The sequence below is a fragment of the Balaenoptera musculus genome, chromosome 11 (assembly GCF_009873245.2).
Source record: "Balaenoptera musculus isolate JJ_BM4_2016_0621 chromosome 11, mBalMus1.pri.v3, whole genome shotgun sequence".
Taxonomy (NCBI): domain Eukaryota; kingdom Metazoa; phylum Chordata; class Mammalia; order Artiodactyla; family Balaenopteridae; genus Balaenoptera; species Balaenoptera musculus.
Window position 1 is genome coordinate 24391682 of NC_045795.1, and position 72089 is coordinate 24463770.

The 72089-nt window shown below is 40.7% G+C and overlaps 2 protein-coding genes across 2 annotated transcripts; one reads left to right on the top strand and one right to left on the bottom strand.

The window, feature by feature from the left end:
* The first annotated feature begins 25215 nt into the window (after positions 1-25215).
* On the top strand, positions 25216-31290 carry LOC118903937 (HLA class II histocompatibility antigen, DQ alpha 2 chain). Its single transcript, XM_036869498.1, has 5 exons — positions 25216-25386; positions 29552-29800; positions 30255-30536; positions 30791-30965; positions 31133-31290. Exons 1-4 carry the CDS (start codon positions 25305-25307, stop codon positions 30943-30945), a joined length of 768 nt encoding a protein of 255 aa, XP_036725393.1. The 5' UTR covers positions 25216-25304; the 3' UTR covers positions 30946-30965; positions 31133-31290.
* A 14156-nt stretch (positions 31291-45446) lies between these two features.
* Positions 45447-52803, bottom strand: LOC118903936 (boLa class II histocompatibility antigen, DQB*0101 beta chain-like). Its single transcript, XM_036869497.1, has 5 exons — positions 52644-52803; positions 50949-51218; positions 47511-47792; positions 46893-47003; positions 45447-45867 (listed from the first exon to the last, which is right to left on the bottom strand). The coding sequence occupies exons 1-5, from the start codon at positions 52750-52752 to the stop codon at positions 45854-45856; spliced, it is 786 nt and encodes a 261-aa protein (XP_036725392.1). The 5' UTR covers positions 52753-52803; the 3' UTR covers positions 45447-45853.
* Between the last annotated feature and the right edge of the window lie 19286 nt (positions 52804-72089).

A 72089-nucleotide genomic window follows, 5' to 3' on the forward strand; every position in this document is an offset into this window, starting at 1 on the left:
ATGAACATTCGGGTGCACGTGTCTTTTTGAATTACGGTTTTCTCAGGGTATATGCCCAGTAGTGGGATTGCTGGGTCATATGGTAATTCTATTTTTAGTTTTTTAAGGAACCTCCATATTGTTCTCCATAGTGGCTGTATCAATTTACATTCCCACCAACAGTGCAAGAGGGTTCCCTTTTCTCCACACCCTCTCCAGCATTTGTTGTTTGTAGATTTTCTGATGATGCCCATTCTAACTGGTGTGAGGTGATACCTCATTGTAGTTTTGATTTGCATTTCTCTAATAATTAGTGATGTTGAGCAGCTTTTCATGTGCTTCGTGGCCGTCTGTATGTCTTCTTTGGAGAAATGTCTATTTAGGTCTTCTGCCCATTTTTGGATTGGGGTGTTTGTTTCTTTAATATTGAGCTGAATGAGCTGTTTATATATTTTGGAGATTAATCCTTTGTCCGTTGATTCGTTTGCAAATATTTTCTCCCATTCTGAGGGTTGTCTTTTCGTCTTGTTTATGGTTTCCTTTGCTGTGCAAAAGCTTTGAAGTTTCATTAGGTCCCATTGTTTATTTTTGTTTTTATTTCCATTACTCTAGGAGGTGGATCAAAAAAGATCTTGCTGTGATTGATGTCAAAGAGTGTTCTTCCTATGTTTTCCTCTAAGAGTTTTATAGTGTCCGGTCTTACATTTAGGTCTCTAATCCATTTTGAGTTTATTTTTGTGTATGGTGTTAGGGAGTATTCTAATTTCATTCTTTTACATGTAGCTGTCCAGTTTTCCCAGCACCACTTATTAAAGAGACTGTCTTTTCTCCATTGTATATCTTTGCCTCCTTTGTCATAGATTAGTTGACCATAAGTGCGTGGGTTTATCTCTGGGCTTTCTATCTTGTTCCATTGATCTATATTTCTGTTTTTGTGCCAGTACCATATTCTCTTGATTACTGTAGCTTTGTAGTATTGTCTGAAGTCAGGGAGTCTGATTCCTCCAGCTCCGTTTTTTTCCCTCAAGACTGCTTTGGCTATTCGGGGTCTTTTGTGTCTCCATACAAATTTTAAGATGATTTGTTCTAGCTCCGTAAAAAATGCCATTGGTAATTTGATAGGGATTGCATTGAATCTGTAGATTGCTTTGGGTAGTATAGTCATTTTCACAATGTTGATTCTTCCAATCCAAGAACATGGTATACCTCTCCATCTGTTGGTATCATCTTTAATTTCTTTCATCAGTGTCTTATAGTTTCCTGCATACAGGTCTTTTGTCTCCCTAGGTAGGTTTATTCCTAGGTATTTTATTCTTTTTGTTGCAATGGTAAATGGGAGTGTTTCCTTAATTTCTCTTTCAGATTTTTCATCATTAGTGTATAGGAATGCAAGAGATTTCTGTGCATTAATTTTGTATCCTGCAACTTTACCATATTCATTAATTAGCTCTAGCAGTTTTCTGGTGGCAGTTTTAGGATTCTCTATGTATAGTATCATGTCATCCGCAAACAGTGACAGTTTTACTTCTTCTTTTCCAATTTGTATTCCTTTTATTTCTTTTTCTTCTCTGATTGCCGTGGCTAGGACTTCCAAAACTATGTTGAATAATAGTGGTGAGAGTGGACATCCTTGTCTCGTTCCTGATCTTAGAGGAAATGCTTTCAGTTTTTCACCATTGAGAATGATGTTTGCTGTGGGTTTGTCATATATGGCCTTTATTATGTTGAGGTAGGTTCCCTCTATGCCGACTTTCTGGAGAGTTTTTATCATAAATGGGTGTTGAATTTTGTCAAAAGCTTTTTCTGCATCTATTGAGATGATCATACGGTTTTTATTCTTCAATTTGTTAATATGCTGCATCACATTGATTGATTTGCGTATATTGAAGAATCCTTGCATCCCTGGGATAAATCCCACTTGATCGTGGTGTATGATCCTTTTAATATGTTGTTGGATTCTGTTTGCTAGTATTTTGTTGAGGATTTTTGCATCTATATTCATCAGTGATATTGGTCTGTAATTTTTTTTTTTTTACACACGTTCCCATATCTCCTCCCTCCCGCATCTCCCTCCCTCCCACCCTCCCCATCCCACCCCCACCCCCAGCCGGTCACAAAGCACCAAACTGATCTCCCTGTGCTATGCGGCTGCTTCCCACTAGCTATCTATTTTACATTTGGTAGTGTATATATGTCCATGACACTCTCTCACCCTGTCACATCTCACCCCTCCCCCTCCCCATATCCTCAAGTCCATTCTTTAGTAGGTCTGTGTCTTTATTCCCATCTTGCCACTAGGTTCTTCATGGCCTTTTTTTTTTTCCCCTTAGATTCCATATATATGTGTTAGCATACGGTATTTGTTTTTCTCTTTCTGACTTACTTCACTCTGTATGACAGACTCTAACTCCATCCACCTCATTACAAATACCTCCATTTCATTCTTTTTATGGCTGAGTAATATTCCATTGTATATATGTGCCACATCTTCTTTATCCATTCATCCGATGATGGACACTTAGGTTGCTTCCATGTCCTGGCTATTGTATATAGAGCTGCAATGAACATTTTGGTACATGACTCTTTTTGAATTATGGTTTTCTCAGGGTATATGCCCAGTAGTGGGATTGCTGGGTCGTATGGTAGTTCTATTTTTAGTTTTTTAAGGAACATCCATACTGTTCTCCATAGCGGCTGTATCAATTTACATTCCCACCAACAGTGCAAGAGTGTTCCATTTTCTCCACACCCTCTCCAGCATTTATTGTTTCTAGATTTTTTGATGATGGCCATTCTGACCGGTGTGAGATGATACCTCATTGTAGTTTTGATTTGCATTTCTCTAATGATTAATGATGTTGAGCATTCTTTCATGTGTCTGTTGGCCATCTGTATATCTTCTTTGGAGAAATATCTATTTAGGTCTTCCGCCCATTTTTGGATTGGGTTGTTTGTTTTTTTGTTATTGAGCTGCATGAGCTGCTTGTAAATCTTGGAGATTAATCCTTTGTCAGTTGCTTCATTTGCAAATATTTTCTCCCATTCTGAGGGTTGTCTTTTGGTCTTGTTTATGGTTTCCTTTGCTGTGCAAAAGCTTTTAAGTTTCATTAGGTCCCATTTGTTTATTTGTGTTTTTATTTCCATTTCTCTAGGAGCTGGGTCAAAAAGGATCTTGCTGTGATTTATGTCATAGAGTGTTCTGCCTATGTTTTCCTCTAAGAGTTTGATAGTGTCTGGCCTTACACTTAGGTCTTTAATCCACTTTGAGTTTATTTTTGTGTATGGTGTCAGGGAGTGTTCTAATTCCATACTTTTACATGTACCTGTCCAATTTTCCCAGCACCACTTATTGAAGAGGCTGTCTTTTCTCCACTGTATATGCTTGCCTCCTTTATCAAAGATAAGGTGACCATATGTGCATGGGTTTATCTCTGGGCTTTCTATCCTGTTCCATTGATCTATATTTCTGTTTTTGTGCCAGTACCAAACTGTCTTGATTACTGTAGCTTTGTAATATAGTCAGAAGTCAGGGAGCCTGATTCCTCCAGCTCCATTTTTCGTTCTCAAGATTGCTTTGGCTATTCGGGGTCTTTTGTGTCTCCATACAAATTGTGAAATTTTTTGTTCTAGTTCTGTGAAAAATGCCAGTGGTAGTTTGATAGGGATTGCATTGGATCTGTAGATTGCTTTGGGTAGTAGAGTCATTTTCACAATGTTGATTCTTCCAATCCAAGAACATGGTATACCTCTCCATCTATTTGTATCATCTTTAATTTCTTTCATCAGTGTCCTATAATTTTCTGCATACAGGTCTTTTGTCTCCTTAGGTAGGTTTATTCCTAGATATTTTATTCTTTTTGTTGCAATGGTAAACGGGAGTGTTTTCTTAATTTCACTTTCAGATTTTTCATCATTAGTATATAGGAATGCAAGAGATTTCTGTGCATTAATTTTGTATCCTGCTACTTTACCAAATTCATTGATTAGCTCTAGTAGTTTTCTGGTGGCACTTTTAGGATTCTCTATGTATAGTATCATGTCATCTGCAAACAGTGACAGCTTTACTTCTTCTTTTCCGATTTGGATTCCTTTTATTTCTTTTTCTTCTCTGATTGCTGTGGCTAACACTTCCAAAACTATGTTGAATAATAGTGGTGAGAGTGGGCAACCTTGTCTTGTTCCTGATCTTAGATGAAATGGTTTCAGTTTTTCACCATTGAGGACAATGTTGGCTGTGAGTTTGTCATATATGGCCTTTATTATGTTGAGGAAACTTCCCTCTGTGCCTACTTTCTCCAGGGCTTTTATCATAAATGGGTGTTGAATTTTGTCGAAAGCTTTCTCTGCATCTATTGAGATGATCATATGGTTTTTCTCCTTCAATTTGTTAATATGATGTATCATGTTGATTGATTTGCGTATATTGAAGAATCCTTGCATTCCTGGAATAAACCTCACTTGATCATGGTGTATAATCCTTTTAATGTGCTGTTGGATTCTGTTTGCTAGTATTTTGTTGAGGATTTTTGCATCTATGTTCATCAGTGATATTGGCCTGTAGTTTTCTTTCTTTGTGACATCTTTGTCTGGTTTTGGTATCAGGGTTGTAATTTTCTTTTTTTGTAGTGTCTTTGTCCGGTTTTGGTATCAGGGTGATGGTGGCCTCATAGAATGAGTTTGGGAGTGTTCCTTCTTCTGCAATTTCTTGGAAGAGTTTGAGAAGGATGGGTGTTAGCTCTTCTCTAAATGTTTGATAGAATTCACCTGTGAAGCCATCTGGTCCTGGACTTTTGTTTGTTGGAAGATTTTTAATCACAGTTTCAATTTCATTACTTGTGATTGGTCTGTTCATATTTTCTGTTTCTTCCTGGTTCAGTCTTGGAAGGTTATACCTTTCTAAGAATTTGTCCATTTCTTCCAGGTTGTCCATTTTATTGGTATAAAGTTGCTTGTAGTAGTCTCTTAGGATGCTTTGTGTTTCTGCGGTGTCTGTTGTAACTTCTCCTTTTTCATTTCTGATTTTATTGATTTGAGTCCTCTCCCTCTTTTTCTTGATGAGTCTGGCTAATGGCTTATCAATTTTGTTTATCTTCTCAAAGAACCAGGTTTTAGTTTTATTGATCTTTGCTATTGTTTTCTTTGTTTCTATTTCATTTATTTCTGCTCTGATCTTTATGATTTCTTTCCTTCTGCTAACTTTGGGTTTTGTTTGTTCTTCTTTCTCTAGTTTCTTTAGGTGTAAGGTTAGATTGTTTACTTGAGATTTTTCTTGTTTCTTTAGGTAGGCTTGTATAGCTATAAACTTCCCTCTTAGAACCGCTTTTGCTGCATCCCATAGGTTTTGGGTCGTCGTGTTTTCATTGTCATTTGTCTCTAGGTATTTTTTGATTTCCTCTTTGATTTCTTCAGTTATCTCTTGGTTATTTAATAATGTATTGTTTAGCCTCCATGTGTTTCTCTTTTTTACATTTTTTTCCCTGTAATTCATTTCTAATCTCATAGCATTGTGGTCAGAAAAGATGCATGATATGATTTCAATTTTCTTAAATTTACTGAGGCTTGATTTGTGACCCAAGATGTGATCTATCCTGGAGAATGTTCCGTGCACACTTGAGAAGAACGTGTAATCTGCTGTTTTTGGATGGAATGTCCTATAAATATCCATTAAATCTATCTGGTCTATTGTGTCATTTAAAGCTTCTGTTTCCTTATATATTTTCATTTTGGATGATCTGTCCATTGGTGTAAGTGAGGTGTTAAAGTCCCCCACTATTATTGTGTTACTGTCAACTTCCTCTTTTATAGCTGTTAGCAGCTGCCTTATGTATTGAGGTGCTCCTATGTTGGGTGCATATATATTTATAATTGTTATATCTTCTTCTTGGATTGATCCCTTGATCATTATGTAGTGTCCTTCCTTGTCTCTTGTAACATGCTTTATTTTAAAGTCTATTTTATCTGATAGGAGTATTGCTACTCCAGCTTTCTTTTGATTTCCATTTGCATGGAATATCTTTTTCCATCCCCTCACTTTCAGTCTGAATGTGTCCCTAGGTCTGAAGTGGGTCTCTTGTAGACAGCATATATATGGGTCTTGTTTTTGTATCCATTCAGCAAGCCTGTGTCTTTTGGTTGGAGCATTTAATCCATTCACGTTTAAGGTAATTATCGATATGTATGTTCCTATGACCATTTTCTTAATTGTTTTGGGTTTGTTTTTGTAGGTCCTTTTCTTCTCTTGTGTTTCCCACTTAGAGAAGTTCCTTTAGCATTTGTTGTAGAGCTGGTTTGGTGGTGCTGAATTCTCTTAGCTTTTGCTTGTCTGTAAAGCTTTTGATTTCTCCATCAAATCTAAATGAGATCCTTGCCAGGTAGAGTAATCTTGGTTGTAGGTTCTTCCCTTTCATCACTTTAAGTATATCATGCCACTCCCTTCTGGCTTGCAGAGTTTCTGCTGAGAAATCAGCTGTTAACCTTATGGGAGTTCCCTTGTATGTTATTTGTCGTTTTTCCCTTGCTGCTTTCAATAGTTTTTCTTTGTCTTTAATTTTTGCCACTTTGATTACTATGTGTCTCGGTGTGTTTCTCCTTGGGTTTATCCTGTATGGGACTCTCTGCGCTTCCTGGACTTGGGTGGCTATTTCCTTTCCCATGTTAGGGAATTTTTCGACTATAATCTCCTCAAATATTTTCTCGGGTCCTCTCTCTCTCTCTTCTCCTTCTGGGACCCCTATAATGCGAATGTTGTTGCATTTAACGTTGTCCCAGAGGTCTCTTAGGCTGTCTTCATTTCTTTTCATTCTTTTTTCTTTAGTCTGTTCTGCAGCAGTGAATTCCACCATTCTGTCTTCCAGGTCACTTATCCGTTCTTCTGCCTCAGTTATTCTGCTATTGATTCCTTCTAGTGTAGTTTTCATTTCAGTTATTGTATTGTTCATCTCTGTTTGTTTGTTCTTTAATTCTTCTAGGTCTTTGTTAATCATTTCTTGCACCTTCTCAATCTTTGCCTCCATTCTTATTCCGAGGTCCTGGATCATCTTCACTATCATTATTCTGAATTCTTTTTCTGGAAGGTTGCCTATGTCCACTTCATTTAGTTGTTTTTCTGGGAGTTTTTCTTGTTCCTTCATCTGGTATATAGTCCTCTGCCTTTTCATCTTGTCTATCTTTCTGTAACTGTGGTTTTTGGTCCACAGGCTGCAGGATTGTAGTTTTTCTTGCTTCTGCTGTCTGCCCTCTGGTGGTTGAGGCTATCTAAGAGGCTTGATGGGAGGCTCTGGTGGGGGGTAGAGCTGACTGGTGCTGTGGCGGTCAGAGCTCCGTAAAACTTTAATCCACTTGACTGTTGATGGGTGGGGCTGGGTTCCCTCCCTGTTGGTTGTTTTGCCTGAGGCAACCCAACACTGGAGCCTACCTGGGCTCTTTGGTGGGGTTAATGGCAGACTCTGGGAGGGCTCACGCCAAGGAGCACTTCCCAGAACCTCCACTTCCAGTGTCCTTGTCCCCATGGTGAAACAGAGCCACCCCCCGCCTCTGCAGGAGACCCCCCAACACCAGCAGGTAGGTCTGGTTCAGTCTCCCCCAGGGTCACTGCTCCTTCCCCTGGGTCCTGATGTGCACACTTCTTTGTGTGTGCCCTCCAAGAGTGGGGTCTCTGTTTCCCCCAGTCCTGTCGAAGTCCTGCAATCAATTCCCACTAGGCTTCAAAGTCTGATTCTCTAGGAATTCCTCCTCCCGTTGCCAGACCCCCAGGTTGAGAAGCCTGACGTGGGGCTCAGAACCTTCACTCCAGTGGGTGGACTTCTGTGGTATAAGTGTTCGCCAGTCTGTGAGTCACCCACCCAGCAGTTATGGGATTTGATTTTACTCTGATTGCGCCCCTCCTACCGTCTCACTGTGGCTTCTCCTCTGTCCTTGGACGTGGGGTATCCTCCTTGGTGAAGTCCAGTGTCTTCCTGTCGATGATTGTCCAGCAGCCAGTTGTGATTCTGGTGCTCTTGCAAGAGGGAGTGAGAGCACGTCCTTCTACTCCGCCATCTTGGTTAATCCCCCCAACACTTTCTCTTATTAATTTCACCATTTGGTTTATAATTACTCTCTTCTCAACTACGCTGTTTAATTTTCAAAAATGTTTCCTGTTTAAGAATGCATTTCCTTTTCTTAAGGAGACAATAATTTCTGAAATATTTCTATAGTTTGAGGGGTGAAATATTTCCTAAAGTCAGTAGCTGGAAGGGACACACAAGTACAAATTAACTCTCCAGCCCCACACAATAAGACAAAGGCAAGCGGGATTTCACGGTGTCTGCATTTATCATGGAAGTGACCTGGACACTTGAGTAGTGAATTTCACCTTAGTTCTGATTGTAAATTTACAATCCCTTGTCACCTCACAGCTAGCCAGTAATGTCAGCAGTATATGCGAGGTATTTGAGAAATACAGAGCTGGAAAAAAGCCTTCCCAAAACTCTATGATTGCCTCACATGTTTGCAGCCTGGAGGTGAGACCTTGTTGACAAACATATCTACTCTCTCCATACCAGACGCTCAAGCTGTCACCTACAACACTTATATCATCAGTCTTTTAAACTCCATTGCCAAGGTATTTTAAAGAAGTAAGCTCTTCCAGGTTTATGACAGCTTGTATTCAGTTATCTGAAGGACCAAGAATCTCTCCTTTTCAGCCCCAAAGATCTAGATGGCTCTAAGGAAAACAGATGCTCATTTTATTCACTACATTAATCCATGGGATAGGGAGTGAGAAAACAAACTTGCATATTATAGAAGAGTAATTGCAACATCATCTTTTTTATGTGATTAAGGCGCTAAGAACACTGGATCATTGCTAATTGGGCTGTTCACTACCATGTCCTAAAAACTCATGACTTACAGGTCACATGATCTTCTAGACTCAGAAAGGAGAAAGCCCAGGAGTAGGGGAAGGAAAGCTGTGTACTTGATCGACATGGTTAGTTGAATCTGGGTTCTAGACTTGTATATGTCTCTTGTCCAGACTTCACCCACTTAACAAAAATAAGATCTATAGGTCCTAAAGCACAACCTCTATGTTTAAAGTATCTAGGTGATTCTACAAAAGTGATTATAGTTCACGGAGAACCTCTCACAAATATCAGAGGCAATAAATTCATGGGCTACTAATATTTTATTTCGAACTTCAACAGCTTGACTAACATCCTTCTCACCTACCCGCCCAACTCACCTACCACCCCCCCCACTCTGGCTGCCATCAGTCTCCTGATAAAGAATCAGAATTCACCTGAACTCCAGCCATACCCTATGTGTTGTGAAATGCAAGGCATCTCTTAATATAGTCCAACCGGACACACCTGTACATATTGGAGACAGATGCTTCAACTATTAGGATGACCCAGATCTGTGTACATTATTGACCAGAGACTGTATCTTGTACTTATTTCTCCCATTAATCAACACCAGAGAATCTACATTACTCATTACAAGGGGGGAGCTTGAAGTAGTAAACAGCTTTGAGGCAGAGAAGCTTTGGATACAAGAAGCTTAATATGCCTAGAATATCAAGTACCACTATGCAAACGAGAACTATCATCTCCTGCAAGCCATCATCAGTATATCCCTCCATGGATCTCCTCTTAAGGAAACTGAAAGGTAAGAGCACCCTGGAGTTCCCACTATCCAAAGGAGATTCAGTATATGATGCCCAGATGCACTCTAGATCAATTAATTCATGACCTATGAGAGAGAGAACCAAACATCAGTATCTTTAAGGGTCCCCAGGTGGTGCCAGGATACAACCAACTTGGGAGACTAGTACTATAGAGCAGTGATTCTCAAAGGCAATCCACACTTACCCTCTGCCAGGAGGATATTTGGCGATGCTGGAGACGTTTTTGGTTTTCACTGGCATCTAATGGATAGAGGCAAGGGAGGCTGCTAAACATCCTACTATGCACAAGACAGCCCCGCAAGAACAAAAAATTATCCTGCCCCCAATATGAATAGTTTTAGTGAAATAAAAGTTTAAAACTAAATTTTAATTAAATAAAATAGTGCAGAGGTTGAGAGATCCTCTTCTTGAGCGTTGCCCCTGAAAAAGTGATCTGTAGACTTTGGGAATTTGTTAGAAATGCCAAATCTCAGGACCCACCCAAGCCTAGTGAGTAAGAATCTGCATTTTAACAATATCCCCAGATGATTTGGATGTACAATAAAGTTCTAGAAACCCTGCTTCAGAGCAGTGGTCTCAAACAGAGCTGCACATAAAAATCATCTGATGCTCAGCCCTCTTTCCTAGGTAATTAAATGAGAATATCTGAGAGTAGAGCTCAAGCATATTTTTAAATCTCCCAGGTGATCTTTATGCCCAGCCAGGGCTGGGAACCACTCACTACACTAAAGCCATAAAAATGCGTATGGCGTGTACTTCACAATCAGTCACAATCAGAGGGGAGGAAAGACCCCTGAGCTACAGGCTTTGGGATCCTAGTGAACACAGCAGGAAACACAAAGGGTAAAATATCAAGTGTTAGTGCAGACGCAGAGTCAAAGGCAGAGCTACAGGAAAGGAAGGAAGGAGCAGAGCCCTGACCTCAGGCTAAGGTAGCTGACACAGACTGCCTGATCACAAGGTCTGCCTCCAAAAAGCTAAAAATAACACTTCAACAAATCCTCTCCCTAATTTGTCTGTTCCAGAAACTCAGAGCAACTAATTGGCTGTATGTAAGATAGAAACACATCATTTGTTACTCTGGGAAAGGGAGGAGGGACAATACCAATTACTTATCCCTGCTGACTAAAGGTGTTGAACATTTGTTGTGCATGTGTTGACAATTCATATAATGTCTTTTGTGAAATATTTTGCCTTTTATTTTTATTGGCTTCTTTGTCTATTTATTACTGAATAATTGGAATCCTTGATACAGTTTGGATACAGTTTTTTATCAGATGTATGATGCATGTGTTTTCCCCTAGTGTTAGCCTGCGTTTAGATTTTTTAAATAGTGTTTCTTAAGAAGTTTTCAATTTTCATAAAGTGCAATTAACCAGTCTTTTTAAAAATCAGTCTCTTATGGCTAGTGGTTTTACACTCTAAGTCATTGACTACCTCAAAGTCCAATGACATTCTCCTGAACACTCTATAGTTTTAGCTAATAAGTTCAAGTCAATTTTGAATTAATTTTTTGTGTACATTAGAAGTCAGAGTTCATTTTTTTCTGTACAGATAATAATTTATACAACACCAAATATTGAAAAGATTATCCTTTCCCTATTGAATTGTCATGGTACCTATGCAAAATATCGACAGTATATAAGTAGCTCTATTTCTAGACTATTCTGTTCCATTTATTGATTTGTCTATCTTATGCTAATACCAAGCTCTCTTTTTTATTGTAATTATATACTTTAACCCAATACATCCAAAATATTATCATTTCAACATACAAGCAGTACAAAAATAATGAGATTTTTTTGGTTCATACTAAGGCTTTGAACTTTGATATGTATTTGACACTGTGCATCTCGATTTGGATTAATCACTTTGCAAGCGTTCAGTAGCCACTCTGGTGAACGTACTGGACAGTGCAGGCATTGATTTTAAGTGAAGAGAGTTGCAGAATAAGTTATATGAGAATCTGGGATTTCAAAGCTGAGCATTTCTGCTTTTAGGACAATGAGTTTTAAGCCTAAACTCAGAGGATCTTGTTGACCTTCATCTGTCATTTTTCCATAAATTAAGGGTTATGCTGTACCTGACTGATAATGCGAGTATGAGACTTTAACAAGATAATATCCCTAAAGCACCTGCCATGCCATAGGTTATCAAAAAACAATGGTTCTCTCACTGGCGGCTCCCCTGCTCTCAAACATCCACGAGCAGTCAGCAACCTTAGCCAGGACTGAGGCTCACAATGTTTGAAAGCAATACCAAAGCATCTTTATATAGAGTTGTATTTGTGTGCCTTTTACAAAATCTTGACCAATTTTCCAATCCAAATCCGGAAAGGAATTGTTCAGAGAAAGTTATAATGCTATGTGTTCCTTTAAAGCGTAAAACACTTAATTAGATGCCAAGGATTGAAAACCTTTGATTCAGGGCCCAAAAAGGCTCTAAGGGTTTTTTCCTCCAGCTCTACTGAGATATAATTGACTTATATTTGTAAGTGTAAGGTCCAAATTCTCTTGATTACTCTAGCTTTTTTTCCCTAGTAAGTCTTAAAACCAGATAATTTAAGTTCATCAATTTTTTTCTTCTTTTCTGAAAATTGTTTTGACTGCTTTAGGTCCTTTGCATATGCATATCTATGTAAATTTCAAAATTAGTGCAGCAATTTCTACGGAGGAGAGGGGGTGAGAATCCTGCTGAGATATTGATTGTAACTGCATTGACTCTATAAATCAATTTTAGAGAATTGACATCTTGAGTCCTCAAGGTCCATCTACGTTGTTGCAAATGGTGGAATGTCCTTTCTCATTTTATATATATATATATATCTCACATCTTTATCCATGCATCTGTTGACGGGCACTTAGATTGTTTCCATATCTTAGCTATTGCGAATAATGTTGCAATAAACGTGGGAGTAACTATATCTCTTTGATGTCTTGCTTTAATTTCCTTTGTGTAAATACCCAGAAGTGGAATTGCTGGATCATTGGTAGATCTATTTTTACTTTTTTGAGGAACCTCCATATTATTTTCCATAGTGGTTGAACCAATTTACATTTCCACTAACAGTGTACAAGGACTCCTTTCTCTCCACATCCTTGCCAACGCTTGTTATCTCTTGTCTTCTTGATGATAGCCATTCTAACAGGTGTAAGGTGATATTGCATTGTGGTTTTGATCGTGTACTTCCCTGATGATTAGTGATGTTGAGTATCTTTCCATGTACCTGTTGATCATTTGGATGTCCTCTTTGGAAACGTGTCTATTTAGTTCCTCTGCCCATTTTTTAATCTGATTGTTTATTTGGTAGGTTTTGTTGTTGTTGTTGTTGTTGTTGTTATTGAGTTGAGTTCTTTATATATTTTGAATATCAACCCTTTATCTAATATATGGTTTGCAAAAATTTTTTCCCACTCTGAAGGTTGCCTTTTTATTTTGCTACTTGTTCTTTTGCTGTGCAGAAGCTTTTAAGTTTGATGCAGTCCCATTTGTTGATTTTTGCTTTTGTTGTTTGTGCTTTAGGTGTCATATCCAAAAAATCGTTGCTGGGACCAATGTCAAGGAGCTTCTTCCGCATGTTTTCTTCTAGGAGCTTTACACTTTCAGATCTTATGTTTTAGACTTTGATCCATTTCTAGTTAATTTTTGTGAGTGGTGTGAGATGGGGACCAATTTCATTCTTCTGCAAACATTTGTTCAGTTTTCCCAGCATTACTTGTTGAAGAGTATATCCTTTCCCCTTTGGATGATCTGGGATCCCTAGGCAAATATTCATTGACCGTTTATGGGCTCTCTACTCTGTTACATTGCTCTATGTGTCTATTTTTATACCAGTACTATACTGTTTTTATTTCTATAGATTTGTAGTATAGTTTGAAACCAGGAGGTGTGACACCTGCAGCTTTGTTCTTCTTCCTCAGAATTGCTTTGGGTATTCAGGGTCTTTTATGGTTCCTTACAAATTTTAGGAATTTTTTGCTTGTTTATGTGAAGAATGTCATTGGTATTTTGATGGGGATTCCACTAAATCTATAGATGACTTTGGCTAATATGGAGATTTTAACAATATTAATTCTTCCAATCCATGAACACGAGATGCCTTTCCATTTGTTTGTGTCTTCTTCAATATCTTTCAGCAAAGTCTTACAGTTCTTGTTTTACAGATGTTTTTACTTTCTTGGCTAAATTTATTCCTATGTATTTTATTGGTTTTATGCTACTGTGAATGGGATAGTTTTTTATTTCTTTCTCAGATGTTTCATTATTACTGTATGGAAATGCAATTGATTTCTGTATGCTGATTTTATAGCCTATAACCTTACTGAAATCAATTAGTTCCAACAGTTTCTTGGTTGAGTCTTCAGAATTTTCCATATACCAAATCATATCATCTGTAAATAGTGACATTTTACATCTTCCTTTCTGATTTGGATGCTTTTTATTTCTTTCCTGGGACTAATTTCTCCAGCTAGGACTTCCAGGACTATATTGAATAAGAGTGGTGACAGTGAGCATCTTTGTCTTATTTCTGATCTTAGAGGTGAAGCTTCCAATTTTTCTTCATTGAGTATGTATTAGTTGTGGGTTTGTAGTATATGGCCTTTGTTATGTTGAGGTATATTTTTCTTCTCGAAAGAGCTTTGGAAGTTTGCATTTTTTTTAAAAAAATGTCCAATTCATCTACTTTATTGAATTTATTGCCATGAAGTTGTTTGTTGCATGTCATTATTATTTTAATATTTGTATGGTCTACAGGAATGCTCCCTCTTTTTTTCTGATATTTGTAATTTGCATCTTTTTTATTTTTTTCCTAGTTCATATGACTAGAGGTTTAGCAATTTTATTGATTTTTTTAACATTCTGATTTTTATTTAATTGATTTTCTGTATTGTTTTTTGTCTGTTCACAATTTCATTAATTTCCTCTTATTAATATTATTCCTGCCTTCTACTTGCTTTGAGTTTAATTTGCTCTTTTTTCTAACTTCTTATGGTAGAATTTAGATCATTGATTTAATACCTTTCTTTTTTTCTAATAAAGGTATTTAATTCTATAAAACTTCTTCTCAATATTGTTTTAGCCACATTGCACACATTTTGATATGTGGCTTTTAATTTTCTTTCAAGTTAAAATCTTTTCTAACCTCCTTTGTAATTTTCACTTTGATAGGTTATTTAAAAGCCTTTTCTTTAAATTCCAACTATTTAGGGATTTTCCAAATATTTTTCTTCTATTGATTGCTGGTTTAATTCCCTCATGGTCCAAGGAAGTATAAACACTATATAATTTCAATACTTTTAAGTTTTTAAGATTTGTTTTATGGCCCAGAATATGGACTATCTTGGGAAGTATTCCACATCCACTTGAAAAAAAATGGATAGTCATTGCTGTTGTTGGGTGGGGTGTTCTATAAATGAATCTTAGTCAAGTTAGTTGATAGTATTGTTGAGATATTCTATAGTCTTACTGACATTCTGTTTTATTTTTCTAACAAATACTGAGAAACAAGTATAAAATCTCCAACTCTAAATTTGGATTTTTCTATTTGTCCTTTCATTTCTGTCAGATTTTGTCTCATGTGTTTTGAAGCTCTGTTGTTAGGTGCACACACACTTAGAATTCTTAAGTCTTTTTGGGGAAATAAACGCTTTATCAATAAGTGATGTCCCTTTTTATCATGCATAATGTTCCTGTCTTAGACATTGACTTTGTCTAGTATTGACATAATTATTCCAGCTTTCTTTCGATTTTGTTTCCAAGGTATATATTTACCCTCCTTTTAAGTTTAATGTAGCTATGTCTTTATATTTAAAATGGGTTACTCGTAGACAGATTATAGTTTGATAATGCCATCTTTATTCAACCTAATCATATCTGTCATTTAGTATATGTTTATATTAATTACATTTAACAAAATTCTTAATATGGTTGGATTATTTTTGCTGGATATTTTCTATTAATTCTATTAGATATTTGTTCATGTTTTATTCTTTTCCTGCCTTCTTTTGGATTAGCAGTTGCCCTAGGATTTACTATATATAAATATAAAATCTACCTTCAAATTCTAATGCAAGGAATTTAGATTAGTATACTCCAAATTCCTCTCTCCCATTTTTTGTGCAATTATTGTCATATACTTCACTTTTTCATATTCCATAAACACACAACACTTTGCTACTATTTTTGCTTCAGAGAATCTGTCACCTTATAGAGCAGTGATCCCCCAAGTGACATTTGGCAACATCTGGAGATACTTTTTGTTGTCCCAACTGGGAAGGATGCTACTGGAACCTGTTGGGTAGAGGCCAGGGATGATGCTAAACATTGTGCAATGCACTTGAAAGCCCCCTTCAAAAAAGAATTATCCAAATCATTGCACCAAAAGGTACAAACTCCCAGTTACAGAATAAATAAGTCATGGGATGTAATGTACAGTATGGTGACTATAGTTAATAATTTACTGATTAGTTATCAATAGTAAACTAATTAGTATCAATAGTTAACTATTATATAATATTAAGATATCAATAGTATCAGTAGTTAACTAGTAATTGTTAACTAGTAATTGATTGATTGATTGATTAATACTGTATTGTATATTTGAAAGTTGCTAACGGAGTGGATCTTAAAAGTGGATCTTTTTCTCACCACAAGAAAAAAATTTGTAACTGTGTGGTTATGTATGTTAACTAGACTAATTTCAGTGATCATTCCACAATATATACAAAAATCAAATCATCCTGTTGTACACCTGAAACTAATATAATGTTACACGTCAATTATATCTCAGTAAAATAAAATTTAAAAAAAAAGAATTATGCAGCTCAAAATGTCAATAGTTCTAAGGTTGAGCAACTTCTTTTTTTTAAAAAAAAAGAGAAGTTTGGTTCAAGATGGCGGAGTAGAAGGACGTGCACTCACTCCTTCTTGCGAGAGCATCGAAATCACAACTAATTGCTGAACAATCATTGACAGGAAGACACTGGAACTCACCAAAAATGATACTCCACATCCAAAGACAAAAGAGAAGCCGCAATGAGACGGTAGGAGAGGCCCAATCACAATAAAATCAAATCCCATAACTGCTGGGTGGGTGGCTCACAAACTGGAGAACACTTAAACCACAGAAGTCCACCCACTGGAGTGAAGGTTCTGAGCCCCACGTCAGGCTTCCCAACCTGGGGGTCTGGCAACAGGAGGAGGAATTCCTAGAGAATCAGACTTTGAAGGCTAGTGGGACTTGATTGTAGGACTTTGGCAGGATTGGGGGAAACAGAGACTCCACTCTTGGAGGGCACACACAAAGTAGTGTGCGCATCGGGACCCAGGGGAAGGAGCAGTGACCCCATAGGAGACTGAAGCAGACCTACCTTCTAGTGTTGGAGGGTCTCCTGCAGAGGCAGGGGGTGGCTGTGGCTCACCATGAGGACAAAGACACTGGAAGCAGAAGTTCTGGGAAGTACTCCTTGGCATGAGCCCTCGCAGAGCCCACCATTTGCCCCACCAAAGAGTCCAGGTAGGCTCCAGTGTTGGGTCACCTCAAGCCAAACAACCAACAGGGAGGAAACCCAGCCCCACCCATCAGCAGACAAGCAGATTAAAGTGGAACCTAGAAAAATGGTACAGATGAACCGGTTTGCAGGGCAGAAGTTGAGACACAGATGTAGAGAACAAACGTATGGACACCAAGGGGGGAAAGCCGCAGGGGGTGGTAGTGTGATGAATTGGGCGATTGAGATTGAGATGTATACACTCGTGTATAAAATTGATGACTAATAAGAACCTGCTGTATAAAAATAAAATTAAATTTTAAAAAAAACAATTATTAGTTCAAATCTCCTTTGAGAAAGCTGGGCTGTGCTTTCAATGGGGATACAGTAAAATTTAGTAGGTGCACGGGAGGAATTGAGTCCGTATATGGAAACACTCCAACTCTTACATTCAAAGCTCATTTATATATACCCAAAAGCCAGAGGACATTTATGGTACATTGCAAAAATAGCTACGGATTCTTTGCAGCTCATCCTATCAAGAAATGCAATCTGTTAACCCACTTCTTGATTTGAGCCAGTGCTCGACTTGCATCGGCTAATAGAATGTAAATTTAGGTAGAAGAAGCCCTGCCGTTTCTCTCGCGCTAGGGAGCCTTCCAGCACCTGATGGGGAAGCCTCAGCCAGCCTACTGGATGGTGAGCCCAAATGGAGAGAACCTCAGTAATCCCAGCTGAACCAACTGATGCCACAGATGGGTGAACACCTGAAAACATCTGAGCTGGCACAGACACAACTGCCCAAGGGGACCTAGCACAATTTACTGTCTTACAGAATCATAAGAAAATACTAAAACATTGTTTAAAGTTATTAATTATGTTTTGGAGTAGTTAGCAACATTAAGAAAATCTGACTGATACAACACTCCTCAAAGTGTCCTATTTCCTAGTGACCAATTGGTGCTTCTGTGACTCACAGGCTCCCACATACCTAGACTGCCACAGGGAGAAGTTTGGCTGAAAAAGAAAAAAGCTATAGGCTGTCCCTGGCCTAGGCACAGTTAGTATTTGTCATTATATAGTTGCTCTCATTTGGAAATAATTGCTATGTGCCAGGCACTGGACTGTATTTAAACCTTATAATTTGTACTTAGTTACCATTTTATTTTATCATATTAACTATCATGTAGCAGTTTTTATCCCATTTTATAGTAAAGTACCCTAAAGCTCATGTATTTTGAGTGACTTGCCCAAGATGATGCAGCTGATAAAATCATTATTGAACACTTATTCATTTGATTACAAAGCCCATCTTCTTTTCACTTTACTGCTCTGGACTCTGTTGTTGTTGTGAAGCATCTTTCATTACTGCAAGATGGTAGATGCTTGGCATTTTCAGTAAAACCTCACCAATGCATAATAACTAGGGTTGTGTCAGGAGAAAACAGTTGAAAGTCAGAACCAAAGAATTTGAAAATACACAGTTTCTTAGAGAATGATATAAATGTTAATTAGAAGTAACATGAGTTCTATCTAAATAATTTCTTAGAGGACGCCCAAAGATGTAAGGTATAATGACACATTCCATTTACACTGACAGGTTTAGGTACTAAATCAATGGCAGGAAATTAATGATTTTTAAGAAAATTATTGGGGGGGGAATCTTCAAAATGGCAGAGGAGTAAGACATGGAGATCACCTTCCTCCCCACCCACAAAGACATCAAAAATACATCTACATGTGGAACAACTCCTACAGAACACCTACTGAACGCTGGCAGAAGACCTCAGACTTCCCAAAAGGCAAGAAACTCCCCACGTACCTGGGTAGGGCAAGAGAAAAAAGAAAAAACAGAGACAAAAGAATAGGGATGGGACCTGCACCTCTGAGAGGGAGCTGTGAAGGAGGAAAGGTTTCCACACACCAGGAAGCCCCTTCACTGGCGGAGACAGGGGATGGGTGGGGGTGAAGCTTCGGAGCCATGGAGGAGAGCACAGCAACAGGGGTGCAGAGGGCAAAGCGGAGAGATTCCTGCACAGAGGATCGGTGCCAACCAGCACTCACCAGCCTGAGACACTTGTCTGCTCACCCACTGGGGCGGCTGGGGGCTGGGAGCTGAGGTTCGGGCTTCGGAGGTCAGACCCTAGGGAAAGGACTGGGGTTGGTGTGTGAAGACAGCCTGAGGAGGCTAGTGCACCACAGCTAGCCGGGAGGGAGTCCAGGAAAAAATCTGCACCTACTGAAGAGGCAAGAGACCATTGTTCTGGGGTGCACGAGGAGAGGGAATTCCTTCCCTGTGTACCCACAGAGGGCAGAACACAGACTAAGCAAGCTCCAGAGATGGGCGCAAGTTGTGGCTATCAGTCCAGACCTCAGAGACGGGCATGAAACACTAACGCTGCTGCTGCTGCCACCAAGAATCCTGTGCACAAGCACAGGTCACTATCCACACCCGCCCCCTGGGGATCCTGTGCAGCCCACCACTGCCAGGGTACCAAGATCCAGGGACAACTTCCCCAGGAGAACACATGGCGTGCCTCAGGCTGTTGCAATGTCACGTTGGTCTCTGCCACTGCAGGCTCGCCCCACATTCCAATTATGACTATCCTACCCCTCCCTCCCCCTGGCCTGAGAGAGCAAGAGCCCCCAATGAGCCGCTGCATTAACCCCCTCCTGTCTGGGTGGGAAACAGATGCCTGAGGGCGACCTACATGCAGAAGTGGGGCCAAAACCAAAGCTGAACCCCAGGACCTGTACAAACAAAGAAGAGAAAGGGAAATTTCTCCCTGCAGCCTCAGGAGCAGCAGATAAAATCCCCACAATCAACTTGATGTACCCTGCATCTGTGGAATACCTGAATAGACAATGAATCATCCCAAAATTGAGGCAGTAGACTTTGGGAGCAATGGTAGACTTGGGGTTTGCTGTCGGCGACTGATTTGTTTCTGAATTTTATATTTACCATAGTTTAGTTTTTAGCTCCTATTATCATTGCTGGATTTGTTTATTGGTTTTGTTGCTCTCTTTTTTTTTAAATTTTAATAATTTTCCTTTTCTTTCTTTTTTTCTCCTTTTTCTTCTGAGTCGTGTGGCTGACAGGGTATTGGTGCTCCAGCCTGGTGTCAGGTCTGAGTCTCTGAGGTGGGAGAGCCGAGTTCAGGTCATTGGACCACCAGAGACCCCCCAGCCCCACATAATATCAATCGGCGAGAGCTCTCCCAGAGATCTCCATCTCAATGCTAAGACCCATCTCCACCCAATGGCCAGCAAGCTTCAGTGCTGGATGCCCCATGCCAAACAACTAGCAAGACAGGAACACTACCCAACCCATTAGCAGAGAGGCTGCCTAAAATCATACTAAGTTCACAGACACCCCAAAACACACCACAAGACATGGCCCTGCCCACCAGAAAGACAAGATCCAGCTCCACAAACCAGATCACAGGCACCAGTCTCCTCTACCAGGAAGCCTACACAAGCCACTAAACTAACCTCACCCACTGGGGGCAGACACCAAAAACAACGGGAACTATGAACCTGTAGACTGAGAAAAGGAGCCCCAAACACAGTAAGTTTAACAAAATGAGAAGACAGAGAAATATGCAGCAGATGAAGTAACAAGGTAAAAATCCACCAGTCCAAACAAATGAGGAAATAGGCAGTCTACCTGAAAAAGAATTCAGAGTAATGATAGTAAGGATGATCCAAAATCTTGGAAATAGAATGGAGAAAATACAAGAAATGTTAAACAAGGACCTAGAAGAACTAAAGAGCAAACAAACAATGATGAACAACACAGTAAATGAAATTAAAAATTCTCTAGAAGGAATCAATGGCAGAATAACTGAGGCAGAAGAACAGATAAGGGACCTGGAAGATAAAATAGTGGAAATAACTACCGCAGAGCAGAATAAAGAAAAAAGAATGAAAAGAATTGAGGACAGTCTCAGAGACGTCTGGGACAACATTGAATGAACCAACATTCGAATTATAGGGGTCCCAGAAGAAGAAGAGAAAAAGAAAGGGTCTGAGAAAATATTGGAAGAGATTATAGTTGAAAACTTCCCTAACATGGGAAAGGAAACGGTCTATCAAGTCCAGGAAGTGCAGAGAGTCCCATATAGGATAAATCCAAGGAGAAACATGCCAAGACACATATTAATCAAACTATCAAAAATTAAATACAAAGAAAAAATATAAAAAGCAGCAAGGGAAGAGCAACAAATAACACACAAGGGAATCCCCATAAGGTTAACAGCTGATTTTTCAGCAGAAACTCTGCAAGCCAGAAGGGAGTGGCAGGACATATTTAAAGTGATGAAAGGGAAAAACCTACAACCAAGATTACTCTACCCAGCAAGGATCTCATTCAGATTCAATGGAGAAATTAAACTTTTACAGACAAGGAAAAGTTAAGAGAATTCAGCATCACCAAACCAGCTTTACAACAAATGCTAAAGGAACTTCTCTAGACAGGAAACACAAGAGAAGAAAAAGACCTACAAAAACCAACCCAAAACAATTAAGAAAATGGTAATAGGAACATACATATCAATAACTACCTTAAATGTAAATGGATTAAATGCTCCAACCAAAAGACATAGACTGTCATACAGAGTGAAGTAAGTCAGAAAGAGAAAAATAAATACTGCATACTAACACATATATATGGAATCAAAAAAAAAATGGTTCTAAAGAACCTAGGGGCAGGACAGGAATAAAGACGCAGATGTAGAGAATGGACTTGAGGACATGCGGACTGGGAAGGGTAAGCTGGGACGAAGTGAGAGAGTGGCATGGATTTATATATACTACCAAATGTAAAATAGATAGCTAGTGGGAAGCAGCTGCATAGCACAGGGAGATCAGCTCAGTGCTTTGTGACCACCTAGAGGGGTGGGATAGGGAGGGTGGGAGGGAGACACAAGATGGAGGGGATATGGGGATATATGTATACATATAGCTGATTCACTTTGTTATACAGCAGAAACTAACATAACATTGTAAAGCAATTACACTCCAATAAAGATGTTAAAAAAATAGAAAAATTTTGGTCTAAATTAATATTTTAAACTGCAAATTTCATTTCCACCATTAATTTATGAAAAGGGTCTTTTATTTTCCTTTTAGACAGAGGTAACAAATTGGTTTTTGTCAAAGTGGTACACCATTCCTCTGAGTTTAATTCACTAATAATTTTACTTTATGTTAAAATTATGACCTCAAGAGAGAAGAAACTAGAACAAGGTTCATTGTGTGATTGCAGGAAAAGGACAGACACAGAATCAGGTTAAAGACAGAAAGCTCATCTTCTATCTCTTAGCTAGTAACATTGCCTTGCTTGGACTTCCCCTGCATCCCACTGGATGTGAAATCTGAGACTGGTCTTCAACTTCCCATCCAAGATACAATTCTAATCCTGAGTGTTTAACATCCTAACTTCCTAATTTGAGTTGAATTCTTTTAACTGTAAAATTAGTAGGTGAAATTCTGAAGCACCATCAAGAAAAGTTTTGACCATTTGCCAAACTGTAAGTGATTTATTTAAGATATAAAGCAGGTAAGTCTGGATCCAGAAAAAAAGCATAGAAACATGTTATTTACTGCATAGAAAGGAGGATGCTGCATGGTAAAAGGAACACATCTCAAGTAGAACCTCAAAATTTCTCTTGGTCCATAACGGGAGAGACTAGAAAGAATGATAAGGCCACCTGTAGGGTCAAATATTTATCCTAATTATGTCAGGACACTGTATTCTGAATCTATGCAGGAGACGCCTTCCCTCCCTCACAGGGCCTCGTGGCTTGCCCTTGTCACATTTCAGCTCTGCACTCACCAGCTGTGTGACTTTGGGCACATTCTTTCACCTTTCTGAAATTTGATGTCCTCCTTGTAAAATGGGGATGATATTAATGTATTACAAGTATAAAGAGCCGTGGGAATTTTTCATTCCAGGTGGAGTATATCTATGCTCCTCACAACAATCTAATGAAGTGCTGTTAACGTCTTCAGCCAAGGATCATCAGAAGCACATCCATGGATGAACAAGTTGGTTTTATTGTTCATACACTCACCATGAGGAATCAGGGGCATCTCAATATGAAGATGTTGGAACCAAAGAAGCAGAACCTGTTGGAGAGATCTTTTAAGAGATTCATTGCAAAGAATTAGTTTACACAGTTGTGGGGTGGACTAGGCAAGTCCAAGACCCATAGGGAGGGCTATTGTCAGGAAAGGCAGGCTGGAAATTTCAGCACAGGCTGAAGCTGCAACCCACAGTGAAATCTCTTCCCCTCAGGGAAACCTCAGGTCTGCTCTTGAGACTTTTCACCTGATTCGTCCAGCCTCACCTAGATTATCTAGAATAATCTCTCTTGCATAATGTCAACTGATTTTGGACCTTAATCGCATCTATAAGATAACTTCAGAGCAACACCTAGGTTAATGTTTGAGTGAATAACTGAGGACCATAGCCTAGGCAACACATGAAACAGACCCTTAAACTATTATAGGATTTGGGCTTGTGTTAGGTGATCTTGAGGAGGATTTAAGAAACAGAGACTTTATTCTTAATTGGATTCTGTCAAGAAGTGGGTGGTGAGGTGGGGTAATTCTGTAATCCGGCACCTTAATAAATCTTACCTAGGAGGAAGGAAGATTATACTGAGGCTAACGCTGTAATTAGGAAAGAAGCAGAGGTCATTCATATTATCTAGGAGAGAAGTAGGCTTGGTCATTTTTGTGATTTGGACACAGTTCATGTTTTGTCTGTGTTGAGACATGATTACTGAGTGGCCTTGTTTTCTGCTTCGATGGTCAAAGCAGAATTGGCTGATGGTCACAGAATGGCTGTCTAATGCTGTTGCTATGTGACGTTGCTTATGTTCAGCAAGAAAACACCAAAACCTAGTTGTGAGTTGCAGGCCAGCTCCTGGCAACACCAAGGCCTAATAAATAGTCCCAGGCAGCTCCCAGATGCCAGGGCTTTTTCTGTCTCACTCTTCTTTATAGTCTTTGTCACTGTGAGGTAAGACAGTGCTGAGAAACTGGGGGCCATCTAACAGGGACAGGGTGATTGATTCTAAATGGAACCCCCATTAACCCGTGGCTTCCATAACACACAGAAAATCAATTCTTCTGAAAAAATAAGTTCCCCTCTAAAAATTGTCTTTGACCTTAGCTCAATCCTTAGTCCCTCACAAATACCTGGGGTTTTAATGTGGCGGGATAAAGAATATTAAAATATCCAGTAGATTAAAGGAAGAAAATTTTCGAAGTCAGGACAATTCCCTGAATTCTACCCTCAATATTTGACTTGACATTCTTAAGTTTAAAAAAATTATACAGCATGCCAGCCAGAGCTTTCTTTAAAGTAGTCAATGCTCCCCAAATTCCTTTAAAAGTAGATAGGTTCACTAAAATATAGAGCATAAAGAATACTCAAGGCAGGGAAAAAATTCAAATGAAAGATCATGCAGTTAATTTAGGCAGCATTACACGACATTACAAGTACTTTTATTGCCCTGGGTAATAAAAGCTTTTGAGAGTACGAAAAGAATAATTTACTCAACTGGATTTCTATAAGTAGAAAAGGCAAAGGTATTCCTTGGCTACCACCAGCAGAAATCACTTGGATCAACTCAATATTTAGAGAATTCCATATGCACTATGGAAACAAAGAGAAAGACAGTTAACCCACATAAGGGGGCAAGAGAAATGGGAGAAGGTGGGGCCTGCCAGGGAGGGGGACGAACTCAGGGGAGAGATCCTGGAAGTTATAGCCCAGAATATCCTGTCGGACACCAAATTAGTGAGGACCTCATCCGTCCACGAGGCTGCTCAGAAATTCCCAGCCCTCTTGTCACCAGCAGGCATACACATGTGTGAGAAGACTCTGATTTAATACCCTCCCTCCTTTCATAGAAAATTCCCTCAGGTCCACTCTGAGTGGAGGCCACATCAGAACCGGGAGATTTCCCAGTCCCTTCGAGGCCTCTTAGTACAAAGTCTTCATCTGGCAACTGAGGTGTCATCATAGGGGATTTTTCTGATTGGCCAAATCCTGACCTGGCAGAGTGTGGTTTGGGTGTCTACAGAGTTCCTTCTCAGCTCAGCCCTCGTCATTGCTCTGCAACTCAGAACGGCAACTGCTGAGACCACCTTAAAAGAGGATGGTCCTGAACAGAGCTCTGATTCTGGGGGCCCTCACCCTGACCACCATGATGAGCCCCTGTGGAGGTGAAGACATTGGGGGTGAGTGCACGCTTGAGGGATGTGGGGACTAGAGTTGGGGAACAGGGAATTGGAGGGAAAAAAAGATAGAGTTTGGCCTAGAGATAATAACGACTCCTCAAAGCGTTCTCAATATTAAGCAAATCTAAAACTTACAGTCATTCCTCCTACAGGAAACCAGAGTCCAGACCCACTCTCTTTGCTACTTGTGCTGTTGCAGAGTTCACCAAGGACATTATTCTGTTTCTGATATTGGATCCAGTGAATATGTCCTGGAGGGCTCTAGGGCATTCATTCATTATTGCCTCAAAGATTAGAAATGTTTCCATAAGTGGATATTTTGTTACTAAAATTTTATGAACTATTGCTCCCAAATTTCTCTGAGCAAATTTTGAAGCTTTTTGTATATTTCTCCTAAAGTGTATCTTGGGGTAAATAGTTCCATGAATTCTGTATACTGTGTAGATACAAAGAAGGGTGACATTTTCAGTCTCAGATCTACATACATTTTCATGCTGTCATCTGGCACAGGTTGGGAGAGGGTAAGCGAGCACAGCGGAATGCCTTTACACGAGGCGTTTTACCGCAGGGTCCTCACTTAACCTCAGTTACCTCATACGTGTCACCTCACAAATAACCAAGTAAAATAGGTGTGTAGAAATGCTTTCTAAGTGATTAAGACACACAAATGTCAAAGATTATTCTTATTTTTTTAGTTTTACCGTTACAAGTGTAACTTTGCTTTATTTTCTTTAACAAAGTAAGAAATTTCCTTATTTTTATTTTAAAATTGAGAACTTTATGATAAGAAACTTGATGAATCAAGTTATATTGTTTTCAAATTGTTAGCCCGAATTACCAGTTCTTCGCCCCATCTAAGGAAGTCCTTCAAGAAGAATGGGCAAGCACAGATTATTTATTTGGTCCCTTAGGCCCCTCTGCCTTTGCTGTCCCCCTCCTTCCACCCTCTTTTCATACATTCCTTCATCTTCCTTTCCTTCCAGGATCCATCCCTGGCCCACATCTTTGTTATTTTATAGACATTGAGTGAGTTTGTAAAAACCAAAGTAGAAAGGCCAGACAGTTCAAAAGGGAAGTGAAATGGAGGGTACTCTAATCTTCAGCAACTTTGCTAACCATGGCTGCTCCCATTCTAATTGTGTGTGGTAGTGGAAGTTTCACGTACTTCTCCAGAGCACTTCTAAATTTTGTTTCTTCACCGTTACACTAGAGTGTCCTGGTCAGGCTCGACTTCCCCATTAGGCACAGGGGACACAGGCCAAGGGCCTGCAGTGCTTATAGAGCTCCATGAAAATATTTTATTATTTTAATTAGAAGAAAAAATGAACTTTTATGTTTTAATTTTTAATTTAGCCTAGATTATATTTGTCTTTATACCAGTATGGCCATAAAATATGACTTTTAATATTTTTATGGAGGAAAGCTTGCCTAAGCAACAGTGCTTAGGGCTCACAATCATACTGCAGGCCTGGGCACTGCTGATTCTGATTGTCATATAATTCTGCTACCTCTGTGTTTGTCAGTCTTCCCCAAAGTCTCTGTGATCCTCAAGAATAGTAATTGACATTTTGTATACATTTTTAAACACTTAGCAGCAAGCTAAGTTTGGGGGATGCAAAAATGAAAAAACATGCTATCTGCTCCACAGAGTGTACTAAGATTAGTAATGCTAAGAAAATGGTGCAGAAAAACAGAAGGAGTATTGCTGAGCAGGGCAGTGGATGCAGCTGAGGCTGAAGCTGTAAAAGTGAGTTGGTTCCAGTTGGCATAGCAGTGCGATGTTCTTCAGTGCTGGCAACTCAGGACAAGTAGCCGATGAAGAGAATAATTGCATATATTCATGATTGAAAAGGAGTCAAGAATATTCACTACAGGGATAAGGAGGCTATGTTGGAAGGCCTTTTAAGTGATCAACCAAGGGGTCATGCTGGGTAACGTTGAGGAATAGACTGACTTGAAAAGCAGGACACTGGGATGGAGAGGTTGGAGGTTATAATGTGAGCAAAAACATGTGTAATGAGAGAACTTAGCTAAAAAGTTGGTAACTAAGCAGAAACTTCAAGAATGAACTGGGGCTTCCCTGGTGGCACAGTGGTTAAGAATCCACCTGCCGGTGCAGGGGACAAGGGTTCGATCCCTGGTCCGGAAAGATCCCACATGCCGTGGAGCAACTAAGCCCGTGTGCCACAACTACTGAGCCTGCACTTTAGAGCCCACGAGCCACAATTACTGAAGCCCAGGCACCTAGAGCACGTGCTCCACAACAAGAGAAGCCACCACAATGAGAAGCCTGCTCACCTCAACGAAGAGTAGCCCCCACTGGATGCAACTAGAGAAAGCCCGCGCGCAGCAACAAAGGCCCAACACGGCCAAAAATTAATTAATTAATTAAATAAATAAATTTTTAAAAAAGAATGAACTGGAGGTGTCCAGGAAATCCTAACAGATAATTTCATTTCAGGGGGGAAAAAAAAAAAAACAGACCCCTGCAAAGACCAAGGAACATGAAAGGATAATGTCATTTGGTTTTATTAATAGATAAGGTCAGATGAGGATATTGGATACATCCATCCCAGAACTCGGCACAGTACACTGTACTTGCTCCTTTACTCACCTGACTCTCCCATTAATCAATATTCTCCTTGTCGGCAGAGACCATGCCTGATTGATGTTTTCCTCTTTGCCTCCCACAATGTCTGAAACCCTGTTGATACTCAGTAATTGAGGAAGGAAGGAAAGAGAAAATGATAAAAGGCTTGTATGTGTCTGGACAAAATTGTCCAGTTAGGCTTACTTGAGTAGAGTCAAACTGAACTGATTGCCATTCTGCTTTGGCATCCTCAGAAAAGTATATTGTCCATTTGAAGAAAACGGCAGAAGAGTATCTTGAGTCCTCAACAAATATGTGTTGAGTCAGAAAAAGAACTTTAGTAACCTCCTTAAAGAAAAAAAATAGAGGTGGGAAATAACAGAAATCCAGAATAAAACTTCCATTTCTTACTTCAGAAGCAACCAGGCACTCTCCTTTAAGGATCACTACTGTTAACAAAACAGACAACTTAAAACCATTGTTTATTCTTTATATATTTTGTAATACTCTCACTGTCCTTGTCGTACTCGTTCTTACACCCTGTAACAGTTAGAGGAAACTCTTTTAAAATAATAAGATTCCGTGTGCTTTTCCTTGGTTTAGAAAAAATAAAAAATGAATCCTGTATAGAAAACGTTCTGCTCTGAGCCAGTCCTGAGGGGAGAGGGACCATAATGAACGTGTCATTACCTGATGAAAGAATTAAATGAGAAAGAAAACTTATGAAGCAAAGGGAAGTAAACTAACACCATGATCATTCATTCATTCCCATCTTTCTTCTTTCTTTCCATTATGATATTTATCACAAGCCTACAATGTGCCAGGCACTGAGCTGGACATGCAGGAAATAGCAGTAAACAAGGCCTGTGAAAGTTCCGCCCTTCTGAGCATATGTTATAGTGGAAAGACAGACTGAATTCTAACAGGACAGCTACCAACACTGAGGGCGAAGGAAACAGGTGCTGGGAATTTTGCTTAGAGACTGTGCAGAAATATGGCTACTATCACTGCAAGGACGGCAACATCCGATGGGAAAGTGCCTACGTGTGGTGTGTACAGGGCACTAACAAGGTTTACTACAAGCAGTTTTGCAGAACATGTCAGAAGTCTTATAACCCTTACAGAGTGGAGGATATCACCTGTCAAAATTGTAAAGAGACTAGATGCTCCTGCCCAGTAAAAGTTCGGCACGCGGACCCCGAAAGGCCCCACCGTCAAGAGTTGTGTGGGAGATGCAATGGCAAACGCCTATCCTGTGACAACACTTTCAGTTTCAAATATGTCATTTAAATGAATGTGAAAAAACCAAAACACTGGTCCTGCTGAACGTGTGCTAGTGGAGCAGACAAGTGAGCTTTTTTCCCTGCCCCTCCTCCTCCTCTCTGCTGCTCCCTCAAAATACTTCTTGAAAGGCTGTATTTGACAAAGCTGTCAAATAAAAGCATTGCAAAACAAACAAACAAAAAGAGGTGAAGGCTACAATGTTTGAGAGTTAAGTTTCTTCCGTTACTTTGTTTAACATGGTTCCTTCCTCTCCCTCTGTTCTCCACCTTCCTTCTCACCCTCACTTATCAGCTGACCACGTTGGCATCTATGGCACAACTATCTACCAGTCTTATGGTCCCTCTGGCCAGTACACCCAAGAATTTGATGGAGATGAGCTATTTTATGTGGACCTGGAGAAGAAGGAGACTGTCTGGCGGCTGCCTGTGTTTAGCAAATTCACAAGTTTTGACCCACAGGGTGCCCTGAGAAACATAGCTGTGGGGAAATATAACTTGGATATCCTGATGAAACGCTCCAACTTCACCCCTGTTACCAATGGTAGGTGTCCACCATTCTGCCTCTCTTTACTGAATCTATTCTTTCATACCAGACCTCACTCTCTTGTTCCCTAAGGAGAGATACCCTTCACCACTCTATAAAACTCTCTCCTTTCCAAGGAGTCCCTAGATCTTCTCATAGTAATTACTGAACCCTCATCCTCCCTCTTCTCAAAGATCACATATTTCCATGTAATATAAGGATCCCTACTCCCATAACATATTCCTTGAATCCCTCAAGGAGGAGTCCCACAGACCTCCCTCCTTAACAAGCATGCCCACGGAGAACATGGGGATAAAGCAGAGGCAGTGAGTAGCATCTCCCAAGCAAAAGGAAAACAAGAGCTCTTCCACTGTCAGACTGGGAAATGGTGGGAGGGCTCCCCCAGGATGCAGTGGAGAACCTCAGGGCAGAGCTATCCTCATTTCACATCAGTGCTGTTTTCTCACCACAGAGGTTCCTGAGGTGACTGTGTTTTCTAAGTTCCCTGTGTCGCTGCATCAACCCAACACCCTCATCTGTCTTGTGGACAACATCTATCCTCCTGTGATCAACATCACATGGTTGAGGAACGGACACTCAGTCAGAGAGGGTGTTTCTGAGATCAGCTTCCTCCTGAAGAATGATCTTTCCTTCCTCAAGATCAGTTATCTCACCTTCCTCCCTTCTGATGAAGATGTTTATGACTGCAAAGTGGAGCACTGGGGCCTGGATGAGCCACTGCTGAAACACTGGGGTACGTACGAGTTCCACCCCTTTGATACTTTCTCTTCTCTATCAAGTACAGAATGTCCTGCCTCTTAGCCCCTAAATCACACGGTCCAGAGCTTGTTTTCCACACTTCAAGTGTTTCTAAAGATATACTTCCCTCTCTTCCCTAAGCCTGGTGCCCTGAGTCTTTGTAGAATGAACACACCTCCTGCCCCATCCCAAACACATGCACGTGAACCAACACTCTGTATTCTGAGCTTTACAACTTCACTTTTGCAGAGGCTGAGATTCCAACCCCTATGTCAGAGCTGACGGAGACTGTGGTCTGCGCCCTGGGCTTGACTGTGGGCCTCGTAGGCATCGTGGTGGGCACTGTCTTCATCATCCAAGGCCTGCGCTCAGGTGGTCCCTCCAGACACCAAGGGCCCTTGTGAGTTGCACCCTAGAAGGGAAGGTAAGGATTCAGATTTGTCAGCATTGGAGACAGTACAGGAGGAAAGAAAGTGGGAAGAGGTTTGTGGACTCAAATGTGGTTGAAAAGTTGAGGAGAACTGGGAAAGGGCATGATGATTGCACAGAAGCCCCCTAGGACTCATCAATCTCATGTCTATCCTGTTGCAGGTGCACTGCCCGTCTACCAGAGCAGAAGAGTGGACATGCTAGATGACCTAGAACTTTCTTCATATAGCTTCTCTCCTCTTACACTCCTCCTCTCACCTCTTCTCTGGGACTTAAGATGCTTATCCCTTAAAGCTCACATATACCTCGGAATTCTCCCCCTGACTACCTGATGATTTTTTTCTGTTCTCAATAGTTACATACCATGGGATCACTGGCGTATTCCACCCAGTTACCTAATGCCTAGTGACCCTGATCCAGTATCATCATGGAAGCAATAAATCCTCCTTTTATTGAAACTTTTCCTGTCTTTCATCTCAGGGCTGACTAGGACCTTGTTCCCTTATGCTTTAGGCCCCTTAATTTCATTTCTCAGATCATGTTTCATGCCCAGTAACACAGGAGCAACCTGTGTAGACTAATAATATGTTGATATCTTAGCTGCGATTATTATTTCTCTCTTCCTTCTGTTCCCACTCTTGGCACTGTCACCCACCCCCCTAATTCAGGCATCATTGAAGATAATATATACTCTTCTCCCATGGTGTAGATTTGTTATAGCAGAAATACAAAAACCAAGAAATAAGTCTGTACTCATCTTAATATAGCTTTTAAAAGTTATGACAGAGAAATAGGAGAAAGGAATTTTGAATCTTAAAAGTACCAAAAGCCAAATTTTTGGTACCAAAAGTCAAAATTTGTTCCCAAAACTTTAAATTTGTGAAGAATGAATGAGGATAGTAAAAGCATTCCTCTCTCCTCCCCACCCTTAAGGAGCTAAGGATTCCCTAGGCAGAGAAAGTAATGAAAGTCAGTTAGGAGAGGATCAGAATACAACATAATGCAGGTATCTGAGAAGGACCAAAAACTTTGTCCTTACTTAGGGTTAGTAACAATGGGAAAAGGGATGGGGTAGAAACCACAGGCATATTTAGGGTCCCTAGAGCACAGGTGTAGTTTGCCTCACCTCCTACATGAATTCCTGCTAGATAATCACGCAGACTTTCCTGACATGGCATGTCAGGGACAGTAGAGCGAATATAGCTGCAGAATGTTTCTAGGCAGATAAGTCTAAGTCATTTTACTGAATCCCTGTGCATCCTTGTTTGCCCTGAGGCACAGCAGAACATTTCAGTACCCCCAGCCCCTGCCCTTCACCCTCCTAGCTAAGGAAATGAGAGAGAAATCCCAGGAAGGACAACATCATTGAGATAATGTAGCAGCAGCTATGAGTGTTATATTCTCCTCCAGATTCACTGTCTCCAGTGGAAATCTTTGTGGAGGAAATGGATCAACAGATGGATCCTCTGGCTTTCCTGAGTGTGTCCAAAACCTCACTCTTGAGAGTGCATGTGACTTGACTTGGAGTCATTTTGCCCTTTGAAAATGTTTCAGGCACATTGTCTCAGTCTTTCCATTCTTCAGTTACTAAGTCCATACATTGCATCTCGGGTGGTATTATGGAACAACTATGAAATTTTTGAGACTGTCCCTGTCCTTGCCATCTGCATCAGTGAGCTTAAAATGTAATTGAGAAAAAAGACACAATATTAACACAACATGATACAGCTTGGTTTGGTGGAAAGAAACCTAAATCCAAATCCAGAACTCAGCACTTCATAGCTAGTAGTTAAAATTTATAAAACACTGGGGAAAATATTTAACATTTCTGAGCTGTATTTTTCTCATCCATTATGTGGGGTGATGATACTTTCCTTGCAGAGCTATTGACAGCATTTGAATAAGCTTGTTATATAGGAAGTGCCTTATGCATACTATACAAATACATAAGAAAACATTGCTAGTTACATTCACAATTTATTAAAAAGAGTAGATCATATCATAAGAAAGCACTTTTGTTTTCCTGAGACTTTTAATGATTTAGGAGATTCAAACATGGAGCTATGGATAAATTCTTTTCATATGTTAATTGGAGGATTTTGTTTTCCTGAATGAGAAAAGCTGAGATTGGGTTAGGCTGAGAGAATAAATAGGGTACAGTTGCCAGTGATGAAAGGGTTGCTAAGAGAACTCTTAAGGAAAGAAGTTGTAATATTTGACTTTGGATATTTTTACTCTCTAATAAAAAATATGTCCCCCCTACGGCTCATAAATTTTAGTCAAGGTATGTTATATGCAAATGGATATTTATGCACGTTTACTTTGGGGAAGAGGTAGGGAAGATTCAAGGAGAAAAAGCTAGCTGTGAGGTAGAAGTAAGAGGATAATTTAAAATGCAGAGTAGGAATTAGTCAATACAGGGAACCTGAACCAGAGGTGATCATAAAAATGTAGGTAACCGAGCACAGATGATTTTTAGGGTATTGACACTACTCTGATACTATAACGGTAGATACATGTCATTATACTTTTGTCCAAGCCCATAGAATATACACCAGGAGTGAGCCCTAATGTAAGCTATGAACTTTGGGTGATACACATGTGTCAATGTAAATTCATCAGTTGTAACAAATGTAGGGGATGTTGATGGTAGCAGAGGATATGTTTGGTGCAGGCAAGGATATGTAGGAAATCTCTATGCCTTCTGCTTAATTTTGCTGTGAATCTAAAACTGCTCTAAAACAAAGTGCATTTTTTTTAAATTAAAGAAAATGTCAGCAATTATGATCCCAAATGTATAAAATAAAAATTTCAGTGTAAAAAAAATATAGGTCCCTCACTATGCACAAATGTGCTGAGAAGACCTTTTGGCAGTAGGATTTTTTTGTCCTTTGAATAGGAAATTTTAAGTAAATTTCAATGATTCATAAAGTAAGAATTCAGCAATTTGGAGGGTGTGTGTGTGTGTGTGTGTGTGTCTGTGTCTGTGTGTGTCTGTGTGTCTGTGTGTTTGCAATATAGGGTTATACTGAATGGCATTATGACCAGTGGCTCAGAAATATACAAATGCTGACCTACTCAGGCTCCTTCCTCGTCAAGTATTCAGGAAAGCAAATTCAATGTTAGTCGCATTTTGTTAAAGCATTCATCCATAAAGTCTTCACATAATTTTAAATAGCAGGACTAAAATTAATTCTAGAGTATACCCCATTTAAAGCTGTTGTAAAATATTGGTCACATTCTCTGTGCTATACATTACATCCTTGTATCTTATTTATTTTATACTTGGTAGTTTGTGACTCTTAATTCCCTTCCCTTATCTTGCCTCTCCCCACACCTCTCTCCCCACTGGTAACCACTAGTTTGTTCTCTGTATCTATGAGTCTGTTTCAGTTTTGTTGTATTCAGTTGTTTATTTTTAAAATTCAACATATAAGTGAAAACCTACAGTATTTGTCTTTATCTGATTTATTTCACTAAGCATAATACCGTCCAGGTCTATCCATTTTGCTGTAAGTGGCAAAATTTCATAATTTTTATGGTTGAGTACCATACCGTCTTTAGCCATTCATCTGTTGATGAACACTTAGGTTGCTCCCATATCTTGGCTATTATAAATAATGTTGCTATGAACATTGGGTGCATATTTTTTGAATTAGTTTTTTTTTTCCTTCAGATATATAGCCTAGAGTGGAGTTACTGAATACTTTAAATGAAGTATAATCTATAAAAATATCAAATCACTATGTTGTACACCTGAAACTGATATAACATTGTAAATCAACTATACTTCCATTTTAAAAAATAAATAAAAATTTAAAAATAAAAAATAAATAAAATAAGTGTTATATAACAAATAGTTTAAGGGGCTGGAAATAATTAATATACAATAGAAAACTAAAATTAACTAATTGGAATTTATTTTGCTCTGAATGACTAATGAATGTATAATAAAATTAACTGTAAACTAATAAGCTTACACTATTTAAAAACATGTTCCTTATATTAAAAAGTCAGAAATAAGGAAAAAATTAATACAAACTTTAAAAATTTAACTCTAAAAAATAAGAGCAATCATTTCATCACCTAAAAGTAAAAAGTAGGATCACCACATGACATTACTGGAAACAAAATTGGCTATCAGACAACATGATTTTTAAATTACGTGATTCTTTAAAAAATTATTTGAGTTATTTGAATTAATTCAGATTGTATGCATAAAGTAAGACTTTATTAATATCTAATATAATACTATTTAAAAGTTACATAACTGAAAAATCACATTTCTTCAGCAAATAATTTGCAAGGAAAAATAGAGAATAGAGAAACTATACATTTTAAAAAACCGAAGAAACATATCAACCAAATGCTAGGCTTTATTTGGATTCATATTCAAACAAAACAACTTTAAAAAATTATTGTGAGACAATCAGAAATAATTTTAGGTGTGGTAATGGCATTGCTGTTATATTTCTAAAAAGTTGCTATATTTTAGATTTTCATTGTAAAATATTTGCCAATGAAATTATATATTGTCTAAGATTGTCTTTAAAATAATCCAGTATGCATATAATATTAAATGGGTGGATTTACAAAATTGTCCATGAACTGATCATTTTAAAACTGGACTGTTGATACATGGTACTATTCTCCCTACTACTGTATATAGTTGAAATGTTCCATAATACAAAGTTTTTTTTTAGATATTCCAGGAAAGCCAAAAGAAAAAATAAGCAGAGAAGCATTCTGTTTGAAGTTATTTTGGTTTTTAAGGTTTTCCTTATTTTTATTGCAGTTAAGAAACACTGAGTATCCAAATCCTGTTCTACACCATAGAACCTCTCAGAAATGTAACCCTAAAGAGTGTGTATACAACAAAGAATAATAGCAAAAGAAAGCAGAGTAATGCTCACTTTATTATCGGTTGGGCTAAACCCCAAACTTTATTAAATATAATTACTAGTTCAATCTATAAGGTAAAAATGGTCACTTAGAAGCGATGCTGTTGATACATACCATACTACATTCTGAGTGTATTAAAGTAATGTGAGAACAGATACATTTATTGTCTTTGAAGAATTTACATTCCAATAGGAGGAAGCATACATATATGAAATAATTTCAGAAACATACAATTACAAACTCTGAAGAATTTATAAAGGAAAAGAACAAGGTAATGTGAGAGAGTATTGCACAGGAACCAAGTATAATTTGGTGTTTAGAGAAGGCTTGTATAAATGTCTGAGATGAAACAAGATGGTTTACAGTAAGTGAAGGACAAGGTTAAAGAGGGCAGAGCAAATGTTTGAGAAATCTAATAGTATGAAAGAGAGTATGAGGAACTTCCCTGGTGGTCCAGTGGTTAAGAATCTGCCTTCCAATGTAGGGGACGTGGGTTCGATCCCTGGTCGGGGAACTAAGATCCCACATGCCACAGGGCACACCACAACTACTGAGCCCATGTGCCACAACCAGAGAAATCTTCATGCTGCAATGAAGAGCCCGCGTGCCACAATGAAAGATCCCGCATGCCACAACTAAGACCTGATACAGCCAAATTAATTAAATACTTTTTAAAAAGAGAGTATGAGGGGCTTCCCTGGTGGTGCAGTGGTTGAGAGTCTGCCTGCCGATGCAGGGGACACGGGTTCGAGCCATGGTCTGGGGAGATCCCACATGCCGCGGAGCAGCTGGGCTCGTGAGCCACAACTACTGAGCCTGCGCGTCTGAAGCTTGTGCCCCGCAACGGGAGAGGCCGCGACAGTGAAGGGCCCGCGCACCGCGATGAAGAGTGGCCCCGCTTGCTGCAACTGGAGAAGGCCCTCGCACAGAAGTGAGGACCCAACACAGCCAAAAATAAATAAATAAATTTATTTAAAAAAAAGAGTATGACAATAAAATAAAACAAAAATTATTACAGTTTAGTAGAGAAAGTTTATGTAAGAGCAAGCAAGCTATTTAAATTCTTTCTAATTAGAATCCTTAGTGAAAAGATACTGCCTCTATAAAAGTAATAATGAGGGGCTAAAAAATTGGAAAATGTAATAGAAAGATTAAAAAAAATAATAGAATAATATAAAAATTATAATAATAGAATGATTATTATGTAATAGAAAAATTAAATCAAGAAAACCTCCTTGAAATTTTCTCCCTGAAAAAGAAGACAAAGAAATGTAATATATGGTAGAAAAGATAAGACACAGAGAATAGACCTGGCAACATCAAGTAACAGAGCTAGAGAGGGAAACAGAAAAATGAAGGGGGAAATTTATGAAAACAAGTAAAAGAAAATTTTCCAGATATAAAAGACCTAATTCTTTACATGGAATGGGGACTTTCAGATATTTAGCAAAATTAATGAAAAAAACCTCATTCTTAGATACATTAAAAAATTTTTAAATCATTTTTAAAATTTCAGAATCTCAAGTGTTGAAAGAAGATCATAAAATATCCCAATGAGGGAAACAAAACAAACTTACAACAGACACTGTTAAACCGTCAGATACTTATATCATTAAGATAATGAGAAAGGCCTGGAAGTTCTAAAGGAAAATTATTTTCTATTAATAAATGTATACCTTTTCAAAATCACAATTAGGCATGAAGAAAGGATAAAATACTGTTAGACATAAAAGAATATAAAATGTACCTAGCACACATAGCTTTATTGGAAGTTGATTAAGAATATGACTTAGTTAAGTGAGGTTGTTAATCAGGAAACAGGAATGTACTTGGGGAGTGACATCAGCAACATGATCGAACAAGATGTCTCTCGTTCATATCCCCCTTTTAACAACAATTTGGTATCCATTCCTGGATAAAGATACCTTTGGGGGAACTATGGGATCCAACACCATATGCTAAGGAATCCAGGAGGAGTCTTGCCCACCATGCATCAGATAACAAGCATACAGACCTCAGTCATGGCTAGGGACCCTGCAATGGCCCATGAACTGGCTCAGCCCCTCTTAGCTATTACCTGGGAGCCCCTGGAGAACAGTCTTAGACAATTACTCATAGGTGAGAGAGCCTTTGTGGAAGTCCCGGTTTCCAGTGGAGAACTTCCAGCATACCACTGGAGCAAAGAAATACAAGTTGGACACACTGGAGAGGGTAGGAGGAACAGCATCACTCCTCCCCAAGGCAGCACAGCTTGGTGCCAAGAGAGGCCTTCTCAACTCACGAATTATCCTGTAAGGGAAAGTGAGAGCATGTGAGTGAGCACCTGTCTTCCTCAGCCATGTGGGAAACTGCCAAAGAGGCCCATTTCTCTCTCACCCCATCCAGAGTAGTGAGTTATAACTTACATTACTGGGGGTGGGTAGAGGCCAGCAAAGTGGCAGATAGAACTCTTGGAAGATATGAAAGAGGCGCAGATCCCTCAAGAAGTCCACCAACGAGCCACTGGGGATGCCTCACCATTGAATCCCATCAACTTGCCCACAGGCACTCCCAACACTCCATGCCCCTCATCCACACACACCCCACACTGTGGCCAGCTCCCCGTGTGCACTCCTGACAGCAGCAAGAGTGAGCTTTGGCAGACAACTAATGAGTAGCACAGAAAGCCAGCCCAAATCTGTAGGCCAGGCAGAGAACATGAACCTGAGCTTCAGCTCCATTCTTGGGAAAACAAAAGGGAAGCTGTCAGCAGCCAGCCTGGTACATTGCAGAATCAAGAGAAGGCATACAAGTTTAAGCATTCTGCCACAAGGGAGCAAGAAGTGTGGTACAGGCATATCCATAAAAGGTCTGAGAGAGTCTCAGAATCCCTAGCAAGACTGACAGAAATTGTTTCTCTCCCGAAGTCAGTTAGTAAAGACTGGAGAAGGTGATTGCTACTTCAAATGCAAAGACAGAAATGAAAGACTTCAAGAAACATGAAAAATCAAGGAAACATGACACACCAAAGAATCAAAATAATCTTCCAGTAACTGACACCAGGACGTGGAGATCTATAATTTACCCAAAAATAGCTCTTTTAAGGAAGCTCAATGAGCTACAAGAAAACACAGAAAGACAACTCAATGAAATCAGGGAAACAATACATGAACAAAATTAGAAGTTTAATAGAGAAATAGAAATCACTAAAAAAAAAAACCAAATAGAAATTCTGGATATGAAAAGTACAACAAAAAATGCTCTTTCTGCTTGATGGAAAGAAGAGGAAGATTCTTTCCTCTTCTTTCCATCAAGTAGAGGAAAGAATCTGTGAATTAGAAGACAGGAACCTTAAAATTATCCACTCAGAACAAAACAAAGAAAAAAGAATGAAAAAAAGTGAATAAAGCCTAGAAGATCTGTGGAATACAATCAAATGTAATCCTCTGTCAATTATTGGAGTCCCAGAAGGAAAAGAGAGGGAGAAGGGAACATAAAGCTTATTTAAAGAAACAATGGCAGAATCTAAAAAAGAGTGGATATATGTATATGTATAACTGATTCACTTTGCTGTACAGCAGAAAGTAACACAACATTGCAAATCAACTATACTCCAATAAAAATTTTTAATGCAAAAAAATAAGTAAATAAATAATAAAATAGCCCTGCCAGTATCACTCTCTTTAAAAAAAAGAAAAAGAAAGAAAGAAAAAGAAAGAAAAAAGAAAGAAAAGAAACAATGGCTGAGAGCTTCCCATATCTGAGGTGAGATTTGGATATCTAAGTTCATGAAGCTCATAGTTAAGAAATAAATTCAACTTAAAGAGGTTTTCTCAAAGATATATTATGATAAAGTTGTAAAAAATCAAAGACAGAGATAATCTTAAAAGCAGCAAGAGAAAAGAAGCTTGTAACTTATGATGAAAACTATAATGTTATCAGATTTCTCAAAAGAAACCTTACGTTTAAGGACAGAAGGAGATGATATATTCAAAATTGCTGAAAGAGTTTGGTACCAGAGGTTGATGAAGGAAGATCATGAACTCACCTCATCCAATGGACACACCCAGTCTACAGCTATAAATGGAACAATTTCCTCTGGAAGAAAAAATAACTAAACTAAAAACTGGCTTAACAACAACTGCACATCAGGCAAATGAGAGGGAAACCACATCAAGGCAAGAGAGGCTGAGTCATTCATTATCTTTCCATAAACCCTACTCCAGGTACAGCAACCCACAATTGGGAAGGAACTCAAAATCTAGAGCTTCTCCCTGAGGAGCAAGGGGTTTGAACACCACAATATAGACACCCCAACTTTTAAGACCTGCACCTGAGAGATGAGTCCCCAAAACTTCAAGCTTTGAAAGCCAGTGACTCTCATGTCTATGAGACAATATTGTAGTGAACCGAGAAATGGCTCTTAAAGGGCTCACACACAGACTCACTCGACCCAGGTCCCAGCACAGAAGCCATTTGAAAAGTGCCCGCACTTTATGGGAATGAGGCTCATTTGATGACCTTAAAGTGTCAGCCTAAGGAGCAGGGGTCTGCTGGGATACTCCCCAGGGATGGAGGCTGGCAGCCACCATCTTCGCACTCTCCCTGTGCTATGCTAAAGTGGGCAGACACCTTTTTATTTTTTTTATTCTAGGCCTTTTTTTTTTTCAGGGATTCCATCTTCACACTCCCACTTTGTATCGCGCTAGCCAGCAGGTGCTATCTTCACACTACTCCTGTGCCACACTCCAGAGCACCAGTATTTCCTGCAGGGGAGCTTTTGCATGGGTCTGGTGTCCTGGTTTTTGTGTCTGGTGTCCCAGTTTTTGTGGCTGCAACCCAGTGGGATGTCTTTGGATCACCTGGTTCTGGAAGGCAGGGAGGTTCACACTCCTAGGTCCAATAGGACTGTAAAAATCAGATACGGGGCTTCCCTGGTGGCGCAGTGGTTGAGAATCTGCCTGCCAATGCAGGGGACACGGGTTCGAGCCCTGGTCTGGGAAGATCCCACATGCCGCGGAGCAACTGGGCCCGTGAGCCACAATTACTGAGCCTGCGCGTCTGGAGCCTGTGCTCCGCAACAAGAGAGGCCGCGACAGTGAGAGGCCCGCGCACCGCGATGAAGAGTGGCCCCCGCTCGCCATAACTAGAGAAAGCCCTCGCACAGAAACGAAGACCCAACACAGCCATAAATAAGTAAATAAATAAATATTAAAAAAAAAAAATCAGATACGGTTCTTGGCAGACTACCACCCCAAGGGTACTGCACAAATAGCAGACTGAAACACACTCCCAGTCTTTCTGAGAAAGAGGCTTATTTTTTGTCCAGGAGTTTTGGCCTGAGGGGCAGGTTTCTGGTTTGGCACAATTCTAAGGGGCTATGGAGGTACTTTCATGCAACAGAAGCCAGTGGACAAAATCTTTGCACTCTCCCCCTGCCTTGCTCCAGCCCACTGGTGCCCTCCAAAGAAGCTTATACCTTGGGTGCCGTGATTTTTCCAGCTGGTGCTAGGAGATGCCTCTACATTTTCTGGCTTTGGTGACTAGTGGGGTGACACTAGGCTCATGGGTGACAAAGAACTATAACAAATGTAGAAAAGTTCTTAAACAGCTACCAACCCAGGGCACAGTAAGAGGCAACAGACCCAGGAGATCAGTATATCTGTGAAAGAGGCCTATTAGCTTACCATCATAGCTACAGCCTGAGGGGGAAGCTTCTAATTAAACACAAATCTAAGGGCTGACTGTAATCCTTTCCAGAGACCTTGGAGGGTGGGCACTATCATTTCACTCTCCCTTGCCATGCTCCACAGTGCCAGTAGCTCTCAGAAGGGAGCTCTTACACTCTTCTGGTGCCCTGGCTTTTGTAGCTGCAAGATTCAACATCTGCAAATCAATCTATGTGATACACCACATTAACAAATAGAAGAATAAAAAACATATGATCATCTCAATACATGCAGAAAAAGCCTTTGGCAAAATTCAACACCTATTTATGATAAAAACTCTCAACAAAGTGGGTATAGAGGGTTCATACCTCAACATAATAAAGGTCATGGATGACAAACCCATAGCCAACACCCTACTCAACATTGAAAGGCCAAAAGCATTTCCTCTAAGATCAGAATGAAAACAAGGATGACCACTCTAGCCACTTTTATTCAACATAGTATGAGAAGTCCTAAAATCAGATTAAAATAAATTAATTAATTAAAGGAATCCAAGTTGGAAGGGAAGAAGCACTGTTTGCAGACGACATGACAGTATATATAGAAAATCCTGAAGGCACCACCAAAAAACTATTAGAGCAATAAATTAATTCAGTAAAGTTGTAGGATACAAAATTAGAACATAGAAATCTGTTGTGTTTCTGTACACTAACAACAAACTATCAGAAAGAGAAATTAAGAAAACAATCTTATTTACAACTGCATCAAAAAGAATAAAATACCTAGAAATAAATCTCACCAAGGAGGTAAAAGACTTGTACTCTAAAAATTATAAGACACTGATGAAAGAAATTGAAGATGACACAAACAGATGGAAAAATATAACATGGTCATGGAATGGAAGAATTTAATATTGTTAAAATGACCAAAGCAGATTCAATGCAATCCCTATCAAAATACCAATAGCATTTTTTCACAGAATTAGAACAAATAATTCTAAAATGTGTATGGAACCACAAATGATCCAGAATAGATCCAGAATAGCCAAAGAAATTTTGAGAAAGAACAAAGCTGGAGATATCAAGCTCCCTGATTTCAAATATATTGTAAAACTATAGTAATCAAAACAACATAGTATTGGCATAAAAACAGACATGTAGATCAATGGAACAGAATAGAGATCCCAAATATAAACCCATACACATATTTTCGATAAAGGAGCCAAGAATACACAGTGGGAAAAGAAAAGTCTCTTCAATTAATGGTATTGGGAAAAGCAGACAGCTACATGAAAAAGAAAGAATATGGACCACTATCTTACACCATACACAAAAATTAACTCAAAATAGATTAAAGATTTGAATGTAAGACCTGAAACCTTGAAACTCCTAGAAGAAACAAAGATGGTAAACTCCTTGACATTGGCCTTTGCGATGACTTTTTGACACCAAAAGTAAAGGCAACAAAAGCAAAAATAAACTAGTCAGACTATATCAAACTAAAAAGCTTCTGCACAGCAAAGGAAACTATCAACCAAACGAAAAGAAAATCTACTGAATGGGAAAAAAATTTGCAAATTATATATCTGCTAAGGAGTTAATATCCAAAATATATAAAAATATCATACAATTCAAAGGCAAAAAAAAGTCTGATTAAAAAATGGGCAGAGAATCTGAATAGACATTTTTCCAAAGAAGACATACAGATGGCCAACAGGTACATGAAAAGATGCTCAACATCACTAATCAACAGGGAAATGCAAATCAAAGCCACAGTAAGGTATCACCACAAAAATAAATGAATAAATGAATGAATAAATAAATTTTTAAGATTAAATAAATATCTTTTTTAAAAAAGATATCACCTCACACATGTTAGAATGGCTATCATCAAAAAGACAAGAAATAACAAGTGCTGGCAAGGATGTAGAGAAAACGGAATCCTTGTGCACTGTTGGTGGGAATGTAAATTGGTGCAGCACTATCGAAAGCAGCATGGAGGTTCCTCAAAACATTAAAAATAAAACTGCCTGGGCTTCTCTGGTGGCGCAGTGGTTGAGAATCTGCCTGCCAATGCAGGGCACACGGGTTCGAGCCCTGGTCTGGGAAGATCCCACATGCCGCGGAGCAACTAGGCCCGTGAGCCACAATTACTGAGCCTGCGCGTCTGGAGCCCGTGCTCCACAACAAGAGAGGCCACGATAGTGAGAGGCCCGCGCACCGCGATGAAGAGTGGCCCCCACTTGCCGCAACTAGAGAAAGCCCTTGCACAGAAACGAAGACCCAACACAGCCAAAATAAATAAATTAATTAATATTAAAAAAAATTAACTTTGCATTCAAACTTTGTGTTAAACCACATATTTTTTAAAATAAATAAATAATTAAATAAAATAAAATAAAACTGCCATATGATCCAGCAATTTCTCTTCTGGGTATTTATCCAAAGGAAACAAAAACACTAACTTGGAAAAGATCTATGCACCCCATGTTCATTGTAGCATTAATTACAATAGCCATGATATGAAAGCAACATAAGTGGCCATTGGTGAATGCATGGATAAAGAAACTGCGGTGTGTATATACACATAATGGAATATTATTCAGCCATAAAAAGAATGAAATCTTGCCATTTGCAACAGCATGGATGGACCTTGAGGGCATTACGCTAAGTGAAATAAGTTAGACAGAGAAAGGCAAATACCATAAAATCTCACTTAGCTTATGTGGAATCTTTAATAAAAAAGAACTCATAGATAAAGAGAACGAATTGGTGGTTGCCAGAGGAGGGCAAAAGTCGTGAAGGTGGTGAAAAGGCACAAACTTCCCGTTATAACATACATAATTCCTGGGGATGTGATGTACAGCGTGGTGAATCTAGTTAATAATACTGTGTTGTATATTTGAAAGTTGCTAAAAGAGTAGTTTTTTTTTTAAATTTGACTATGTTTTAATTGTTTAGACCCAAGATAACCCACAAACCTCTCTGTGACACAAAAGATTATCATGGTTATTCCCCATTTCATTCAAAATATTGTAAAGGTTCTACCATTTGCAATTCTGTTATTTAAAATAATAAAAATAAAATAAAATAATATAGTCCGTAAGTTTCTTTAAGAGGGTACAGTAAACTACAATACGTGGAAACATGCTAATGTGAGTGAACAAATGAAGATACAGCTGCAGCTTTCAGTGATGGAGTACTCCTGCTCTACCTACAGTATTCTATGTGACATCTCAGTTGTGACACGAGACTGTCTGATTCACTAGACCTCAAATATTAGTAAGCTTACTTCCTTTTTTTAACTTCTAGATAAAACGTAAATATGAAGGAGATGTCCTTTTCGTTTTTCCCACCACTGTGGAATCCACTGATCTGCTCCAGTGGTTTCCCAGCCGAGATTCTCGATTCTACCCAGAGCTGCTGAATCAGACTCCTGGGCACAGGCTGCTTCTCAACCAGCTCCCAGCCTGTGTGTTGGTCTGACAGTTAGATAACTATCTAACCTCCCCACAAGGGAGGCTTCCTTCCTGTAACCCTGACAGGTGGTCATTGAAAAGAGTAGATCTAAAAAGTTCTCATCACAAGAAAAAAATTGTAACAATCTATAGTGATGATGTTAATGAGACTTATTGTAGTGATCATTTTGCAATAATACAAATACTGAATCATCATGCTGTACAGCCAAAACTAATATAATGTTGTATATCAATTATACCTCAATAAAAAATATATGATTAGCATAGGGACTTCCCTATGGTCCAGTGGTCCAGTGGTTAAGACTCCACACTCCCAATGCAGGGGGCTCGGGTTCAATCCCTGGTCAGGGAACTAGAGCCCGCATGCCGCAACTAAAGATCCCACATGCAGCAACGAAGATCCCGTGTGCCACAACTAAGACCCGGCACGAGTCTTAATAAATATTGAAAAAATATGATTAGCATAAGCTTAATAAAAAAGAAGGCTCAGGGTATAGATAACTCATATTCATGTTTAATTATGATATACCCTATAGCCAGGTAATGGTTTCAACGTGCTTCTCTTGAGCAGTCTGTGGAGGGAGAATGCAAACAGAAAAATCCCTTGGGGTCTGAGTAGGCGCTCAGTAGACGCTGTTGGCAGTACACGGGCAGAAGCTCCGGGGTCAGTGCAGGAAGCAGCATCAGAGTCAAATCCTTGGGGCAGGGCAAGGGGTAACCTGGTGACTGTGTCAGAGTTAATGGAGGAACCTGATCTCAGAGGAACAGGTTGACAGGCAACTGGGAATTCTGGGCAAGAACAGGCAGCTATTACAGAAGAGCAAAAACCAATCCCCGTCAAAGCATCCTCAGGAGTCAGTGCACGAGCCCTGGAGAAGAGAGAGAGTTATCAACACATGGCACCCTGAGGGACGCGCCCCCTCACCTCTTCTCGGCCTGCAGCATCTGACAGAGAAAGCTGAGGTCCGGGGCATATCACCATCACCTCCCCTAACATCTGTGTAGAGGTGAATCAGCTAAAGAGGACACAACACTTCAGCCTGACGCAGATGTGTGGAAGGCTGGGGAGCAGCTGTTATCCTTCTGGGGGACACGAAGATGTCAAACTTTTAATAAATTAGATAATAACTCACCTTCTTTCCACCACTCATAGCCTCTTTCAGTCACTATAAATGCCCACAGGCAGTAACCACCAACATGTGGCACAAAGTGGGTGTCATCCTGGTGTCTAGCACTAACACCACAGTTCTGGCTCCAAGTTTCACAGAAAGATGCCACCAAAGTTATGGCCTGATTCAGGAGAACAACCTCAGGAGCTTCCTACAGAAACTGGGTGAACTTCTCCCCTAACTCTTGATCCCATAGCAGAAAATAGGCCATGGACGAGACCACTGTGCCCAGGTATACTCACATCACACCCTTCCCTCTTTTATCTGTCCCCATAACACCCAGGGAAACAGAGCAAAAACAGTACCTGCTGGTGGAGGCCCAGGAGGTCCCACAAGAGGTCTCATGACACAAACAGCAAGTGTCTCACCCACCCCAAAGGGAAAGGAGATAAGCAACTTAATTTGAAATATATTTCTTCCCTACCCATCCCCTCTACCCACAAGGCCTTAACTGCCCTAAAATAAAATCTCCCCAAATGAATGGAACTGTCACCAGAAGGAAGCCCTAGAATAAATCCCACCTGTCACCTCTGTGAAAGGGCTGCTTTCCAACCAGTAAAATCAGACTCCAATGTCTCCCTAGGTCGTTCCATTTCCGCCCACCACCAGCCTAGTCTCCTTCCTTTCAGGGTCAGGAGGAAAGAGCTACATCTAGAGGCACAGGCCTCCCTGAACAGAGGGTCTCAGTCACAGCCCATCTCCCCCTTTTCCCCAGGGTTCCTTACCCTTCTGGCTCCTGTGACGGATGACGAGGCCCAGCCCGAGGAAGATCAGCCCCAGCACAAAGCCCCCAACACCACTCAGCATCTTGCTCTGGGCAGATCCAGACTGTGCCCCTAGGGATCAGAGCCTGAGTGTCAGGGTTTGTCCCCACACCAAAGGGGGGTGTCCCTTTGAGAAGCCTGAAGTCTAGTCTGAGATACAGGAGGTGGAGGTGCCAGGGGAACCTAGTTCTCCACTCTGACTACCCCTAGGGGAGGGACCCGCCAACAGATCCTTGGACAGAGTGGGCAGGTGGGAGAAGGGGAAAGTGGATCCCTGCTCCTCAGGGACACATCCATAACCTTACGCCCTAAGACTCTGGTCACCAGTCAATCCTTCAGAGCTACCAGGGCTGGGCTCTGGGGCCCTGGTGTGTAGAGTGAGCTCCCTGTATCTGGAAAGACAATGAGATCAGGATTCTTCTGACGCCCTTACTATGAGGCAAGAGGCACTCTTGTGTCCTGTAATTTCCAGCTCAGTAGTGATTCTGGGGACAAGGGATGAGATGGGATGGACCAAGGAAGCTCTATCTGCCCCTGTCCTGTGGGGCCCACGGTGAAAGGAAACCAAGTGCCCCTTACGCCACTCCACCATGATGGGGCTCTGGAGGCTGGGGTGCTCCACATGGCAGGTGTAGACATCTCCTTGCTGGGGAGTCATTTCCAGCATCACAAGCATCTGGAAGGTCCAGTCCCCATTTCTAATAAGAGGGGTGGACACAACGCCAGCTGTCTCCTCCTGGTCATTCCGGAACCACCGAACTTTGATCTGGCCTGGATAGAAATCTGCCACCGAGCAGACCAGCAGGTTGTGGTGGTTTAGAGCCTCTGTCTTGGATGGGGAGATGGTCACTGTAGGTTCCACTGAGGGAGTAACAGACAGGAAAAGACACAGTGAAATGTGAGACCACACAGCAAGTCTCCCCACCAGGAAGAGTCCTTCCCTGGTACCAGGGTGGAAAGATCCTTGGATTCCAAATCTTGGATTTGGATCTAACCTGGACCACTTTATTAGCTTGAATAAAAACATTAGTCAGTTTACTTTTCAGAGTCTCAAGAGACAGTTCTAATCATTCTATGGGAGTTACTCTGTTGACACGAATTGATAAAAATGAAGCACTTTAAAATTATAAATTTCTATATTATACAGGCCACTACTTATAACATTTTTTAAATAAAATAATAAACCTGGACTTGTTCCCCCTTGCTCTCCCACCTAGAAGTGACCATCACGATCAGCTCTAGTGACTTGTGCTAGGTCAGTGACACTGTTTTCTGTTAGTCTCCATGCTCCCCACAGTAGAGAAAATCCAGCAACTTTGACTCCCACCTGCTGGCCATGAGACGATCAACAGTAGTCATGGCCCCATGGACTGAGAATTAAGAAAGTACAGACATTTCTATGTCCAGTAAAATGGGACAACAGTGACCATCACATCCTTCCTACAAAGCAGTGTTTCTCAAACAGGCTACATCTATAATCCTCAGCCCTGTAATACAGAATTCGAGAGCGAGAGCACTTCTTACCCGTCAACAAAGCATCTCTCTCAGTTTTTAGCCTCATCTTAGCTCAAATGCCATTCTGTGGTGAACTCCCCACAAAAATTTATATAATTAAATACCTACACTTCTATCTCTAGTTCATTTATGCCACATATACTTTATTTGATTCATTCATTCATTCATTCATTCAACAAATATAAATTTGACAAGCACTTGGGACCCAAAGATAAACAACAAACTGTGGCCCCTGCCTTTACAGAACTTGCAATCTAGTAACAAAGATAAAACAAAAAATAAAAACAAAAAAGAACCACAAGTGTTATGTCAAAAGTTTGTAATTTTTGAAGGAAAAGAAAGGAAACCTTGAAAACAAGTAACACTGATAAAACATCATGTTTGCCCATGCCTTGATTCCTTTATCTTCTCAGATTGCTACTCATGGTCAAATATGACACACCTCCCAACCTGTTTTACACATATTATCCTTTATCTCTGCAGCCATTTTATTGCATCTCCCTCATTCCCTTAGTGCAAAACTATAGTAAATATTTCATGTAGTGTTTTATCTATTTGATAATATATTATGTACTCTCATTTACTTTTTTCCCCTAATTTTCTTTTAACATTCAAGTGAGCTACCAACACTACTCCATCCCTTTGCTATTAAGAATAACTGCCTTGTTCTGAAATCAGACATCATTATCATGTATGTTCTCTATAGAAAATACTCTGAGATTCTTGCAGAAGTTGGCCTGGGTTAGTGAGCATGTCACATGAACATATAATATAACTGGGACTTGCTGAGGTCGGCAGGCACTCTCGTCACCCCAATAACATGGTACTCGTGAGCCATCATCTGGAAAGAATCATGTTTTCAGTTTGGACTTTAACTCTTGATCAGGTTCTTCTTCCTGGGCTCTGACTAAAGTCATGGTCAGCTAGGTGGACTTATAAAATCTGTTCATCTTAAACAGATTGGGAGTAAAAAATGGAGGTCACAAGTTCAAGAGAGAAATGTTAGAATAATTTTTATGAGAAAGAACTGAAATAGCAAAAATATAAGTATGTACTTGGTGGCATCAGGATGAAGGAGAAGGCAAGATTGGGTAAAGTAAGCTAAAAGTTATGTGAACATACACAGATAACACCGGGGTCAGACTAGGGATCAATCAGTGAGCTTTCAATCCCTCGAATGTATCATTTTGTCCCACTAACATTGAAAATAGGCAGGAACAGACTCATTGCTGCTTCTGGTCATAACTGGCTTAAACAAGGCTTTGCTTCCATTAGACTCCACATACATGTAGTAAAGAACATGATGACTATTGTGTATTTGGGGGAGGCTTCAAGGCAGTGAATAACTGTGTGTAATTACTTAAACTGTTTATTATGTACCAATATTAGCATATATAAAGTGGTGATGCTGATTGCTAACACCAAGGAAATTAAGTGGCATAATATAGGTAGTGTTTGGTAAGACAATTGTCTAGCAATAGGTGCTCCTGAAACTGGTATAATTAACTTTCAGAATGTCTACCCCTGCAGTGGATGTTGGGGGAGCTGGCAGGGAGAGAGAGGATAGGCAGGCCAAGGGAACCTGAAACAATTTTTATTCAGTAATTAAATGGCATCAACTTATTTACCCCAAAACTTCAGCTCTGTTATCAGCCATTTGTTGAGCTTTTCTAAGAAATTAAAACTTTGCCTTATAACACCACTCAAGTACTGTTTCTATTTTTACTAAACACTTTTTTCCCCCAGGCTTTGCATTCACAAATTCTAAATCGTTAAGATCCAAGTCAATAAGAGTTTACTTTAAAGCATTAAGCAAAATCGTAAAGAATAATTAATACAGTCAGTTTTTAAGACCCTATTTACCTTTGTGCTTTCTCTTGAGCCTAAGTGGCTGGGCAACAGAGAACATTTATTCATTAATTTAAGCAAGGTTTATGGAGCTCATACTACCTGCCAATGTGTCAGGTACTAGGCACACAGGGATAATTAAGACAGTCCCTTGCCAGAAAGAGGGCCGGGACAAGTGATATAGTGACATCCATTTAAGAAACCAGGATTAAGATGAATAATGATTTGAAACCAAAAAGTGAAAATGTATTCTTTCGTGGCTGTGATGTATCACCACGTGTGTAAGGTGCCCTGAGGGCAGCCGTGGAGCAGCCCTAACTCTACCAGGCTGAGCTCTTGAGCTTCGGGAAGCAAATAAGCCAAAGGCACGAGGCGGGAACGTGCGGAATTAGTGGAAAGAACTGCACAGGACGGGGCTCTCGAGAGCTGGGCCATACTGAGCAGTCCCGGACCCGCCTCTGCGGGGAATGTTCCAGCGCTACCAACCTCCGTCTCCCTGCTGTGCCCTCGGTCCCCGGCCCTCCGCGCGGGACGCCGGGCCTCGCTGTCCCCTCCGCGGGCCTGGGGATCCCGCCCCCGAGGCCCCGCCCCCTCCCCCCCGCGCGGAGTCTCGGCAGGTGGGGGTGGGCCCCGCGGAGGGCGGCCTGCACTCACCTCGCCGCTGCACCGTGAAGCTCCCATAAACCCCGTAGTTGTGTCTGCACACCGTGTCCACCGCGGCCCGTGACTCCTCCAGGATGTCCTTCTGGCTGTTCCAGTACTCGGCGTCCGGCCGGCCCAGCTCGCTCACCGCCCGGTACTCGCCCACGTCGCTGTCGAAGCGCGCGAACTCCTCCCGGTTATAGATGTATCTGTCCACTGCCCGCACGCGCTCCGTGCCGTTGGTGAAGTAACACAGAAACGTATGCTGGAACAGGAAGTCCTCTGCGGGAGACACCGCCGCTCAGCCAGGCGGCAGCCGCTCGGCAGGGCGGGGAGATGTCGGCCCGTGGCCAGCTGGGTCGGAAAAACCTGAAACCCGCCGCTCAACCCCGGGTTCCCGGCCCAGCCCAGCCCTGCGCCTCCTGCTGCGAACCCGGATCCTCCAGGCGGCTCTTCCAAGGCCTCCCGCCCCGTCTGAGGGCTTCCAGAATGACCTTCGTGTGAGGAGGCTTGTCTCTGAGGGGAGCCCTGGGACCTGTGATCCCTGCCTGAGCCTGAGAACCGAGTAAACAGGGCTGTCGGGTGGGTTTCACATCCATCTCTGTACTTAGAGGGATCAGGACGTTCTCACATGAAATGTCATTTTCCCTCGAAATCCTGGGAACCTCAGAGGCAAACAAGTGTCTACATAAGCACAAGACTTCAAGGGAATAACAAAGGAGGTGTAGAATGGAGCTTGTCCTCGTCCTGACAGGCACATTCTCTTGGTCGCTGGCAAAGTGCCTGCCTTCCCACGCGTGGGTTTCCTCTGCGTTTCTGCCACCCCGACCCGACTCCTGTGTGGTTAGAAGGGACCGACACCGCCCCAGTCCTAAAAAGGATGGTTTATTCACGGAAGGAGCACAGACTTTCAAATTAGATAAATTGGATTCCAATTAAACTGAGACAGTTACCAGCTTGGGTGGGTTACTTAACAGACTATCTGTATCTTAAGTATAACTGTGTAAAAAGTCATTATATCTACACATAGGGGTGTTAGGAAGATTGAGAGAGAATTTATATGAAGATACTAATCCTGTGTCTGAAATGAATGCTTTCTCAATATACATATTTCTCTTCTTACGTTCTCCTTTCTCCTAAACCCCGTCCATCCTCAACTCAAGTCTCTGAATAACACTCAAGTCACTATTTGACCGTAAATCAGTGAAACTTGAGGTTAAGATTCTGTCGGTGGCCACCCAGTCAGCTCCACTCAAATACCGGGAGTTTGCTTCCGGGAACCCTCCACTCAAGAGTCAGGAATGTAGAGTCCTTTTCCTCAAATTCTGAGACTACAGAGACCACTGCTGCCCTACATTTCCCCAACCCAGGATCCCACAGCATTAAGTCCAGACAAGGTCTTGGGGGACCCTGAAATGACAAGTCCTGCTGTGTCTTCTTTGGAGCAATTCTTTAAAACAAAATACCCATGCTCACTTTGTCCCAGCACTTGTAGTAGATACACACTTTGTCTCCTCCTCCCTGTTATAATATCCCCAGGCTTAAGCCTGTGGGAGGGGGGGACTGTCCTCACCTTGTCATTAGGAGGTGGAAATGAGGACATCCCCGAAGAGAGGAAATATTCTTGCGATCACACCCCAGGCCAAGTGTCCCTCAGAGCCTGGTCCCCGGAGCGGTGGCTCTGGGGAGCAGCTGCCCTGCACTTACGTGGAGAGTCTCTGCCCTCAGCCCCCGGGCTGCCCAACACCAGCGTCACCATCACAGCTGCTGTCCAGAGGCCTCTGGGGACCTGCAGAGCCACCGTCCCAGACATCATTGAGAACAAAGGAAGAAGTAATGGTAGTGAACACAGCTCACACCCGCTGGATCTGGTGTGCCTACTTTAGAGAATAAAAGCCTATGAAAGCTTCCATGTATGGCAGGATTGGAGAGTCCCAAGGAAAGGAACCAATCAGCACTGGAGCTGAAGTACCTCATGTATCTCTGGGCAGACATCTTTTTTGAAGGTTCTCAATCTAATGCCTGGCACTCTGTCTTCATCAAATTACGCTGGATGAACATTTCGGGTGAAGAGTTCTTTCAGTTTTGAATGATCTGAAGATTAAATGCCTTCGGAGTTTAGAGAACGAAAAGAAAAAAAAATGATTCAAGAGTAGACACCTCTGTGATATTTATTTAAAACCTATTGTTCTTGGGATTCTGGGTAAGGGAAAATAAGTGGGGATCATATTTCAGGGAGAGAAAATCATTGTTGCAAAGAAGTTCACTTTTATTATCTTAGACACTCTGAGGAGCCTTAAGTTGTGGTGGGAAGAGCAGAGTTCTTGAAGGAAATTGTTTTGAGCTGCACTGATGCAGCAAGTGCCTGCTTGCCACCCCAGGTATCTTGCTATGCCTGGCATTGTGGTTGTCCATTGCTGTCACCAATAAAGGCATGGAAGAACAAAAAAAAAAAAAAAAAAAAGTTTTTTGTTGTTGTTGTCTGTTTTAAATTTATTTTAAATTTATTTATTTATGTTTTGGCCGCGTTGGGTCTTCGTTGCTGCCCATGGGCTTTCTCTAGTTGCAGCGAGTGGGGACTTCTCTTCATTGCGGTGCACAGGCTTCTCATTGCGGTGGCTTCTCTTGTTGCGGAGCACGGGCTCTAGGCATGCGGTCTTCAGTAGTCGTGGCTCGCAGCCTCTAGAGTGCAGGCTCAGTAGTTGTGGTGCACAAGCTTAGTTGTTCTGCAGCATGTGGGATCTTCCCAGACCAGGGCTCGAACCCATGTCTTCTGTATTGGCAGGTGGATTCTTAACCACTGCACTACCAGGGACGTTGTCTACCACTGATGTGCTTTTTGAGAGTCAACAAAATACTGAACCTTTTTGCCTCAGACTTCTCTTTGTAAAATGTGAGTCACGCTTCGTGCATTTTATATCTAGGCCTTCATATATACAAACTTAAGAGTAACATGACTTGCTTAGTATCGCAAAATGTTCCTCAGCTGCCAGGTGTAACTGTTGGCAGCACCAGGTTTATACGTGGAGCAAGAAAACAAACAAAATTTGACAACCAGTCCTGTTGGCAAGTGATTTTTTCATTACACAAGAATCTATTGCATTTATGCTCTTTGAATGAAAGTATTTGAAAAATTAAGTTGACTTTTCTCTTAAAATCTCTTCAGCTGCTCAAATCCTCCCTGAACCATCTGATGTCAGCAAAAACACAAGCCACAAACATTAACAGCATTCAGACACAGTCACCTTTATTTCTGAGGACAGAGAGCAAAAGACGTGGAGAAGCATTTCCTGCAGCTTGAATAGTGTTAATGAGGGAGCAGATACTTATAGTTGCAGATTGTACTACAGTACAATACTATTGTATTGTACAGACTGTGCCAGCCTAAGCATCAAATCCCCAGTGGCAGAAGTATCAATGTGTTTTTTTTAATAAATGTGTTATTTATCAGGCTCCTCTTGCCCATGACTAGGGGCAGTATTAAATGGTTATAGAGCAATTAGAACAGTGCCTGGAAAACATTAATAAACAAGACAATAAGTGTTTCTCCCTCTATTCTCTCTCTTCCTGAATTTTAGGTTCTTCTTTCAAAATAGAGGAAAGGATCTAAAAGCAGGACATAAAGAGTTTACCAGGTAAAAAGAAATAGGGAAGAGGCAACGACAAGAAGTTTCCATTAGTGGCACATGAAGACAATGAGTTAGTTCAATATTCTGAATTAGGTGCATAGTCCCAGAGCACCTGAGACTGGGAAATCTGTCACTGGGCTTCCACCAGCAGTGGTGCACTCAGGATCAGGGTAATTTCAGAGCAAGGGGGGCTTCCATGGTGGGATGAAAACATAAAGGAGGAACATCAAACTCAGACCGGTAATAGGGTTGGGAGGCAACAAAGAACAGTCAGAGAGGGATTTTGAAGGTGCCTCAGTTCCCTCAGACCTTACCTCAGGGTCCCTTGGAATAAACAGAGGCTTCTGGCCCATGTTCTCCCTCCTGTCCTAAGGGAGAAATTCCCTCCGTTCTGCTCTGGGGCTGTGCAGTGGATGGTGCCTCAGACCTGGGGATTGCCTGGTCTTACAGGCCTCTTCACACAGGCTTTTCAACTAGCAGCAGCAAGAGTGTCAGCTTAAAATCCTTTTTCTGACTGGCTAAAAACTCATCTGCAAGGCTCTGGTTTGAGCTTCTGCCTGCTGTTGCTCCCGAGCCAGGCAGCATTCTCTACATTTTCTAGAGTTCTCTGTACTGTCCATATCCCTGCTGTGCTACTCAGGGCAGTCACTGCTGGTCTGGCCTGAGAGAAGGCGACACGCACATACCTTCTGATTCCAGGTGTCTACCTGAATCACCCTGTGGAGGCAGAGCACCTAGGATGAGGCCAGAGTGTGTACCCCATGTGGGTAGACAGTGGCATCAAGAAACAGTCGTTGACCCAGCAATCCCACTACTGGGCACATACCCTGAGAAAACCATAGGTCAAAAAGAGTCATGTACCACAATGTTCATTGCAGCTCTATTTACAATAGCCAGGACATGGAAGCAACCTAAATGTCCATCAACAGATGAATGGATAAAGAAGATGTGGCACATATATACAATGGAATATTTCTCAGCCATAAAAAGAAATGAAATGGAGGTATTTGTAATGAGGTGGATGGAGTTAGAGTCTGTCATACAGAGTGAAGTAAGTCAGAAAGAGAAAAGCAAATACAGTATGCTAACACATATATACGGAATCTAAGGGAAAAAAAAAAAGGGCCATGAAGAACCTAGTGGCAAGACGGGAATAAAGACACAGACCTACTAGAGAATGGACTTGAGGATATGGGGAGGGGGTGGGGTGAGATGTGACAGGGTAAGAGAGTGTCATGGACATATATACACTACCAAATGTAAAATGGATAGCTAGTGGGAAGCAGCCGCATAGCACAGGGAGATCAGCTCGGTGCTTTGTGACCACCTAGAGGGGTGGGATGGGGAGGGTGGGAGGGAGGGAGATGCAAGAGGGAAGAGAAATGGGAACATATTGTATATGTATAACTGATTCACTTTGTTATAAAGCAGAAGCTAACACACCATTGTAAGGCAATTATACTCCAATAAAGATGTTTAAAAAAAAAAAAAAAAGAAAGAAACAGTCGTTGATATGGGTCAGGGTTCCTGTAGGAAGACTCTCGTGGTTCATCCTCTGTTCCCTCAGGATGAGACATAAAAGCTGTGGACTGTTTCCTTGTGGAAATTCAGGGAGAAATCATCTTCCTTGGTCAACATCCCTCGGAATCTGTACTTGGTCAGTTAACTGTGAAGGTACTAATCATCTTGTCACCAGAAGGGCCATCCAGGACCCTATTCTACATTCAATTCAGGAAACAAAATACACTGTACATTCTGAAAGGTTCCGTGACCTTCTTAATGCCAGTAGTAATATAATTAGTAATACTGCCCCCAGAATATTATTCCCTTCAATAAAAATTTGTAACACCACTATCCCTAAGTTTTTCCAAATCTTTGTGAAGCTACTCACACACGTCCCCTATATGAACACTTAAGTAACCAGTTACATGAATTTTCCATAACATATATAAAGTAGGTCCTTTCTCTTTGCACAGTTATCTCTTTAAAATCACATTTTACAGAATCTGAAGAAAGAGTCAAATTAGTAACAGACTGACCATGTATAAGCCATTTCAGTTCTGAAAGCCTTAGTTCTGCCTCATCTGCAGAAAGAATACACATATCACAGGACCACTTCATGAACACAGATATAATTTGCAAAAGTCCACTGCAATCTATGGTGAGTTACATGCACACTAGTTTTTAATATAATAGTAGTGAGTTCATCTTTCTTGATGTCATTAAAGAGAAGTCTTCTTGTTATTTGCCATTTCTACTCAGATGATAGAATCATCATGGTTTCAAATCCTCATTATGGAGAAAAAGAGAGGGGAAAGCACGTTAGGTATATTTGATCATGAATCCACTGCATTTTCCCTCTCCGAAGCTCATGACTACCCTTGCACAGAACTGCCATTTTAACTATAATTTCAGATCTCAGAAACTGGTCCTCTTCTCAGTGGGCTCACAAATGTGGAAACTTGAGTGCAAAACAGAGTTTAATACAAATTGATGAAAGAAGAAGAACGTGAATGCAGCTTTGTGAGCTTCATAGACTGCTATGGCAGAGAGCCCAGGGTCATATTTTACACATCTTGATTTGATTTAGAGGAAGAGGGACCGGCCAATCCTCGTTGTAGCTTCTGCCAAATATCTAAAAGACCCACCCTATGCCACATGCCCGAGTGCCCTGCTTTCCTCATCCTCATTGTCAGGGGTCCCCCTGTGTCTGAGCTCTGACACATCTATATGGTTTGGTTTCCAGGAGTTTTGTCCCCCTTCCCAAAAACCCAGCACACCCTAGATGGTGGTTACTGTCAGTTACCAATATTTTTATACAGCTCCAGAGTTAAGGTCCTGGGTTCCAAAGATGAAAATACATGGATCCTGCCTTCTAGGAGTCCACACATTGGAGGAGAGACATATATGGGGAAAAATAAAAGAGACAAAAGTTTGCAACAGCTACTAAGGGGAATGTCAAATACTACTGACTAAAGACAAGACTGGGCAGTGTTCAAGGTTCAGGGTACATTTAAAACTCTAAATTGATAATGATGCCCATTTGTTCAGTTATTTCCTTTTCTCTTGGAAAGGGTTGGCAACACAGGACTAGGAGATGATGATTATTTGTGGATTAATTCATAAATAATAATTTTTCAAGATGGCGAGGGTGGGGAGTTAATGGCGTAGAAGTCATGACAGGATTGAAAGAAAGGTTTTTCAGGTGCACTTCTCAGAGGAAGTGATGGCTCAACAGATAAAGGGCTATGATGATTCCGGGCAAAGAGACATACCTGAGTGCAGACCCAGATGTTTGGCAAGACTGGGGGTGGGGAGACAGGGATCATTCACAACTTGTGGTTTGGTATGATTAGAGGGTGGTATTCAAGTATCCTAGTCTTTGTGAGATTGGATGATAGTACCGTTGGAAGTTGCCTGCATTTTCTTTAGGTTAATGAGAAAGAATAGAAGGAATTTAAGCAGCAGAGTGCCATGACATGCTTTTCCGTTCATAAAACCACCTTGGAAGCAGCGTGAAGGAGACTTTTCAAAGGGACTGTAGATTACTTTCTGTGATCCAAAAAGGATCAAGGTTAATTTCATGAACCCAGTCCAACAAAAGCCAGTTTAGAGAGGAACCAATGTACCAATGACCAGTTTGCTAAATTTACCAACATTAATGTACCCTAAACTCATTTCTTTCTTTTTTTTTTTCTATTCCTAAGGTTTGTGTAAATTCATATTTGATGGTTTGGAATTGTATTAGAGGGCTGAGAATCATAGACTTCCAAGTGTTTGGGGCCCTCCTGCTCTCGCATGGGCCCTGTTCCCCTGCTTCCTGGGACTCTATTCTGTATTTCTGCCAACAAACAGCTCCTGTTTCCATGAAGCTTTATAACAAATGCATTTGTAAAGACAAAATTAAAGCAGGTCAACTACACTTCACAGGCAATTTCATAGGTTGTTTTAAATGCTTTTAATATAAGTTGGAATAAACATTTTTAATAGTTTAAAATGTTTTGATTTAATTTGGTAAATTAATAATTTGGTATAATTAATAAGGATTAATTATAAATTAATCCTTCAGAGATATTAGCAAAAGAGCCCTTAAAATGCTAAAATCTTAACTAAATACAACTTTTAAAAGTATTTGATACCAATATAAATATAAACTGAAAATTTTCTATGTGAAATGATTCCATTATTGTAATGTTCATGTCCTACACAAGGCTGACACTTCAAGAGTGGAAGACGTGAGCAGAACCAAGAAGAACTACAATCCAGCAGCCTGTGGAACAAAAACCACATTCATAGAAAGATAGACAAGATGAAAAGGCAGAAGGCTATGTACCAGATGAAGGAATAAGACAAAACCCCAGAAAAACAACTAAATGAAGTGGACATAGGCAACCTTCCAGAAAAAGAATTCAGAATAATGATTGTGAAGATGATCCAGAACCTCGGAAAAAGAATGGAGGCAAAGACTGAGAAGATGCAAGAAATGATTAACAAAGACCTAGAAGAATTAAAGAACAAACAAACAGAGATGACCAATACAATAACTGAAATGAAAACTACACTAGAAGGAATCAATAGCAGAATAACTGAGGCAGAATAATGGATAAGTGACCTGGAAGACAGAATGATGGAATTCACTGCTGCGGAACAGACTAAAGAAAAAAGAATGAAAAGAAATGAAGACAGCCTAAGAGACCTCTGGGACAACATTAAACACAACAACATTCGCATTATAGGGGTCCCAGAAGGAGAAGAGAGAGAGAAAGGGCCAGAGAAAATATTGGAAGAGATTATAGTCGAAAACTTCCCTAACATGGGAAAGGAAATAGCCACCCAAGTCCAGGAAGCACAGAGAGTCCCATACAGGATAAACCCAAGGAGAAACACGCTGAGACACATAGTAATCAAAATGGCAAAAATGAAAGACAAAGAAAAATTATTGAAAGCAGCAAGGGAAAAACGACAAATAACATACAAGGGAACTCCCATAAGGTTAACAGCTGATTTCTCAGCAGAAACTCTACAAGCCAGAAGGGAGTGACATGACATAGTTAGAGTGATGAAAGGGAAGAATCTACAACTGAGATTACTCTACCCAGCAAGGATCTCATTCAGATTCGATGGAGAAATCAAAAGCTTTACAGACAAGCAAAAGCTAAGAGAATTCAGCACCACCAAACCAGCTCTACAACAAATGCTAAAGGAACTTCTCTAAGTGGGAAACACAACAGAAGAAAAGGACCTACAAATACAAACCCATGACAATTAAGAAAATGGTAATAGGACAATACATATCGATAATTACCTTAAATGTGAGTGGATTAAATGCTCCAACCAAAAGACACAGGCTTGCTGAATGGATACAAAAACAAGACCCATATATATGCTGTCTACAAGAGACCCACTTCAGACCTAGGGACACATACAGACTGAAAGTGAGGGGATGGAAAAAGATATTCCATGAAATGGAAATCAAAAGAAAGCTGGAGTAGCAATACTCCTATCAGATAAAATAGACTTTAAAATACAGAATGTTACAAGAGACAAGGAAGGACACTACATAATGATCAAGGATCAATCCAAGAAGAAGATATAACAATTATAAATATATATGCACCCAACATAGGAGCACCTCAATACATAAGGCAACTGCTAACAGCTATAAAAGAGGAAATCGACAGTAACACAATAATAGTGGGGGACTTTAACACCTCACTTACACCAATGGATAGATCATCCAAAATGAAAATAAATAAGGAAACAGAGGCTTTAAATGACACAATAGACCAGATAGATTTAATTGATATTTGTAGGACATTCCATCCAAAAACAGCAGATTACACTTTCTTCTCAAGTGCGCACAGAAAGTTCTCCAGGATAGATCACATCTTGGGTCACAAATCAAGCCTCAGTAAATTTTAGAAAATTGAAATTACATCAAGCATCTTTTCTGACCACAATGCTATGAGATTAGAAATCAATTACAGGGAAAAAAACGTAAAAAACACAAACACATGGAGGCTAAACAATACGTTACTAAACAACCAAGAGATCACCGAAGAAATCAAAGAGGAAATCAAAAAATACCTAGAGACAATTGACAATGAAAACACAACGATCCAAAACCTATGGGATGCAGCAAAAGCAGTTCTAAGAGGGATGTTTATAGCTATACAAGCCTACCTCAAGAAACAAGAAAAATCTCAAATAAACAATCTAACCTGACACCTAAAGGAACTAGAGAAAGAAGAACAAACAAAACCCAAAGTTAGTAGAAGGAAAGAAATCATAAAGATCAGAGCAGAAATAAATGAAATAGAAACAAAGAAAACAGTAGCAAAGATCAATAAAACTAAAAGCTGGTTCTTTGAGAAGATAAACAAATTGATAAACCATTAGCCAGACTCATCAAGAAAAAGAGGGACAGGACTCAAATCAATAAAATTAGAAATGAAAAAGGAGAAGTTACAACAGACACCACAGAAATACAAAGCATCCTAAGAGACTACTACAAGCAACTCTATGCCAATAAAATGGACAACCTGGAAGAATTGGACAAATTCTTAGAAAGGTACAACCTTCCAAGACTGAACCAGGAAGAAATAGAAAATATGAACAGACCAATCACAAGTAATGAAATTGAAACTGTGATTAAAAATCTTCCAACAAACAAAAGTCCAGGACCAGATGGCTTCACAGGTGAATTCTATCAAACATTTAGAGAAGAGCTAACACCCAAGACACTGATGAAAGAAATTAAAGATGATACAAACAGAAGATGGAGAGAGATACCATGTTCTTGGATTGGAAGAATCAATATTGTGAAAATGACTATACTATCCAAAGCAATCTACAAATTCAATGCAATCCCTATCAAATTACCAATGGCATTTTTTACAGAACATTTTTTAGAACAAAAAATCTTAAAATTTGTATGGAGACACAAAAGACCCCGAATAGCCAAAGCAGTGTTGAGGGAAAAAAACGGAGCTGGAGGAATCAGACTCCCTGACTTCAGACTATACTACAAAGCTACAGTAATCAAGACAATATGGTACTGACACAAAAACAGAAATATACATCTATGGAACAGGCTAGAAAGCCCAGAGATAAACCCACACACCTACAGTCAACTAATCTATGACAAAGGAGGCAAGGATGTACAATGGAGTAAAGACAGTCTCTTCAGTAAGTGGTGCTGGGAAAACTGGACAGCTACATGTAAAAGAATGAAATTTGAACACTCCCTAACACCATACACAAAAATAAACTCAAAATGGATTAGAGACCTAAATGTAAGACCAGACACTATAAGACTCTTAGAGATAAACATAGGAAGAAAACTCTTTGACATAAATCACAGCAAGATTTTTTTTGATCCACCTCCTAGAGAAATGGAAATAAAAACAAAAATAAACAAATGGGACCTAATGAAACTTCAAAGCTTTTACACAGCAAAGGAAACTACAAACAAGATGAAAAGACAACCCTCAGAATGGGAGAAAATATTTACAAGCGAATCAACGGACAAAGGATTAATCTCCAAAATGTATAAACAGCTCATGCAGCTCAATATTAAAAAAACAAACAACCCAATCCAAAAATGGGCAGAAGACCTAAGTAGACATTTCTCCAAAGAAGACATACCGATGGCCAAGGAGCACATGAAAAGCTGCTCAACATCACTAATTATTAGAGAAATGCAAATCAAAACTACAATGAGGTATCACCTCACACCAGTTAGAATGGGCATCATCAGAAAATCTACAAACAACAAATGCTGGAGAGGGTTTGGAGAAAAGGGAACCCTCTTGCACTGTTGGTAGGATTGTAAATTGATACAGCCACTATGGAGAACAGTATGGAGGTTCCTTAAAAAACTAAAAATAGAATTACCATATGACCCAGCAATCCCACTACTGGGCATATACCCTGAGAAAACCATAATTCAAAAAGACACATGAACCCCAATGTTCATTGCAGCACTATTTACGATAGCCGGGTCATGGAAGCAACCTAAATGCCCATCGACAGACAAATGGATAAAGATGTAGCACATATATACAATGGAATATTACCCAGCCATAAAAAGGAATGAAATTGGGTCATTTGTAGAGACGTGGATGGATCTAGAGACTGTCATACAGAGTGAAGAAAGAGAAAAACAAATATCGTATATTAACGCATATATGTGGAATCTAGAAAAATGGTACAGACGAACCAGTTTGCAGGGCAGAAATTGAGACACAGATGTAGAGAACAAATGTATGGACACCAAGGGGGGAAAGTGGCAGGGGTGGGGGGATGGGGGTGGTGTGATGAACTGGGAGATTGGGATTGACATATATACACTAATATGTATAAAATGGATAACTAATAAGAACCTGCTGTATAAAAAAATGAATAAAATAAAATTCAAAAAAAAGAAAAAAAGCCTGGAAGAGGTGGCCGTTTCAAATAATACATAGAAATCAACACAGAGAGTCAAGAAAAATGAAGAAAGAATGAAGAAATGTGTACCAAACAAAAGAATAAGTTAAATTCTCAGAAATTAAAAAAAAACTTAATGAAAAGGAGATAAGTAATTTACTTGATGAAGAATTCAAAGTACCAACCATAAAGTTTCTCACTAAACTTAGAAGACTAAATGAACACAGTGAGAACTTCAACGAAGAGATGGAAAATAAAAGAAAATCTAAGAAAATTAAAACAGAACACACAAGGCTTCCCTGGTGGCACAGTGGTTAAGAATCTGCCTGCCAATGCAAGGGACATGGGTTCCAGCCCTGGCCTGGGAAGATCCCACTTGCCGTGGAGCAACTAAGCCCATGTGCCACAACTACTGAGCCTGCACTCTAGAGCCCGCAAGCCACAACCACTGAGCTCACGTGCCACAACTACTGAAGCCCACGCGCCTAGAGCCCCTGCTCTGCAAGAAGAGAAACCATGACAATGAGAAGCCTGCGCACCACAACGACGGGTATCCCCCTCTTACTGCGACTAGAGAAAGCCCGCGTGCAGCAACGAAGACCCAACACAGCCAAAAACAAAACAAATTAATTAATTAATTAAAAAAAAAACTGAACACACAGAGCTGAAATACAATAACTAAACTGAAAAATACATGAGAGAGGTTCAACAGCAGAATAGATGAAGCAGAAGAAACTTAGAGAAAGTGAACTTAGAGAAAGGCCAGAGCAGCTTGCCTAATCAGAACAGGAAAAAGAAAAAAATAATGGAATAAAAGTAAAGCTTAAGGGACTTATGGGACAACCTCAAATGGACTAACATTTGCTTCTAAAAGTCCCAGAGGAGAAGAAAGAGACTGAGGCAGAAATTTTATTTAAATAAATAAAGGTTAAATCTTTCTTAACCTGGGGAAAGAAATAGACACCCAGATCCAGGAAGCTGAGAGTTTAAATAACATCAATCCAAAGAGATCCACACCAAGACACATAAATTTTGGTCAAAGAAATGAATGAACACATAATTCCCACAGTGGGAGGCAAGCTCTATTCCATCACACCTCTCTGCTGCCCATCCCTGCAGATGCTTTCCTCCGTTAGATCAAGCACTCTCCTAAAATCACGTCTTTCTTTGTAGGCAAAGAGGACAAAGGCACAGTTTCCAGTCTCCACCTTCAGAAGTGAGGCAGCTCTTTGCCTGTCCCACCCCACCCTAGGCCTCTTACCTGGCCTTTAGGAATGAGTACCTGACGTGGAAGCCTCCTGATACCGTGATGGCAATAACCATGAAGCGCAATCAGCTGACACCATTGTTGAGACCTGAGCAAAACCCCACCTGTATTGCTCCCTGGTGCTGATTCAAGGGCAGCATGAGATGAGGCTGCAGCAGGCCCATGGGAAGAGCCCCTCCATCCTTGAGAGAAGACTCTGTCCCTTGAGTTCCAGCTTGGCTCCAGGCAAGTCCACCCCTCCTCCCCCAAACAGCTCATTCCTTCAATATCCTGTGCTTTTCCTTCAACCTCCCAGCTCCAAGCACACAGCCTTGCCCAGGTGTGAAATTCCTCCCATCGCAGGGAGCAGTAGCTTCCTGGGACTTTGCTTCTGAGCTCAGGAAAGAGGACAGAATGGCCGCATTTTAAACGCTTTGCTGTACACCTGAAAATAACACAACATTGTAAATCAACTCTACTTTAAAAAGTTAATTAATTTTTTTAAATAAACCTCAATTGTCATGGAGGCATGGGAATCAAAGAGAAGGGAGAGATCCAAGCCATATTATGGAGAAAGAATTGATAGAATTATATCCAAGATCAGGTAGGAGAGATGATAGCTAGAAAATGGATGGAATGAAGGGGACGCGGACTCTCAGGCCTGGAGAGCCGGATACATGATGGGCCATTGAGAGACAAGGAGACATCAGATGAGCTGGTTTGTGGCAATGGGTGGAAGGAGTGTGACATGTGGGAAGTGACCTTTGACTGGGGATGGCTGTTTAGAATTGCCCTGTGGCTGGTTCCACCTCACTGCGCAAACCCTGGGAACAGGATTCAGGTAGAACACACTGCGAATGGCAATTCCTGCAGTCGGGCTGTGCCAGGGAGAATCTGAGTCGACAGTGGAATATTCAAATGCGAATATCTAGAAGGAAGATTGAGTCACGAGACCAGGGATGTCAGGGATGGAGCTCTGTGCTTGGGAATCATGATGGGAGGAGAACGGAAGTCACGGGAACGCGGCAGGTCCCTGAAGAGTGGCGGAGAGAGACACAGCAGTGCCAGACAGTCAGGCTGGGAACCTTTCCAGTCAGCGGCGGAAAGAGGAACCAGCAGAGATCCAAGCTGGCTTTGAACAGGGGAGAGCCGTGGTGTCAAGGAGATCAGTGGAAACGACAACTCCAAAAGAAGGGGTGGTGACCGTGTCAGATGCTGCGGAAGGTCAAGAAAGATGCGGAGAAGAGAGGTCTGGGTTCGTTAGATGGGAGGTGCTGGGGGGACGGTCCATGTTTACACCTGTTGTCTAGTATAATTATTAGCAGCATCTCCTTTCACTCTGAAAAGATCCCTCTTACAGGTGACCTTTGAAAGAAATAGTTTCAGGTGAAAGATTGGAAGTGAAGGCCAGACCCCATGGATGAAAGAAAAAGACAAAAAATTGGGGGTGGAGCCCTTCCTCCTCCACACTCAGCTGTTCCCCAATCAGAACAGTTTGATGGTGACTCTAACAGAGAGAGGAGGCTGACGCCGGGTTTATACAGAGATGTTCACCCTTTGGTTTACTTGTTTTTGTTTCCATAAAGGTAACGATAAAGACAAAGAAGCCATCTGACCTTGGACGGACTGAGAACAAGCGCAAGCGCATTCTTCCTCTACCTGCCAGGTGTTTTTTGGAACATCTGTGGAAAACCCCCATCTCCCGGTTTCGGGACAGCTAGCTGCCCCCCTCCTGCTGCAACACTGTCTTTGGAAAGCGGGCCTAGCTGGGAGGTGAAAGCTCTCCCTTGTTTGTGTTGTTTGACAGGGAGGGATGGAGTTCAGAGCAATCAGAAGGGGACTGTAATGGCTTTTAATTCTACATTTGGGGCGTGTGTGTTCATCTTATTTTTGGAGTGTGAAATGATGAGAACCTTTTTAAAACTATGATTTATTTACTGAAATGAACTTTTTAGTTTTCTTTCTCTGAGATGCATGAAAGTGTGAAACAGCAGAGAAAGTATACTTGAAAGGGGTTTTTGGGGGGTTGAGGAAACTAGAAAAAGATATTATGTGATGGAAGAGAAAACATCTCAGTGAGAGGCTGCTGCTTCGTTTGTTTGACTGTACACACAGTTGGGAAAGTTATATAAAGCATACAAATGGTTACTCACATAAAGGGGAAAGAGGACATTCGTGGCTTGACACATCATTTAGGTTAACCCAGTGCTTTTCTCTAGAAAAGTCACCTCCCTGATCTTTTTCTTCTGAGAGCCAATGAGCTGGCTCAGAGAAGGTGTGAGGGAACAGCAAGGTGTAACAGGCTTTGGGACCACCTGCCGACATCACGGGGGCTTCATTAGGGCCAGAGCAACCTGTGTGTCTCCCAGGTGAGCTAGGATGCCACTGTGGAAGAGGTGAATGCTGGGAATGGACAGAGTGGGTTGAGATACGAAAGTCACAGCAGTTTTCTCAGGAGCGCGTCAAAAAACTGCGTTGACTTTGAGTCTGTGCCTCCAAAATACTTCAAATGAATATGGTATGTGCCCCCACTGTTGCCTTTTGCAACATGTTTCCCAGTTAGAGTTGCCAGATTTAGCAAATAAAAATATAGGCTATCCAGTTAAACTGGAGCTTTACATAAACAACACACAGAATTTTAGGATAAATATATCCCATGCAATACTTGAGATATACTACAAATTTCTCTCTGTTTATCTGAAATTCAAATTTAACAGGGCATCCTGTGTTTTATCTGACAACCCTGAGGACCCCACTCCCTCTTTCAGCTTCCTCTAAAGTAGGGGGAAATAAGTTCACGTCAGTTCAATAAATATTTTAGCCCCTACTAGGAAAGGTCAGTGGGGTAGTGGAGGGATATGCAAAGATGAGGAGGATGTAACATCTGACCTCAGGGAACTTACAACCTAGAGTCTTCACAGAGATACGGAAATAACTGAAGCACAGAATTCTGCCTTGATTCCTTTCTGGGAGAAGGCAGGGTAGAAATGCAGAATATATGTTTCATGAGAGATGCAAAAATACAATTTTGAGAGTTCAAGGGAAATAGAATCACATTGTCTGGTGGATTGAGCATGGTGGGGCTGTGGAGTGAGAAATGGGAAGTAAGAAGGGTTGGTTAAGGGACACCAGGCTTCTTGGGAATGATGCCTTTTAAAGAATGTGGGCTTTCAAAGAAGAAGTGAGGAAAGAGCTCTGTGTAGGGGAAACCAAGAAAGCACGGGGTGGAGGAGAGAGAGAGGGCAGGGCGGTGGGGGGAAGCTATCGGTTCCTGGGTCAGAAAATTGTCACGCAGGGTGAAAGCATATGGTGGAAGTGGTGAGAAGTAAATTTTAAAACTTAGGTTGAGGCCGCATTAGGGTAGGTCTTAAGAAAGCGACTGACCCCCTTTTCTCTGTACGACCTGGTTAGCACTAGCCTCTGTGCCCCTGCTCCGCCTCCTCCCTCGGGTGAATCGGGCGCTACAGCATACCGGCCTGCGGGTGGCATCCAGGAGGCCAGATGCAGGTGGTAGCCTGCATCTCCTTGTCTGCTGGTCTCTTCAGAAGGATCGCCTAACTGACACCAGAAAGTAAGAAAGAGGAATAGGTGGAGCCAGGGAGGAAATGAAAGGGACATTTATGGAACCCCTCATACGTGCAAGACACCACACTTGTTTATACATCCTCTCATTGCATCCTCACAGTGATCTGAGAAGCAGGTATTGTCCTCGTGTTCCAGCTGATGACCCTCAGGTTCACAGAGGCTGTAAAGAGTCAGGATTTGAATCCACATGTAACTTGAAGTGGGGATAGAGGCTGAGATCAAGAAAAAGTTTTCTGAAAGAGAATAAGTACGGGGGTGGAAGAAAAAGCAACGATTCAGTCACGCTAAAGCATCGGAGAATGGCTTTGTTCCAAGTTGCTTTAGAGCTGTGGGAAGGTCCTTTGTATAAGAGGAAGGCTGACCTGACAGAAACTGTGCAACAGACAGTCCAAGGAGTGTGGGGTTTTTTTTTTTCAAAACAAACGGCTTTTTTTTGAAGTATAGTTGATTTACAATGTTGTGTTAGCTTCAGGTGTACAGCAAAGTGATTCAGATATATATATATATATATATATATATATATATACACATGTATATACTTTTTCAGATTCTTTTCCATTATAGGTTATTACAAGATATTGAATATACTTCCCTGTGCTATACAGTAGGTCCTTGTTGTTTATCTATTTTCTATATAGTAGTGTGTATCTATTAATCTCAAACTCCTGATTTATCCTTTCCTGCCCCTTTCCCCTTTGGTAACCATAAATTTGTTTTCTCTATCTGCAAGTCTATTTCTGTTTTGTAACTAAGTTCATTTGTATCATTTTTTAGATTCCACATATAAGTGATATCATTTGGTATTTGTCTTTCTCTGACTTTCTTCACTTAGTATCATAATCTCTAGGTCCATCCATGTTGCTGTAAATGGCATTATTTCATTCTTTCTTATGGCTGCGTAATATTTCATTGCATATATATAACATATTCTTTATCCATTCATCTGTCGATGGACATTTAGGTTGCTTCCATGTCTTGGCTATTGTAAATAGTGCTGCAATGAACATTGGGGTGCATGCTTCTTTTCTAATTAGAGTTTTGTCTTTTCCAGATATATGCCCAAGAATGGGATTGCTGGATCATATGTTAACTCTATTTTTAGTTTTTTGAGGAACCTCCATACTGTCCTCAAGGAGTGTGTTCTTAACTAAGGCAGCGAATGTACACAGACTTTTCATCTCCCCCCACCCACCCTACTTTGCTCCTTTTCTCTTACACGCTACCAAGGGACTAATAGGAATAGCTCTTCGAAGCTGCTGGGTGCATGTTCTATTTTCCATGAAAATTCATTCTTTATTGATCTCATGCTAACGTGCTCATTGGTTCTCCCTCTTTCTCTCTCTCTGCCCCCCTCTCTCTATGTACGCGCGCACACACACACACACACACACACACACACACAGTGCTCATTACTCTTGACTGGGCTTTAGTGCTGTGCAGGTGCGTGTTTACACGCATTCCGTCACTGGTTTAGGTTGAACGTGTGGGCTGTGCTACCCTTGGGTACTGTGAGGATGAAATGCAATGCTGTTTGTAAACTAAAAGGACTATAAAATGATGCATATTATTTCCCCAAACCTTTGGCCTGGGAGATTTCATTGCCTCATTCAGAAAGTCATCCCCCCTCCCATACCCCAGCTCCTTCTCATATAATTGAGAAATAATGAAAGCTTGATCTGGTTGTGTGTCGGCTTTGATTATAGTGACTCAGAAGAGTGACAAAGAGCAACTCATCTTATATTGATTAAAGGGCCCATTTCCATCCTTAACACAACTGTTGAAATCATTTCCTCCACTTGACAAATGATGCCAAATGAAATATCTCTTTGTGAAAGGCAGATTTGTCACTGATACAATGGCACAAATTGCTCATTTAGACTGTATGTGGGATCTAATGCTTCCGAGGGATCATGGGAAGACAGCCGACACGACAGTGGGCTTTCTTTAAAATGTTATACATTTCAAATGAGAAAGTTGGCTGGATGTACCTAAGGAGCCCTTCAGTCCTTCTACAGTCGTGTTTACCAAGCAAATCACCCTAGACTGAGAGGTCAGAGGCTATGGACTGGCCCTGAAGGAGAGGCCCACCCGCACGTGGAAAGAACACACAAGGACGAGAATGGACTGTATGACTGGGGGCAGGCCCAGTAGTGGGGAAAAGATTGAAGCGGAAATCAAGCATGCAGGCAGGGAACAGTTGGCGGGAAAGGAAAACTACTGGGACCAAACACAGGGGCCAACCTCAGAGCGATTCAGCAAGAGGTAAAGAGAGGAGGATTATAATAACACAACCACTCTCATTTAATGGGAGCCTTCCATATGCTAAGGAAGGAACATTGCAATTCTTACTTAATGCCTGGGACAACAATGAGTGGTAGAAGTCAGGATCCGCATTTTGTATGAATGGGGGTAGTCATTATGGAAATGATTTAAGATAACTGTAGTTCAGAGAAATAATTGTTGTGCCAATAAGGATTGTGGTGATGAGACAGGCTGGGACCTGGGACCTGGGACCTTGGGATCCTTTGCTGCAGTGCTTGCCCCTGGACAAATGTCTCCTCAAGCAACAGAATACAAAGAAACTGTAAGGGACTAAAAAGAACTGCTTGCATGCACAGTTGAGGTAGATTATGAACAGTAAGATACAAAAAGGCCAAAACCCAACTGCCACTTCTGAGGTGCCGGGAGCAAAAGCAGGCTTCTGGGTGTGATCCCAGCACACAGCACCACCAAGTGGGCGGACCACCTAAGCCAACCCTCCAGCCCAACCCACTGATCCGCCCCTCCCCTCACTCCGTTTAAGGAACCAGCTCGCCCCCTTGCGGGGAGCGAGCAAAGGCACCTGTTACTTGTTCTCACTCCCTCGTGCTGCAGCGCGAGTCCCGCTAAAGCCTTGCCTGAATTCCTCGTCTGGCCTCTTATCAATTTCTATTGATTAAAGAGTCCAAGAACCCGGGTCAGGAGGAGTGATAGAGGCACCGAGGAAATGTTGACCTTAGGTCTCAAGACGGAGCCCACCCAAAGGCCTTAGTGCCCTGCAGGACTTAATAATAGAAAGACAGACTCCCAGTTTTATACAGAGTGGGCTATGAGAACGATGGTGGGTAGAAGTAATCCAGCTTTGGGAAGAAAAGGATGGAAGGGCAGGGAACCTGGCATGTCACCACAAAGAGGTGACATCTTCCAGGCTTTGAAAAAATCATTTATCACTATGGAAATTCTCCGAGTTAAGAGATTACTATAATTGGCCACGTGTAGGAATCATCTCTCCAGCATTTCTTGGTCGTCTCTAGGGTCAATACCGAACTTATCGGGCAGGGTGCACAAAACATACATATGCCAGCATACTACGATGCATCAAAAGGTCATGTGACCAGTGCCTTTGTTCCCATTCAATGATGAGCCAGGCTGGAATTTGGGATAAGAAGGAAACTGAAGAGGTTAAGCAGAAGAAGAATTGGGAATGAAGTCAGGTGAAGTTCCTCCAATCTGCATCTTTTGAGGGGGTCCAAAGAAGAAAGTTATTTTCCACGTGCATGAATGTTCAGTGCAGCACTATACACAACAGCCAAAAAGTAAAAGCAACCCAATGTCCATCAATGGATGAATGGACACACAAAATGTGGCCTATCCATGCAATGGAATATTATTCAGCCACAAAAGGAAATGAAGTACTGATAGATGCGACCACATGGGTGAACCTTGAGAACATTATGCCACAGGAAAGAAGCCAGACACAAAGTCTCACATATTGCCTGATTCCATTTATATGAAATATCCAGAGTAGGTAAACAGAAAACAGAATGGTGGTTTCCAGGGGCTGGGAGGAAGAAGCAATAGGAAGTCAAGCCATGGCTTGGACAGGTACAGGGGCTTCTTTTGGAGCGAGGAAGATATTTTAGAACTAAATAGATTTATTGTACAACATTGTGAATGAACTAAGGCCCCTAAGTTATTCACCTTAAAATGGTGAATTTTATTTTACATGAATTTCATCTTGATAAAAAAAAAAAAAAGTTATTTGCCATGAAAATTGCAGGAGAGGCCAAGTGCCTCTACTTCCCCCCAGTTATTTCTTTACTTCTGAACCCACGATGGTGGGGCCAGTGCCTTTTTAAACTGCATTCACTTGGCCATACAGACTGAATGACCACTTACTCAGAAGAGGAAACCAAGGCACATGGCCCAATGACTTTTTCTTTCTGATTTGTAAATTTTTTCCTATGAGATAAAAAAAATGAAACCATGTTTACTCATACTTTA

What these genes read in the sequence shown, in the direction of transcription:
- LOC118903937 (XM_036869498.1), top strand. Translation starts at nt 25,305, where the DNA reads ATGGTCCTGAACAGAGCTCTGATTCTGGGGGCCCTCACCCTGACCACC. An exon ending in TGGAGGTGAAGACATTGGGG is followed by an intron (nt 25,387 to 29,551) that starts GTGAGTGCACGC and finishes CTCACTTATCAG; the next exon opens with CTGACCACGTTGGCATCTAT. An exon ending in GCCACTGCTGAAACACTGGG is followed by an intron (nt 30,537 to 30,790) that starts GTACGTACGAGT and finishes TCACTTTTGCAG; the next exon opens with AGGCTGAGATTCCAACCCCT.
- LOC118903936 (XM_036869497.1), bottom strand. Translation starts at nt 52,752, where the DNA reads ATGATGTCTGGGACGGTGGCTCTGCAGGTCCCCAGAGGCCTCTGGACA. An exon ending in TGAGGGCAGAGACTCTCCAC is followed by an intron (nt 51,219 to 52,643) that starts GTAAGTGCAGGG and finishes TGTCTCCCGCAG; the next exon opens with AGGACTTCCTGTTCCAGCAT. An exon ending in CTTCACGGTGCAGCGGCGAG is followed by an intron (nt 47,793 to 50,948) that starts GTGAGTGCAGGC and finishes TTACTCCCTCAG; the next exon opens with TGGAACCTACAGTGACCATC.